The 72,089-nt window shown below is 33.5% G+C and overlaps 5 protein-coding genes and 2 long non-coding RNA genes across 19 annotated transcripts; 3 read left to right on the forward strand and 4 right to left on the reverse strand.

Annotated features, from left to right (window-relative positions):
- Positions 1-21,736: 21,736 nt before the first annotated feature.
- LOC146930417 (uncharacterized) lies at positions 21,737-26,258 on the reverse strand. Its single transcript, XR_015006373.1, has 3 exons — positions 26,108-26,258; positions 25,559-25,627; positions 21,737-21,988 (listed from the first exon to the last, which is right to left on the reverse strand). It is a non-coding gene; the product is annotated as an uncharacterized LOC146930417 (long non-coding RNA).
- Positions 26,259-26,401: 143 nt separating this feature from the next.
- LOC146930418 (uncharacterized) lies at positions 26,402-27,300 on the forward strand. The gene is made up of 2 exons (XR_015006374.1): positions 26,402-26,736; positions 27,231-27,300. It is a non-coding gene; the product is annotated as an uncharacterized LOC146930418 (long non-coding RNA).
- Positions 27,301-33,155: 5,855 nt separating this feature from the next.
- Positions 33,156-37,864, forward strand: LOC146930419 (protein disulfide isomerase-like 1-4). The gene is made up of 12 exons (XM_085701967.1): positions 33,156-33,816; positions 34,110-34,239; positions 34,574-34,739; positions 34,837-34,955; positions 35,067-35,147; positions 36,241-36,327; positions 36,434-36,508; positions 36,643-36,711; positions 36,789-36,869; positions 36,958-37,092; positions 37,265-37,321; positions 37,425-37,864. Exons 1-12 carry the CDS (start codon positions 33,251-33,253, stop codon positions 37,593-37,595), a joined length of 1,737 nt encoding a protein of 578 aa, XP_085558093.1. The 5' UTR covers positions 33,156-33,250; the 3' UTR covers positions 37,596-37,864.
- A 1,425-nt stretch (positions 37,865-39,289) lies between these two features.
- On the reverse strand, positions 39,290-45,987 carry LOC146930420 (DEAD-box ATP-dependent RNA helicase 17-like). The gene is made up of 10 exons (XM_085701969.1): positions 45,726-45,987; positions 45,538-45,610; positions 45,169-45,278; positions 44,613-44,756; positions 43,533-43,641; positions 43,072-43,421; positions 42,904-42,977; positions 41,867-42,171; positions 40,898-41,144; positions 39,290-39,989 (listed from the first exon to the last, which is right to left on the reverse strand). Exons 1-10 carry the CDS (start codon positions 45,904-45,906, stop codon positions 39,738-39,740), a joined length of 1,845 nt encoding a protein of 614 aa, XP_085558095.1. The 5' UTR covers positions 45,907-45,987; the 3' UTR covers positions 39,290-39,737.
- A 5,079-nt stretch (positions 45,988-51,066) lies between these two features.
- On the forward strand, positions 51,067-52,074 carry LOC146930421 (proline-rich family protein). Its single transcript, XM_085701974.1, has one exon. The coding sequence runs from the start codon at positions 51,417-51,419 to the stop codon at positions 51,906-51,908; it is 492 nt and encodes a 163-aa protein (XP_085558100.1). The 5' UTR covers positions 51,067-51,416; the 3' UTR covers positions 51,909-52,074.
- A 2,437-nt stretch (positions 52,075-54,511) lies between these two features.
- Positions 54,512-58,942, reverse strand: LOC146930422 (uncharacterized). Of its 4 annotated transcripts, none has more exons than XM_085701970.1 (5): positions 58,831-58,942; positions 58,324-58,564; positions 56,194-56,369; positions 55,692-55,983; positions 54,512-54,965 (listed from the first exon to the last, which is right to left on the reverse strand). In XM_085701970.1, the coding sequence occupies exons 1-5, from the start codon at positions 58,889-58,891 to the stop codon at positions 54,899-54,901; spliced, it is 837 nt and encodes a 278-aa protein (XP_085558096.1). In that variant the 5' UTR covers positions 58,892-58,942; the 3' UTR covers positions 54,512-54,898. The 4 variants fall into 4 exon arrangements, with proteins under 4 accessions (XP_085558096.1, XP_085558097.1, XP_085558098.1 ...); XM_085701971.1 differs by having other exon boundaries at positions 58,807-58,942; XM_085701972.1 differs by having other exon boundaries at positions 58,324-58,572; positions 58,807-58,942.
- A 2,646-nt stretch (positions 58,943-61,588) lies between these two features.
- Positions 61,589-66,419, reverse strand: LOC146930423 (RING/U-box superfamily protein). 10 transcript variants are annotated; one of them, XR_015006366.1, is made up of 10 exons: positions 66,269-66,356; positions 65,934-66,039; positions 64,411-64,920; positions 64,170-64,335; positions 63,786-64,083; positions 63,370-63,442; positions 63,139-63,229; positions 62,743-62,822; positions 62,206-62,519; positions 61,589-61,704 (listed from the first exon to the last, which is right to left on the reverse strand). XR_015006366.1 is itself a non-coding variant. In XM_085701957.1 (9 exons), exons 1-9 carry the CDS (start codon positions 66,397-66,399, stop codon positions 62,265-62,267), a joined length of 1,710 nt encoding a protein of 569 aa, XP_085558083.1. In that variant the 5' UTR covers positions 66,400-66,419; the 3' UTR covers positions 61,589-62,264. The 10 variants fall into 10 exon arrangements, 5 of the variants coding, with proteins under 5 accessions (XP_085558083.1, XP_085558081.1, XP_085558086.1 ...); XR_015006365.1 differs by having other exon boundaries at positions 63,780-64,083; XR_015006368.1 differs by having other exon boundaries at positions 63,780-64,083; positions 66,176-66,356.
- Positions 66,420-72,089: the final 5,670 nt, after the last annotated feature.

Genomic DNA, 72,089 nt, shown 5'->3' on the forward strand with positions numbered 1-72,089 from the left:
AAAAATAGTGAAAAAATTGGACATTTTATGTACTAGTATAGTTAAGATTGTCTAATTTGAAATAGGTTATTAATATTTTAAATTATATAATCTTAAAAAGCGAGTACATATTGATTTATGTGAATCAAAGGAAAACAAATATAAATTGAATGAGGAAGGTTTTATAGTCACATTGGTTTTGTATTTTGACAAAAAATGGTTTGTATGACGTCCCTTTATGGCTAGATTGCATCTCCAAATTATGCTTTTGCCAAAAATGGTGTGTTGGGTGAACTTCAGTTAGGCTCTGGGAAAACCTTTATATATGGAGGTTGATGACAGTCAATTATTCGCTATTTTTAGTGTCATTTTCATCACATTTTGGAGTTCACAAGGCAACTTAAGCAGCAAGAAAAGCATGAAAAGTTGAAGATTTTGAAGAAAGTAATTTTCTGAAGAATATTGGAGTTCATAGTTATTTTGAGCATGATAAAGTGCGAAAAAGAGGAAAAATTGAAGATGCTGGAAAAACGCCAAAAACGTGTCACGATTTACCAAAACGTGACACGATTTTACCAGACCTGAAAAACATGCTCTCGGCGTTGGGGTAAAACGTGTCACGATTGCAAAAACGTGACACGATTTCTTCAGCTGTATGTAAAAACGTGTCACGATTTACTTAAAACGTGACACGATTTTAGGCGAATTTCTGTGCCTATTTAAGCTGAAGTCTATTCCAAAAACAAGGGTTACGAATTCTAGAGATCCAAGTGCGATTTTGCAACTGCAAGGAAGACCAGGAGGACGATTTCTTCATCTTCCAACCACTTTGTGTATGTTTTATTACCTCTAATGATTATGTTATTTGTAAACACTATTATGAGTAGCTAAATTCATTAGAGGTTAGGTCTGAGATGATTCGTTGTAACCCTAATTGAGATATTATGTTGTGAAACTCTATTTATTGTGAATGATATTCTAGTCTTTATTCAATTCAATTGTTCTTAATGCTTTTTATATCCTGATCAAATATAAATATGATTTAGTGAGAATGAATGACTACTGACCATAGCTTTCTACTTAGACCTATTGAATTGTTCTAATAAACATGGTTAGTCTAGGAATGGATAATCGTTTATTAGTGATATGAGGTTAACGTGCTTTAAACCTTCAAAGATTATTAGACCACCTAAGGGATTAGGGGCTGTAGTTTAAGAAGAGGGTCCTAACTCAAGGGATTGATTAGGACTATTTTGTTAACTATCGTGGGATTAGAAGATCATTCATACGAATAGGTGCAGCATAACAATTAGGGGAACATAGATGATTCGAAAGACCTGATCTCATCTCTCTATTATTTTCTAACCAAATCTTTATTTTATGTTATTTAATTTTATGCAATCAAATCTACTGCCTAGTGGCAAATCAAAATAACCTTTATACATCCTAAAATACAACGTAGTTGAATAATTGAGATTAACACAGTCCTCGTGGGATCGATATTTTTACTACTTCGATAGTATTTGGTGCACTTGCCAAACGTCTATCAAGTTTTTGGCGCCGTTGCCGGGGACTGTTGAGTCATTTCAATTTGGCAATTACGTTATTATTTAGGATTTCTGTCATTTATATTTTTGTATATATACTTATAAAAAAAAAGAAAAAAAAATTATGCTCTTTGTTTTCTTCTCATTGTACTGTGCTACTGAAAAGTTTATCCAAGTTTGGCAGCTATGATAGACAGGGTACTCCTCTATGACACAGAAGAGATTGCTAAGTTGCAGTATGAAAAATATATGTTATCTTTTAAGATCAAAATTTTGGACAACAAAATCTCGAGTTGTGGTCATTATGAGGCGAATCAACCAGGTAGTGATGGTGAAGGGAAGAAAGAGATGATCAACATCGATTACAATACTCAACTTCAGAATATTTTAGATGATTTCTTGGTCTCAAATCAAGTTTCATTTGAGAAGTTTGATCTTAAGTGTGGTGATCTTGTTGAGAAAGCACATGAGTCTCATAGGAAATTGGTTCAGATGAAGAGTGAGTGTCACAAGGTTGTGGTGGAAGAAAAACCCAAAGTAATGAGTGTTGATATTTTCCCAAAGTCTGGACCAACGGAGGTTAAGGAAATCACTCGTGTGCAGATGGTTGCATGTCCTTCTCTAAGGTGGGAGAGCTTAAATTCCAAAGGTCTAACTGTGAGTTCATGGGAGCATCTACTTATTTGTTACAAATTCATGGAATTCCTACCAAACAAGAGGAAGAAGAAGGATGATGTGTTCTTTCTGACATATTTTCCACCCTAACAGTGGTTGAAGCGTCAAGCTCAATGACGTAAAAGAAAGCGCTTGGTGGGAGGCAACCCACTATTTAGATTTCAGGTAGTATTTCTTATTTCTTTTTATTGCTTTCAAATATTCAAAAATACAAAAAGATTTTTGCTGAAACAAACAGAGGAAGAAAGTTTTTCTTTTCCAATATTGTGCAAATCGTGACACGTTTTGGGCAAAACGTGACACGATTTGCCTACCCTTTGAAGCTCTTCAAGATTTTTTTCTAAGTCTAAAAAGGTGCCCATTCGACATTTTCAAAAACGTGTCACGATACTGAAATCGTGACACGAATTTTGGCACCTAAAAATTTCTTCTAAGTCTCAAACTGGTGCAATTCGACAATTGGAAATCGTGACACGTTGGCCAAAACGTGACACGATTTCTGGGCAAAAATTTTTTCAAAAATGAGAAATTGTGCCACGTTCTGCCCAAACGTGACACGATTTTGGTGGTTTTTCAAATTTTGACCGTTACAAAACCCAATCGTGACACGTTTTTGGCCAAACGTGACACGATTTTCCCAGCCTATAAATATACCCAACACGATTTTCATTCCATTCACTTCCAAAAGTAGCAAAACTCTGCCAAAATTTTCCCAGAACTCCAACCTACGAATTTCTAACTTTTCTCTACCAATATTCTTCATCTTTTCATCTTCCAATCATCAAACCATCACCATAAACCTTCATCTTCACCCACAAACAAACCATATCCAACATCTCCATCCTCTCCACTCCAACCCTAACCCTAATATCCATTTTTCTCCAAACCCTAACCCTAACCATGGTGGAAACAAGGAACAAAGGCAAGTCCCAAGCCACATCCCAACCATCCAAAAAGGCCAAAATAGCCCCCAAATGTAAACAGCCCGTTAAACCTAGCCCTAACACCGCACCACCACCGTCCATAAACCATCGGTTTTACAATAATGCTGCCCGTGACCGTTTCAAGGACATCCGAGGCTATAGGGTGATCCCGGAGAGAGGTTTTGATTTCACCAAACTCATCTCCAACCCCGAATTCCATCAGGTGATCACTGAGAGAGGGTGGGAGTCTCTTGTGAGTATGATATTTGAGCAGGCCAATAAAACGATTGGGATAGAATTCTATTCCAATGCTAGGTATATGGGGAGGAAGTATGTGTCCTATGTGAGGGGGAAGGAGATAGACTATAGCCCGGAGAGGATTAATCAGTTGCTGGAGATTGTGCCACCGGAGACTTGTGATGTGAAGAGGAGGATGGAGGAGTGCAAGAATTGGAATGATGATAGGTGGGAGGAGTTGCTATTGCAGATTTGTGTTGAAGGTGCTAAGTGGCATGGAGGGTCACATATGTTGTTGAGGGCTGACTTCAATCCCCATGCAAAGGCGTGGGCATCTTTTGTGGTGCAAACTATTGAGGAAACCTCTTGTACTTCAGAGATTCCGCTGCCCCGCTTGTTGACGTTGTCTGCTATTCTTGATGGTGCATCCATCAATGTTGGTGAGTTAATTGCCGACAATATCTATATGTTTGCTTCAGGTACCAAGAAGGCACTCCCTCACTTGAGCCTTATCAATTGGCTTTGTGAGGAGGAGGAGTGCGATTTGTTTGCTAATGATTTGAGTGCAGCAATGATGAAGTCCATCACCGACACTTACATGGATGGCTTTGTCAAGGATTATCATGACCGCATGCAGGCTATCATGGGTGCCGAGGCAGCAGCAGCAGGACAGCCACAGCCGCCACCACCACATCAGCCACATCCACCACCTCAGAGTCAGACTTTTGCTGGAGAAGGGAGCAGTCAGCAAGGTGCCTATGCACCTATTCATCCTATGATGCTGGACTACATGTTCGGCCATGCCAACTGGATGAATGAGGTGTCAGATCAGTGAAGGTGAGAAAAACACAAGAAGGGGGGTTGAATTGTGTTTTGAAAAATTCTTCGTTTCTCCTAAAAACTGAACACACTGATCAGAAGCTAAGTGAGACAGCTTCTGAAGTGATAATCAGAATCTAAATGCAGCGGAATAAAACAGAGAGAGAGAAGAAGAACGACACAAAGCAATTATACTGGTTCCTTCCACAATCCGGAAGTAGTCCAGTCCCCCTTGCACTTCCAAGGAGATTTCACTATGAGTAATATCTGATTACAAATGCTCAAGCACACAAGCAAGAGACTTCCTTTGCTCAAGCACACAAGCTAGAGACTTCCTTTGCTCAAGAACACAATCAAGAGACTTCCTGCTCAAGCACAACTGCAAGAGACTTCCTAACTAAACAAAATTACACAGAAAATTGTTTAAGGTTGAACACTTGATATACAATCAGAGGTGCTCTCAATACAAATCAGATACAGACTCAATGGACTTAAGAATTTCTAAGATATGACTTTTAGACACAGAAATTCTAAGTGAATGCAGAACAATTTCAGCAGAGATTTGGCACTTGTAAAAATCTTATGAGTCTTTCGTTTAGCGTTCTTGCATTACCAAATTTCTAGGTCTTCACTCCTTTATATAGAGGTGTGAAAGAGACGTTGTGAAATTGCCAGCACACCAAAGAGTCGTTGTTGAAGCTTGATCTTTCACCAATGATCTTTTGCCTGATTTGGTTGTTGTCCTATGAAGAACCAATTTGAAATCCATTCCTTATCCAAAGGAACATATATGCAGGCGAGACCGTATTCTGGAGCTGTTTTCTTGTCTTGAAGCGTGGACACAAAACAGAGTAGTGGAGAACGTGGCTGTACAATTCGTACAATAGTACAATGTCAACGCTTTCGTCCAAATTGCAAGCACATGCCTTCAAACACCTTTGAAATGGCCGTTGCAATGTTCCACTGATTTTCTGCTGTGTTTTCGAGACCAATAGACAGCTTTTGCAATGTAGATCCTTCAATCTTTGAATGTTTTGCAAATCCAGTTGATCTTCAGCTTCTGGTGAAATGACTTCTGATGAGGCAGCTTCTGATGATGCAGCTTCTGATGAAGCAGCTTCTGATGGTGCAGCTTCTTCAGCTTCTGATGATGTGGCTTCTGGACCTCTTGTCTTCAGAAGCACTATTCTTCAGGAGCAGCTTTACTTCAGGAGCGGTATTTCTTCAGGAGCAGCTTGACTTCAGGAGCGCTTTGCCTTCAGAATCATCTAAGCTTCATTTCCTTTTGCTCTTTATTTGCTCATTCAGAACCAACCAATGATGTAACTTTTTAACTGTGGTCCTGTACACTTGAACAAATATTAGATAGTCCAATTTACAATTTTTAATACCTTGTTATCATCAAAACTCTTTAAGGTTCATTGTTAAACACATTTTGTTCCAACAATCTCCCCCTTTTTGATGATGACAAACAATAGTATTTAAAAATTGATCAATTGTTGTTAATCTAATTAACAAGTTGACTTTGGGGTTCTGAGGTTTGTAAGCTCAGAATCTGAGGTTTGTAAGCTCAAACTCCCCCTGAGTCTGATAGTCTTTAAGGTGAGGTTTGTAAGCTCCCCCTAAGTTCTATCCAGGTTAATTAAATTCATTTTTCGCACAATAAAATTATCAGAGCTTTAAAAAAAAATTGAATCATTGAAAGAATTAACTTATAGATAAGAAGAATGGTTCAATTAATTTTACTTGAATTTTGATACTTCTTCGTTCGTTCATAGCTTATACCAATAAGGTAAAAAAAATGATAGAAGTTTTTCAAAAATTTCAAATGCCATTAATGGGGCTCAGAGCCTTTAAATACTTGTCACATATACTCCCCCTTTTGTCATTATCAAAAAGATTAAAAAAATAAGCACAAAAGACAAAAAGATTTAAAAAAAAAATAAAAAAAAATAAAAAAATTCAAACATGAAGAGAGTATAATAGAAAAATTAACTAAATAAATCAGACCAAAGTATATGAACATGAATATCCAAATATCAGAAGCAGCTAAGCAGTCAGAATCATTTAAGCATTCAGAAAAATAAAACAAGATGGTTTCAGAAGCAAGGACTAAAAAAAATTTAAAACACACAACAAACAAAAAATAACACTAAGGTGTGCAACTAATGATTGGTTTGTTGTTGTTTCTTCATCTTCTCCATTTCTTCAGTTTTTGTCTTCAACAGTTCTTCAAGGTATTGTTGCCTCTGGAGAAGAGCCTGTTCCCTTTCCTTAGCCTCTTGCTGCTGCTGTGCCATCTGTTTCTTCAGAAGCTTACACAACCTTGCTTCTCTGGTCAAGTAGTCCTTTTCTGAGAAGAAAGGCTGGTTTGCCAGGAGCAGTGTAGAACTTCTGACTCTGAGATTCTGCTTCAGATTTTCCATAAGCCTTCTGACTGAAGCTTGCTTGACTCTGATGCACTTAGCCTTTATGTTTTCAATGAGCTCATTTGCCCGGTTCTGAAGTGATACCCAGGAGTCTTCATATGCATTGGTGAGATCAATTGTCCTCCTTTGATCCACCAGATTATGCATTTGAGAGAGAATAGAGAGTAGCTCAGCATCAAAATATCCAGATTCCAGGGTGTTTGTGGGTGGTTGTTCAAGAATTTCAGGATCAGAATCACTAAGCTCAAGGTCTTGAACAGGGCTTGAAATTGGAATAGTGATGTGTTGAGTTGGGGTTGAGGTTGATGGCTGGTCAGAGGCAATGTGTGCGGTAGAGGTTAGGTCTTGGACATTGACTTGAGAGTTGTCAATATCCATGGGAGTTGGTTGTGGTTCAATGTGTTTTGGTTGGGTTTCAGTTTCAGTTGGTGGTTGTTGTGGTGAAGTTGATGTTTGAGTGTTGAGTTGGGGGTCAATGGTAGCTGTTGGTGATTGTGGGGGTGTTGTGGGTTTATGTGGTTCAGGTGTTTGTTGATGGGGGTTTTCTGAAACAACATTTTCAGAAACAGCTGCTTCTGGAGTTGGTTCAGAGGCTTTTTCTGAGGTAGATTCAACATTTTCTGGAGGAATCATGTTGAGAGGTTGAATGTTAAGGGGTTGAGGGTTAAGGCGAAAGATAGTATCAATGACTCTTTCTCTCTGCTCAGCCATTTCAGCCAACTTCTCATTAATTATGTGACCAACTGGTTCATAAGTAGTTGACTGAGAGGGCTTTTTGTTGGTTTTGGCTGATGTTGACTGGCTTTTTACTGGTTTTTGAAAAAGTTGAGCTAAGGGCATATCATCATCAGAATCTGATAATGATGAGGATGCGGAATCTGATGATATATTAATTACCTTCTCTGGTTCAGGATCAGAATCCTCTTTAGCAGACTCACTGGTCATCAGCATCAGTTGCTTGGCTTCTGAAACTACAGACTCTTGTAGCTCAGCAGCAATTTTCAAGACTTTTTCAGCTGCTGCCTTCTTCCCTTGTAAGTCCTTTAACCCCAAATCAGAAGCATCTTGAGTTGTCAAGGTGATATGAGGAAAATCCTTGGTCCTCCTCAAGGCTGGCTTCCTCTTCCTCTTTGGTATAGCTAGTTGTACAGGAGCAATACCAGATCTTAGGACTACACAAGAGTTGTTGTCTTCAGCTACCTCTTCAATTGATGGCATTGCAGAACCACCAATCTTAAGCTTGACAGAAGCAGGTCTTGCCTTCTTAGCAGATTCTTCAACCTTCAGATACTCTTCTTTGGTCATTTTCCTCTTAACACTTCTGCTTTTTGCCAGAGGCACAGTACCACCATACATTTCCTCAGGTACCTCATCCAACCTGATGACCTCTTTGGTTGCCACATAGTGTTCCTTGATGTACCTCATCTGTACTTCAATAGGATCCTGCTTGCAGATGGGTGGAAAATCCCTCATAAGATCAGACACAACATGAGATTCACTTAGATCAGTTCTAAGTTTGGTGACCTTGCTGATCAGCTTCATGTTTTTGAGAGTTTGAGCATTTATGAATGCTCCAGTTTTTGTATCCAGCATCTGATCTGTGTAGCCTTGAGCTCTGCTTAAACTGTCCAAGACACCTCCTTGATAGAATATTTCTGATAAGAATCTTCCATAAGGAACCCAGGGCCTTGGTTTATCTTGCAGCTGACTCTGTTTCAGACACTCTACCAAGTTCTTGAACATGTATTTGGGCACATTCACCTTTTCCTTCTTGATGAGGTGCTGGAGAAAGACCTTCTGAGCCAAATTTGGTTTCTCATTATCACCACATGGAAGCAAATCCTCATTCTGAATCTTCAGAAGCATCTTGGTTTCCATGTTTAATTCAGCATATTTCTTCTCCTTTTCAGAATTGAATATAACCAAGTTAGCTCTTTCCTTCCAAATGCGTTGTTCAGCAGCACTTGAAAGATCAATTCCAGAGTAATATCCAGACGCTTCAACCTTAAGAACAGCTTCTATCTGCCATTGAGTAATTCTTACTGGAATACCGCAGATACTTGATCTGATTTCATCCTCAACAAACGGTGCAAGACCCATTTCTTCTCTTGTTTTCCCTTCTAATTCAGGATACATTAACACCATTTGACTTTCCTCAGCAAGGGATGCCGCTCTGTTGTAAAATTTTGCTCTTACCCAGAAGTGTCTAACCAGAGCTTCGTATGTTGGTCCATTCAACATTTTGAAGTAATGCATGAGTCCTTGCTCTTCAAAGTAGCTTCTGATCCAACACTTATGAAAACCCAGAGAATCAAAATCCACTGGATTCTCTATCTGGACTTGTAAATCCCATTCTTCCAATTTCATGCTTCTTCCTCTGTAGTCATATTCAGGGATCATTCGTGAAGTAGATACTGAATCTTCTCGTTGCGAACTTGATGAAGCCATTTTGATGATTGACGAAGATTTGAAGAAGATGAAGATTTTAGGGTTCTAAGGTTGAGAGAATGCGCTTACTTCGCAAGAAGTTTGAGAGCAAATGTGTTTGTTGTGAGTGAGTAGTGTGTGAATTGACAAAGTGTTAAAAGTAAAACGATTGCAATTCAAAAGAGACAAACAAACATAACATTAATGACAAAATTGGGGGCGCGTGAAAAGTACTTTCAAAGCTAAAATCATCATTGCCCTTTTTAGTTATACACCAACACATACAGGCCACGTAAGAAGTTCACAGAGTAACTACCAAGTTAGTGGGCCAGAAGTTACTTTTAAAAAGTAACTCCCAACGTTTCCACTAATTCAACTATTCAGAAGCAATAAATCCAGCTTCTGGACTTCAGATGCTGACGTCATCAGAAGCGAGTTTTCCTCAGAACCTCAATAAAGAGCTTCTGATGGACTACTGCTTCTGAACTAACTTCAGAACCTAAAATCCTATTCAGGAGCAAGCAAACATCTAATCAGACACGTAATGCATGTTCAAATTTTTCTTTATGAAATCAAATCTTTCAACAGTTAAAAGCTTAGTAAATATATCAGCCCATTGATTTTCAGTATCAATGAATTGTATATCTAAAATTCCTTTTTGAACATAATCTCTGATAAAATGGTGTTTGATTTCAATGTGCTTAGCTCTTGAATGCAAAATTGGATTTTTAGACAAACAAATAGCAGCAGTATTATCACAATAAATGGGAATACTGTTAGCAGTTATCTGATAATCTTCCAACTGATGTTTCATCCAAAGTAGTTGTGTACAACAACTTGCAGCTGAAATGTATTCTGCTTCTGCTGTAGACATAACAATAGTTGTTTGTCTTTTGCTAGCCCAGGATATAAGATTATCACCCAGAAATTGACAATTGCCACTGGTTGACTTTCTTTCAATCCTATCACCAGCATAATCAGCATCACAGAATCCAATTAGCTTATAATCTAAGGATTTCCTATAAAGGAGTCCAAGATTAGTTGTTCCTTTCAAATACCTGAAGATTCTCTTGACAGCAGTCATTTGAGATTCTCTAGGATCTGATTGGAATCTTGCACACAAGCATACACTGAATAAAATATCTGGCCTAGATGCAGTGAGGTATAACAAAGAACCAATCATACCTCTATACAGCTTCTGATCCACTTTAGCTCCTTCATCTTCTTTGCTTAAGGTGCACGTAGGGTGCATTGGAGTGTTCATCACTTTACAATCTTCAAGTTTGAACTTCTTCAGAAGCTCCTTTGTGTACTTTGATTGATGAACATAGACTCCATCTTTGCATTGATTGATTTGAATGCCAAGGAAGAACTTCAGCTCTCCCATCATGCTCATTTCAAATTCATCCTGCATTAACTCAGAAAATTCCTTGCAAAGAGATGCATTAGTAGAACCAAATATTATATCATCAACATATATTTGCACAACAAGAATATCTTTCCCAAGGGTCCTTCTGAAGAGTGTAGTATCAACCTGTCCTCTTTTAAAATCATTCTTGATTAAGAAATTACTTAGTCTATCATACCAAGCTCTGGGAGCTTGTTTCAAGCCATATAGTGATTTCTTCAGTTTAAAAACATGGTCAGGATATTTAATATCCTCAAATCCAGGAGGTTGCTTGACATACACTTCTTCTTCTATGACACCATTTAGAAATGCACTCTTGACATCCATTTGATATAATATTATGCCATGATTAACTGCATAGGAAAGAAGTAACCTGATTGCTTCCAATCTTGCAACTGGAGCAAACGTTTCAGTGTAATCAATGCCTTCTTGTTGACTATACCCTTGTGCAACAAGCCTGGCTTTATTTCTTGTTACTTCACCTTGCTCATTCAGCTTGTTTCTGAATACCCATTTTGTTCCAATAATGTTCTTGTGCTGAGGTTTGGGTACCAGATCCCACACATCATTTCTTTGAAATTGATTCAACTCTTCTTGCATAGCTAGGATCCATCCATCATCTGAAAGTGCTTCATCAACTGTTGTAGGTTCAATCATTGAGATTAGTCCAATCATTGACTCCACTTGTCTGAAATGTGATCTTGTTCTTCTTGGACTATCTTTGTTTCCAATGATTAGCTCCTCAGGATGTGAAGACTTGTGTTTGAATGTGTTTCTGGGAGGATCTGCTTGATGTGAGCCATCTTGTGCTTCATCAGAAGCAGCTTCATCTTGTGCTTCTGATGTGGGTTCAGCTTCTGGACTATCTTCAGACTCAGCTATCTGATCAGGTTCTGGAGTAGCTTCAGGAACCTGTATCTCTGCAAAACTTTCACCTTGCTTTGAAGTTTTATCTTCAAGCTCCTTGTCATCAAATTTAACGTGCATAGATTCTTCAACACAGAGTGTTTCTGAATTATACACTCTGTATGCCTTTGACCTTTCAGAGTAACCTAAAAAGATTCCTCTTTGGGCCTTGGCATCAAATTTCTTTAGGTAGAGCTTGTTGTTCAGAATGTAACATGTACATCCAAATTGATGAAAGTAAGAGATATTGGGTTTTCTTCCTTTAAAGAGTTCATATGTTGTTTTCTCCAAAATAGGTCTGATATAGATCCTGTTTTGAACATAGCATGCTGTATTCACTGCTTCTGCCCAAAAATGTTTTGGTAAATTGTTTTCATGAATCATGGTTCTGGCCATTTCTTGTAAAGTTCTATTCTTTCTCTCTACAACCCCATTTTGTTGTGGTGTTCTAGGAGAAGAGAATTCATGGAAAATTCCATGTTTTTCACAAAAAGCTTCAAATGGCTCATTTTCAAATTCTCCACCATGATCACTTCTGACTTTCAAAATTTTTGATTCTTTTTCAGATTGAATTTGAGTGCAGAAGCTACTGAATACATCACACGCAACATCTTTACTCTTTATGAATTTCACCCAAGTCCATCTGCTGTAATCATCAACAATGACTAATCCATATTTACTTCCATATAAGGATGCAGTACTCACTGGTCCAAATAAATCAATATGGAGTAATTCTAAAGGTCTTGAGGTTGAAACAATGTCTTTGGATTTAAAAGATGATTTCACAATTTTCCCTCTCTGACATGCACCACAGAGTGCATCTGAATGATAGTCAATGTCTGGTAGCCCTTTCACAAGTTGTAACTTACTAAGCTTAGAGATTAACCTCCAGTTAGCATGTCCCAACCTTCTGTGCCACATCCATTTCTTATCATTCACTGATAGTAGGCACATCACCTTCTGATCAGCCAATTCAGAAAAATTGATTTTATAGACATTGTCAACTATCTTTCCCTTGAACACAATGGATTTGTCTTCCTTGTTGATTACTGTACAGTTGGGTTTTTCAAAAAGCACATCATAACCATTATCACAAAATTGACTAATGCTCAAAAGGTTATGTTCAAGACCATCTACCAACCATACATTATTAATTAAGGTAGAGGAATTACCAATAGTTTCTGTACCTATGATCTTGCCTGACTAGTTGCCTCCAAATTTCACATTTCCTCCCTCTTTCATTGTTAGGCTGAGGAACATGGACTTGTCTCCTGTCATGTGTCTTGAGCAACCGCTGTCTAGGTACCATGATCTTTGCTTTGGCACTGCTCTTAGACATACCTGCATCATTGACATTTTTAGATTTAGGTACCCATTGTTCTATGGGTCCTGGAAGGTTAGTACTTAAGGCTTTACTCTTCACTTCTTGTACCTTGTGCTGTGAGTTGGGTTGCTTCTGATTAACCATCACCTTAGGTTTTGGTATTTCAGAAGCAGTAACTGTCTTCTTCTGAAACTTAGACTTCAGAGCCCCAGATTTTGGTTTTACCAGACTCTGAGGAATAGGTTCTGATCTTTTCAGGATCCTAACCTTTGAAGTCTTGGAATCAGATTTGATCATAACCTTTGACTTAGAGTTCTTTGGCTTTGAAGTAATCTTAGCCTTAGAACTAGAAGCTTCAGGTTCTGATTGAACAACAGTTTCCAACTCAGCCCCTTCTGGTACAAAGAAGGTTTTCAGTCCTTCCTTGATGCATTCACAACAACATTTTAGATTGGTTTTCTCAAGTTTCACTTCTGGAAAACCAATTCCTCTGCCATTGTTCTTGTAAATGCTATAAATCATAGAGGTTACTCTGCTTCTGTCAATGCCAGATATAATAAAATCTTCAAGAGCAATTTCATGGTTACTTAAAGGTTTTTCATTACACTTTTCTTGTAGCTTCTGACATAAGAACCTGAGCTGATCTTCGTATGTTTTACACATGAAGTCAAAGCCCCTAAGTCCTTGTTCAGAAGCTTTCAGATCCAATAGAGTTGATTTTTGCTGTTGTACCAAATCAGCATATTTTTCTTTTAAATCCTTCAACTCATTGGTTCTTACTTCAAAATGTGTAAGAAGTTCTTTAAGTGACTCAACAAGTTCATCTCTGGGAATTTTGGAATATACCTCGTTTTCATCTTCTGAGTCTGAATCTGATCCAGCTTCTGAAGTTGTTGTTGCTACCAACCCAACAGCTACCTTTGCATCTTCATCAGCTTCCTCTTTATCAGATCCAGATTCACTACCCAAATCATCCCAGGTTGCCATTAAACTCTGCTTAATCTGCTTCTTGAATTTGCTTGGTTTGAATGTAGACCTCTTTGACTTGTCCTTTGACTTTTCTCTTTGAAGATCAGGGCATTCAGCAATGAAGTGTCCAGGCTTCTTACAGTTGAAGCATCCCTTCTGATCTTCTTTCTTTGAGCTTCTGGAGTTACCTCTTCTGGAGAGAAACTTTCTGTTCTTCTTGGCCAGATATTGAAGTCTGTTTGAGAGCATGGCCATTTCAGCAGCATCTGGTTCAGAATCTGAACTTGACTGTTCTTCCTCTTCAGATTCAACCACTTTGAGAGCTTTTGATGACTTGCCTTTGGATGGAAGAGCTATTGATTTACTCTTCTTAGTAGACTCATGTTCATTAAGACTTAACTCATGAACTTTGAGAGAACTAACAAGATCTTCGACACTTAAAGTGTTTAAATCTTTAGCTTCCTCAATGGCAGTCACTTTTGGTCTCCATCTAGCAGGTAAGCTTCTGAGTATCTTGCTTACATGATCAGAAGCAACATAGCTCTTCTTTAGAATCTGTAGCCCAGAAACTAAGGTTTGAAACCTTGAGTACATCTCCTCAATAGTTTCATCATCCTTCATCTTGAATAACTCATACTGATGTACGAGCAGGAGAGCCTTTGATTCTTTGACCTTCTTGCTCCCTTCATAATTTGAACAGAGAGAAGCAAACATAGCTTTAGCAGTGGATTTGTCACTCATCTTCATGTATTCTGCTTTGGGTATGGCAGTGACAAGGGCTCCTCTGATAATATGATGCTTCTTGTAAAGTTTCCTCAGTTCTGGAGTATGTTTCTTTCTATCCACAGCAGCTCCTTCTTCATCAAGGACTAAATCACCAACACCATCTTCCAGAATATCCCATAATTCTTCATCTAGGCTCATGATGTAACTGTAAAAGTTGGTCTTCCACCAAGAGAACTCGTCAGCATCTCCATTGAATTTTGGAATCTTTCCAACACTGGATTTTTTACTGTCACTATAATCATGTGAGACATGTTTATAGCTAGTATCACCAGAACAAGTAGGAGGAGGAGTAGACATGTTTTTCTCAGATCTTTGAATGTTGCACGGTTAAGTGTTACACAACAGACCCAGGCTCTAGATACCAATTGAAGGTGAGAAAAACACAAGAAGGGGGGTTGAATTGTGTTTTGAAAAATTCTTCGTTTCTCCTAAAAACTGAACACACTGATCAGAAGCTAAGTGAGACAGCTTCTGAAGTGATAATCAGAATCTAAATGCAGCGGAATAAAACAGAGAGAGAGAAGAAGAACGACACAAAGCAATTATACTGGTTCCTTCCACAATCCGGAAGTAGCCCAGTCCCCCTTGCACTTCCAAGGAGATTTCACTATGAGTAATATCTGATTACAAATGCTCAAGCACACAAGCAAGAGACTTCCTTTGCTCAAGCACACAAGCTAGAGACTTCCTTTGCTCAAGAACACAATCAAGAGACTTCCTGCTCAAGCACAACTGCAAGAGACTTCCTAACTAAACAAAATTACACAGAAAATTGTTTAAGGTTGAACACTTGATATACAATCAGAGGTGCTCTCAATACAAATCAGATACAGACTCAATGGACTTAAGAATTTCTAAGATATGACTTTTAGACACAGAAATTCTAAGTGAATGCAGAACAATTTCAGCAGAGATTTGACACTTGTAAAAATGTTATGAGTCTTTCGTTTAGCGTTCTTGCATTACCAAATTTCTAGGTCTTCACTCCTTTATATAGAGGTGTGAAAGAGACGTTGTGAAATTGCCAGCACACCAAAGAGTCGTTGTTGAAGCTTGATCTTTCACCAATGATCTTTTGCCTGATTTGGTTGTTGTCCTATGAAGAACCAATTTGAAATCCATTCCTTATCCAAAGGAACATATATGCAGGCGAGACCGTATTCTGGAGCTGTTTTCTTGTCTTGAAGCGTGGACACAAAACAGAGTAGTGGAGAACGTGGCTGTACAATTCGTACAATAGTACAATGTCAACGCTTTCGTCCAAATTGCAAGCACATGCCTTCAAACACCTTTGAAATGGCCGTTGCAATGTTCCACTGATTTTCTGCTGTGTTTTCGAGACCAATAGACAGCTTTTGCAATGTAGATCCTTCAATCTTTGAATGTTTTGCAAATCCAGTTGATCTTCAGCTTCTGGTGAAATGACTTCTGATGAGGCAGCTTCTGATGATGCAGCTTCTGATGAAGCAGCTTCTGATGGTGCAGCTTCTTCAGCTTCTGATGATGTGGCTTCTGGACCTCTTGTCTTCAGAAGCACTATTCTTCAGGAGCAGCTTTACTTCAGGAGCGGTATTTCTTCAGGAGCAGCTTGACTTCAGGAGCGCTTTGCCTTCAGAATCATCTAAGCTTCATTTCCTTTTGCTCTTTATTTGCTCATTCAGAACCAACCAATGATGTAACTTTTTAACTGTGGTCCTGTACACTTGAACAAATATTAGCTAGTCCAATTTACAATTTTTAATACCTTGTTATCATCAAAACTCTTTAAGGTTCATTGTTAAACACATTTTGTTCCAACAATCAGGAGTATTGGAACTGTCCGAGGTTTGGTCAGGAGTTCACTGAGGCGGTCTGCCTCAACAGGAGGAAGATGACTGGGTCTTTCGAGCGCTTTGATGGGTCCGAGGAGGCTATGGACCATTACTTTGATGTCACCAGAGGTCGAGCTCAGGATAGAGAGCAGGAGATCAGAGCTGACTTTGCTGCTGGTGGAGCTCAGTCTAGGCAGCACTTTGGGAAGGATACCTATGCAGAGGAGGACCCCAACACTTGGATTCCGGAGGACCAGATGCATGATTGAGTGGGCTACTGATGGCCCATTCTTTTGTATTTTTTCTGTTTTTGTTTCAGCACTTTGGTTATGTAACTTTAATTTTATGTTCGAACAATTTTAATTGCTTTTAATTAAGTTTAACTCGGTTTTACCCCCCGTTTATGTAATTATTCCTGCACTTGTTTATTATTGATGAATTTGTTTGTTTAGTTGACTTTTTACAGTTTGATAACAAATAGTTGTTCAAGTGGTATTCCAAAAGTTCAAAAGGAGGAGTGACTTGGTTTTCAAAGGCGAAGTGTACGGCGTTGCTAGGTAGTCACATACTCCCAGAAATCTCAGCCATAAGGTTCATTGCCATATTTTGTTTTTCAATTTACTTATATTTAAATTAGTTTTCCATGCAACTACATTTCTAGAACTTGCATTGTTTCTCTATTATTGATTGGTCTTTGTTAATTACACACTGAGGCAAAAGTGCTTGGTCCTGTGAGCCTTTTGAAGCCTACCCTGATCATAATTGTTACATTTTATCCTTTTCTTAGCCACTTTGAGCCGGTAGGATTAGAACTTTTTATTCGGTGACAAACTACATTACAAACTTAGAGACTTTTAGGATTTGTCCCTTAATGTATTTTCTGAGTTAAGGCATTGTAGAATGTTGCTAAAGATTAAGTTTGGGGTTGCTATTGGAATTTGCAACCAATTAAGTTTGGGGTGGGGGTACTAGAGAATAAGAGAACAAAGAATGAAGAATGAACTTTATCAATGAAAAATATACACAAAAATGGTGTATGAAAAAAAAATGAAAATGAATGATGAAAAGAAAGGGACAAAACATTGAAAATCTGAGTAACTTCAAACTCGATTGTCCCTAAGGTTAAAAATATTCTCTAGTACCTTTACATTAATTGTTGTTTCACAAGGTGAATGAATGAAGGATTGAATTTTGTGCTTTAACTTCCGTAGGAATGCCTAACTCAAATTTTGTGTAGCCTACTTATCCAAATATTATCCCACCTTCACCTAAGCCCCGTTATAACCCTTAAAGACTTCAAAGTGTGCATTGACATTGATTTTGATTGACGTTTAGAAACTTTTCAAGCGTATGGCAATATGTAGATTGCATGTCGACTGTGTGTGAACCCTTTTCATATTGTTGCGTGGAGTTGTGAATTGTTGGATGCCTACAAGTCAAACTAGCTCATCTTTAGCTAGTAAGGTGTTGAACTTTTGGGTACTATCGCTTGATCAGGTAATTGTTATTTTACTGTCGATTGTCAATATTGCAAGTAGATTCCTTGAGGACAAGGAATGGTTCAAGTTTGGGGCTGTGATGACAGTCAATTATTCGCTATTTTTAGTGTCATTTTCATCACATTTTGGAGTTCACAAGGCAACTTAAGCAGCAAGAAAAGCAAGAAAAGCATGAAAAGTTGAAGATTTTGAAGAAAGTAATTTTCTGAAGAATATTGGAGTTCATAGTTATTTTGAGCATGATAAAGTGCGAAAAAGAGGAAAAATTGAAGATGCTGGAAAAACGCCAAAAACTTGTCACGATTTACCAAAACGTGACACGATTTTACCAGACCTGAAAAACATGCTCTCGGCGTTGGGGTAAAACGTGTCACGATTGCAAAAACGTGACACGATTTCTTCAGCTGTATGTAAAAACGTGTCACGATTTACTTAAAACGTGACACGATTTTAGGCGAATTTCTGTGCCTATTTAAGCTGAAGTCTATTCCAAAAACAAGGGTTACGAATTCTAGAGAGCCAAGTGCGATTTTGCAACTGCAAGGAAGACCAGGAGGACGATTTCTTCATCTTCCAACCACTTTGTGTATGTTTTATTACCTCTAATGATTATGTTATTTGTAAACACTATTATGAGTAGCTAAATTCATTAGAGGTTAGGTCTGAGATGATTCGTTGTAACCCTAATTGAGATATTATGTTGTGAAACTCTATTTATTGTGAATGATATTCTAGTCTTTATTCAATTCAATTGTTCTTAATGCTTTTTATATCCTAATCAAATATAAATATGATTTAGTGAGAATGAATGACTACTGACCATAGCTTTCTACTTAGACCTATTGAATTGTTCTAATAAACATAGCTTTCTACTTAGACCTATTGAATTGTTCTAATAAACATGGTTAGTCTAGGAATGGATAATCGTTTATTAGTGATATGAGGTTAACGTGCTTTAAACCTTCAAAGATTATTAGACCACCTAAGGGATTAGGGGCTGTAGTTTAAGAAGAGGGTCCTAACTCAAGGGATTGATTAGGACTATTTTGTTAACTATCGTGGGATTAGAAGATCATTCATACGAATAGGTGCAGCATAACAATTAGGGGAACATAGATGATTCGAAAGACCTGATCTCATCTCTCTATTATTTTCTAACCAAATCTTTATTTTATGTTATTTAATTTTATGCAATCAAATCTACTGCCTAGTGGCAAATCAAAATAACCTTTATACATCCTAAAATACAACGTAGTTGAATAATTGAGATTAACACAGTCCTCGTGGAATCGATATTTTTACTACTTCGATAGTATTTGGTGCACTTGCCAAACGTCTATCAGAGGTTTCAGATTGTATAATCCAAAAAGTTTGCGACCTTCATATTATATCTTCCGAACTAGGAGAATTTACAATATATGGATTGTCAAATTATATCATCTGAACTATCAGAATTTACAATATAGGGATTAAATCATATATTATATTTGGGTATTTTGGTGTTCCTTCCTTAACAAATCATTTTTCTTATGTAACCTACCACAATGATTCTCTCTGTTGCAACCATTTTACACGACCCTGGATCGACGTTGTCCCTGCACTGTAATAACTTGTTTGAAGAAAACTCTTTCAAGCTTCGCTCGACCGACATTTAAGTGATGTTCTCGCTCCTTATCCAACAAAGACAAAAAAACATACATAAATTTCTTGCAAAAGTCTTGTTATTGTAGCATCGAATTTTATGTACATTTTACAACCAATGATGTACATTTTACAGCCAATGAGTAAGATTGAATCTTTAATGACTATGAACTATTGAGATATTTACATAAAATCATAAACAAAATTCAAAACAAGATTTATTTCAAAACACGTTATATTTTTTCAACTCTTTGTCTAAATTTTACACCTGACACATTATATTACATAAATATTATAGCTCTATTTTCTTCTTTTCACAAGATAATGTAAATATGATGATGAGTAATACATTATAACATTTGATATGACACTAGTTTAGAGCCTAAGCCCAATAACCAAGTTGAATAGAGAATTTAGAGAGAAAGCGTTGTTGATGTGGCAATTTGTTATAATGTCGATGGTTTATAGGGAGAAGTATGGGAGAGTGGGGGTGTAAGACCCACAGATTAGTGATGCGCAATTATAGGACTTTATGCTTGTTCTGGTAATAATATTGTCATTCGACTACCTATTGACTGTAGTTTTGTTATAATCTTGCATGTGTTGTGGATCAATATAAGAAAGTTTTTTTTGGTATTTTCTTTATTGATAAATGATTTTATGAAATGTTTTGACGATGTCAGAATTTCAAAACAATTTTTCTACTAACTTTCTAGAAAATAAGCAAGATACATCTGTTGTTTCTATTTTCAAGAGATTGTGTGCGCCAATTTAAAGAAGAGTTTTTATATATTGCTTGTAATGAGAATTCACTTTCAATATATTTTTTTGACCGATGGAATGAAAATTTTATCGATTGGATTTAAAATTATTATTTTAAGTTGAAACTTGGTGACCATGTTTAATTTGTAAGGTCTAGAATTAATACATATGTGTCTCTATGAGCATAGCTCAGCTGGTAAATATATTATATAATAAATGCAGGAGGCAATATTTGAACCCCAGATTCCCCGCTTATTCACCTTAAGATGTGAATTTTTAGCCACTAGGCTACTAAACCAAAAAACAAATAGATGTATATGTGATGTTTTTAGTTATGCTTCTTGAACATGGTTGCTTGTATGATATTTGCTAGCATGAAATATATGTCGTGACACGCTTGGTTTCTATGTTGTGTTGGATTTATTTTCAATTGAGAAAATATTTCTACTTTATCTACTTTAATATGATTTGAATAAATATATGAACTGTCTTTAGAATTGTGATCATGTTGCTTACATATGACAATATGAATATATGTACCAAAAACATATAATTTTTATTACATATGTTGAATGACATGTAAGTTGTTGCATTACACTACATGGTAATTTGTATGCACATCATATTTAAGTGATACTCACCCACCTTAGTTATGCATAATTTTATTGAGTTGATGACGTGTTTTGATAACCCACCTAATGGTAGAGGAGACACATTTTCATTGTTATACCCCTTTGTAGATACTGTATAATTTCATACGACCTGCTACGAAGCAGTTAATTTCAAAATTATATGCAAGTGATAAGGAAAATGGGTTGTATTACACATATAAATCATGCATTTCGATGCTATATGTTCATTGTTATCTCATGTGTGTGGAATGTTAAATGTTAAGGTCGAATGACATGCCATGTATGCTTTGCATGTTGTATTTCTATATACATGTTGTTCTTAGATCTTGACTCGTTACTTTATACATGGAAATATCCGAGCTTATGCCCAAGGTTCTTATAGTTTGAGTTGCGTGACAATCATGACAACATTACATACATGACAAGATAATAACTTATTGACGTTCATAAGTAGTGGGGGTCGATGACATTTATGGACATTCGTACCTTATTATCCTCAATTTAGAGTTCAAAGTTTGCTTAAGGATTGGTGTTAGATTCTTTTTTATTCTTTCCTTTTTGAATTATATTGTTGTGAATGTTTTTATCCCAAAATTATAGTTGCTTTAAAAAGAGGGGGAAAATGCACACTTCCTGTTAAAAATTGGGATGTAACATGATTAATGGAGAATAAATAAACATGATATACAAAAGATTATCATGGAGAAAATTATGAAAAAATATATATTCATTAGACTTATAGCTGTTAAAGCCTTGTGATGATAACATGTAATGAAAATAATCAAAACTACATCAATATATTAGAAGAGTAGAGATGAAGGAGCAAAAGATAAAAGAGAAAAATAAAGAGTGAATGATAATATTCTCTTCAAAGTTGTATTTCTATTATAATGTTATTTATATTATAGGAGACAAATAAATAATTGGACAATCTAAATATTATACACTCACTAATAATGATATTCATAGCAAAAACATTATTTTTCAAGGTTTTAATTTTTTCAAGACACAAATTAAATATATCAATATTGAGTGAGCAGAAGCTAAACTGAAGACTAACAATCTAAGATACATCATAACCAACTTTTATTCAAAATTTATCTAAGCATGAAAGCTATAACAATTTTTATTTATTAGTAATATATATTAATGTTTAATCTGAGTCCTTTCATGGATTCTCACATAGAACTGCCGAAGTAGCTATATTTCAGAGCCTGCAACAAAAAGGTAAATATGTGAATATCTATAAAAGAAAATGATCACAAATCATTATAATAAAAGATGTCATGAGAAAATACTTTAAAAATATAATGTACAAAAGACTAAAGAATAAAGAATAAAATTTGGGGGGGGGGGGGGGGGGGGGGGGGGGGGGCTTCCCTATTCATCTATCTCTCGCTTGTTATTTTCTTATTCTCTCATAGATTCAATTTATACCTCCATATAAGTCTCTTTTCTAATTATTCTTCAATTTAACAATGAAGCAAGATCATGGTGAAGAATCTTAGTGTGGATTTTAATTATCGTCGGTGGAGATTGAAATGTTACTTTTTTTTTTTTTTTACTGTTTTAAGGTTTTGAATAGTCAATATCAGTTAAAAAATAAGATGATGAGGTTGGAGAGAAAGTGTTTTGCCTTTCTATTTATTTTATTTAAACATCTTTATTTTTGGAATTTCGGTCTTCAAATTACACCTCCTTTTTTCTCATTATTTATTATTTTTTTTATCTTCTTAACCTAAGAATCTACTCAACTTTATGATTGATTATTTTAAGCATGAAAGATTTAAGTAGAAATCAACAAGAAGCTGAAACTTAAAACTCTTTTTTTTAAGGTTCATTGACACTCCAAGAATGACAATGAAATTTCATATATAATATATGTTGCTAATCGATAAAATATTCTTTTATAAATAGAATGAAGTAGTTTATGCGCGTTCATAAGATTTTAAAAATGATAAGTATCATGTATGTTATGGACGACATTCAATTATGACATATGTGTTTGCGCTTATTGTTACTCTTACGTAAGTTTTAAATAAGAATAAGATACCTCAATCTATTTATTTTGTTGGTGTGATTGTTCACGAGTGTTAATAGACAAATGATGAATTTTTACCTAATGATTACATTGATGTGGATGACAAAGAGCGATCTGCATGCCCCAACTTAGTTGTTTAATTTTTATTATGAAGACACTTAGTTGATTGGTCATATTTTACATAAAATATAGAAAAGGTTTAAGACTTTTGTCGTCCAGGCAATTTTTACTATTTCTTCTCATTGGTTTCAAAACTATATTATTTTATGATATTCAGAAAACTATATTATATTATGATATTTTTTATTTGTTTTAGATAATGACAATCTCTTTACTTTATATATACTAGCGAAAAGACGGGCACTCACTTGTCTGTCTTTCCGCTCTTTTTATTGTGCTAATGTTTGAAAATTATGAATGATGTTTTTTTTATGAAATTTTGATTTTGAATAAAACTAAAAATATAAATGTTTGTTGCTTTCAAGTTATAACAAACCAAACTAACCGTGATTATCTATTTCAATGACACCAACAATTTAACCAAAAAATATAATTTAAATTCCTTTTTTTAATGACACTAACAACAATCTTTATTTTATAGAAAAAGTTGTTTGAGGTTATAATTGAGATAATGAGAAAGTAAGTATAAATATACTCATATAGTCTGTTACACTTTTTAAATAATAAAAGAAAAAAATCAGACATATATATATATATATATATATATATATATATATATGTTCATATCGTGTTTGTTACACTTTTTAATATTTAAATTTATTCTTATCTATTTGTTATATGCTATTTATATTGAAAATTGAAGACATTTTTGAAAAGAGAAAAAGTCAGCCCAAAAAAGTGGAAAGGGGATGTTTTCTTTATATATAGTATAGGAAAGTTGTTTGAGAGTATAATTGGGATAATGCGAAAGTAAGTATAAATATACTCATATAGTTTGTTACACTTTTTAAATAATAAAAGAAAAAAATCAGACATATATATATTCATATGTTTGTTACACTTTTTAAATATTTAAATTTATTCTTATCTATTTGTTACATGTGTTATTTATATTAAAAATTATGGGCATTTTTGAAAAGAGAAAAAATAATTCCAAAAGAGCTGAAAGGGGTTGTTTTCTTATATATAATATACATATATTTTATGTTATAAACCATATATTTATTAATTTTAATTATTTTATGAGTAAAAATATGTCAATGAAAATTTGTTTTCAATAATTTTGATATAAGTATTTTCATTGATTCTTTGGTTAATGAAGTAAATGGTGTATGTAAATATCTAAAATTTCGTTTTTAGTCCCTGCAAAAAAAATAAAATAGTCCTTATAAATTTTTTAGTCAACACTTGTGAATTTTTTTTTTCTGCCCCTATCACAAAAAAAAAATGATATATCTGCCCCTAGTTGAAAATTATTGTTGTAAATGCCCTTGTTCTTCATTTGAAATGGCGAGCATCACATTTTTTCAACCCTCCTCTGCAAACTTGCAGGCTTTCTCTGTACAACTCTGTGTGTTCCTAATTTCATTTGGCGAGCATGAATATTTAAGGTATTTTTCTTGTTCCATTCAAATGGCGAGCATGTTAATTTTTTTTTCCATGTTCCACATATGAAATGGCGAGCATGCCATTGTTGGTTTTTTTTTAGTATTTTTTTTTGCTTGCCCTTTGAAATGGCGAGCAAAGGCCATTATTTGTAAAAAAAAAATGCGAGAAGCAACAAGAAAAATATTAGAGAAGCCACTCATTTTTTGGCCATTTTTTGATTATATTTCTTTAGTCATTTCTTTAGTCATATTAGAGAAGCAACAAAAAAATGGCGAGCATGAATATTAAAATAATGGCCTTTGCTCGCCATTTCAAAGGGCAAGCAAAAAAAAATACTAAAAAAAACCAACAATGGCATGCTCGCCATTTCATATGTGGAACATGGAAAAAAAAATTAACATGCTCGCCATTTGAAAGAAAGAACAAGAAAAATACCTTAAATATTCATGCTCGCCAAATGAAATTAGGAACACACAGAGTTGTACAGAGAAAGTCTGGGAAAGCCTGCAAGCTTGCAGAGGAGGGTTGAAAAAATGTGATGCTCGCCATTTCAAATGAAGAACAAGGGCATTTACAACAATAATTTTCAACTAGGGGCAGATATATCATTTTTTTTTGTGATAGGGGCAAAAAAAAAATTTTCCAACACTTGTAGTCCCTATAATATTTTCCATTATTTTTAATCCTTGTAAAATTTCTGTCAATATTTGTGATCCCTAAAAGTGCTAAAGGAAAATGTTTCAAGAACTAAAAAAAATGCGATTCTTTTTAGGTACTAAAAACGAAATTATGAATATTTATAGGGATCATTTTAATTAACTCTTAATTTTTTATTTAATTTATATAGATCAATAATCTTATGCTAAATGTAGATGTAGAACAAATAATTACTCTATAAAATCATATATTGCTTTTATTTTTTAAAATAACTAATTATAATGACAAAGTGACGTTTTTATTCTTTATATCCCATATGCATGAATAAATGTAACAGTACTTGAATTATATAACTCCTTTAGGAAAAAAAAACTTTAATTATCTAACAATAGAGTTTTGAACTTGGTGAAAATTAAATCAAAGTGCGAGAAAAAAAAAGATAAAATCACCAACACTATGATATATGAAAAATGATATGCTTACTCACATTCACAATAAGAATTAACACACAACTTACGTCGAGGAGGCCAACACATTTTTTTTGGGCAATCAATCCAATTCTTGCAGGGAATCCAACCTGGAAGGTCTAATAAAAATAAGTGTTAATACCGCTTTTGATCCTTGTAATATTAGCGAATTCCAGTTTTAGTCCCTGTAAAAAAAATAGATTTTGTCCCTGTAATTTCATATTCTTCCACTTTTGGTCCCTCATTTCACCACGTCAAAAGAATCTGCATACATGGCACGTGAAATGAAGGACCAAAAGTGGAGGAATCTGAAATTACAGAGAACAAAAGTGGGAGGAATCTGAAATTATTGGGACGTAATTTATGCAGATTCTGCTGACGTGGTTAAATAAGAGACCAAAAGTGGAGGAATTTGAAATTACAAGGACATAATCTAAATTTTTTATTTTACAAAGACTAATTAAACCAGAATTCGCTAATATTACAGGGACCAAAAGCAGTATTAACCCTAAAAATAAAAGAAATGTTACTAAATGATGACAGAATATTGTGTATAACATAAATAATAAAAAGTTAAAAAGGTGTAAAAACTGACTCACTGCAGTTTGTTACAACAACAAATAAAAAAAGAGAGATGATCAAAGTATAATTTTTTTTGAAAGTTTGAGTCATAGCTTTTCTTCTATGCATGTAACAAATAGAAAACTGTTTTACTACTTAGGTAAAAGTTTCATGTTTAGTAACCTTTAAATATAATTTTTTTTAGCACATAGTACTTGCAAGAAGCCACTCATAAAAATTTAATTATTGTTAAATGTCTCTAAGGGACATCAAAATATTGTGTTTATCTCTTTAACTCATTCTTTTTATTTATTAAACTTTAAAAAAAAAAATTAACCTTTCATGATAGACAAGAAAAACAATTAAAAAATGATACAATATATTTTTTTAGATGAAAATGATACAGTAGATTTATTTTAAACACAAAAAATGCGTTCAAGTTGAAAACTGTTTAGATATTCCTTTTAAAACCTTTCTTTTCTTTTTGAGAAAATACACGCATGATGAGGAAATATATAAAAGGTAAACACACGAGGATGAGAAAATCACACAAGATTATTTATGCAGGTTCACAACTCTACCTGGTTGCTACAACTAGTCTCGTCGTAATGAGATGTTTAAATTCAAACATCAAAGGATTTGTTCAACATGACCGAAAAATTTAAGGGTAGGGGGACATTTTAGTTTTAGTTTTTAAGGTTAATAGTATTTTACCCCTCTGTAATATAGACCATTTCCGGTTTTCCACCATGTAATATTTTTTTTTTAGTTTTCGTCCTTGTAATTTGAAGATGTTTGGTTTTGGATCTTCATGAATTTTGACTGTACAAAATCGATGATATGACAAGGGGTAAACCGAAATTTGTTCAAATTAACAGGGAGGTAAACATAAATTTTCTCAAATTATAAGGGGGTAAACCAAAATTTTCTCAAATTACAGGAGGCGAAATTTGCCATGAAGGTCCAAAACCAAAAAATCTTCAAATTACAAGGACGAAAACTAAAAAAAAAAATTACAGGATGCAAAATCGGAAACGACCTATATTATAGGGGGTAAAACACTATTACCCTAGTTTTTATTTTCTTTTAACATTTTAAAAAAACATTAATGAATTAGTTTTTGTATGCATGCAATTATTGTGAGTAATTTCGTTGTTCCAGGCCTAGAGGCGTATGTTATGACATGGATAACTTCTTTTCTATCATAGTATGATAATTTGACTTGATACTAGATTGTGCATCAATTGTGATATATCATTGGCCTTGTTGAGTTTTTGAGCCTTCAACATCTCTTTCTTTCTTGTGTGTTTTCGCTCACACTATTAGTTACTTTTAGAACTTGACTTGACTTTTGAAACACTTGTTCACATGCTTGAATGTTTGTGTCCAAATGATCTTCAAAATTTTGATCTAACTTGGAAAAAATAAATATGTTCCAATGCACGGTTGTGTCCAAATTTCGTATTATCTCAATTAATTTGGCAAGTAAAAAAAATAATGTCAACAAAACGAAAAAAAATGCCAAATGTTGTGTTCCAGACAATTTTGATATGAAGGTATGTGGAGAAAGTTATCTTGTTGGGTTTAATTATCTTGGGTTGAGTTCTGTATTGTCATCATACTTTGTCAAGCTTAAATACCTCTCATGTTTAATATTTAAGTGATTTTAATTTCATGGCTCTGCTTCTTCATTTTATTTGACTTTTCATCCTAGTCTGCTTTAGGTTTATCTCACCTTTACCTTGCCTCCATTACAACCTTAATATAGACATTTTGATCTTTACATGCACGTGCTTCAATGTGTGGATGTTCTCAATCATGTGTGGACGTTAGAGGCTTGTCAAGCATATGACAGCAATAGCTTTGATGATGTGCTTTGAGTGTAAACACTAATCCTATAAACTTTACATGCTTCACATGAGTGATTCAGTGCACTTTATATATATGTTGTGTGAAGATTCTATAATTTTTTAGGCACTTATTAGTCGAATAGTCCCCTTGTTCGTAACATTTCATACTTCTTTCAAGATTGTCGACTGATCTCACAAACCAACACGAGTCTATTCAGCTTGTTTTGTCCTCATTCGCACATTTTTCGGGAAACTTTCGAGAAGGTCACCCATCCAAAGACTATTCCATGTCATGCACGCTTAACTGTGGAGTTCTTAAAGAATGGGCTATTGAAAAGAAGATGCATGTTGTTGATATAAGTAGTACCAAACAATTCTTATAAGTCTTCATTCCACCATGTTGTCACATACATGCACGACTTCAGGATCGCTCTCATTCTGATGTGATTCAGTTTTGCCTAGAAGCTGGCAGAAACCGGACCACTCCCCACCCTCATCCTCGAGCGTTACATGCCCACCAAGCGAAGGTGTTACATTGTTCATTATAGATGTTATTCATGATTGACATTGTCCTTGAAGTTTGGAATGTCATAAGACGTTATTGTTATTTTGCATCTTGCCTTGAGTCTTTAATCTTAAGTTTTACTTGGAGTGCAAAAGCTTAAGTGTGGGGGAATTTGATCAGTGCATTTTGGCACATACTTTATAGCTTTGTGCTATAACATCTTTGAAAGCTTTATGGTGTTAATTTTATCTTTTTAGCTTTTTTCTAAAATTTTGGTCATAATTGAGTTCTAATGTATTTCTTTGATTATTTTTCTGAATTATTTGCATGTTGAACCTTGCTCGCTTTTCAAGCCATAACTTGAGTTGCGATTATCAAAATAAAGTGTACAAGTATTCTTTGGAAAATCTAAGAAGAAGGTCTCAAACTCTCGCATATATCCCGAAACCAAGTTCCAATGTCTTGTTGGTCGAAAAAATGAATTAAGGAAGTAAATAAGAATACGAGTTTTGCGTCATTTGTTCTGTATTGGGCTGATTAGCATTAGGCCTAGCTTGTTTAGACTTGGATCTAAATTAAATTACGATTCTAGGATTATAAGGGTCTGTTTAGTAAGACTAATAAACGAGCTTATAACTTATAACCCATAGCTTATAAGTTTGTAGGACTAAAAAAGACCTGTTTGATAACTGTCCTTTTGCCATTAGCTTATAACTTATCTCTCAGACGCTATTTCAAATAGCGCTTTAGCTTTACAGCTTATAGCTTATCATTATTTCTTCCAATTTTACCCTTATTATTTTATCCTAATTTCAGTTTTGACCTTTATAATTTATGCATATGAAAGATCAATTTTGTTGGTTGAATGAAGGATTTGTTTTTATTGTTAATATTAACTTTATTATGCAGCGTTTAAATTTTCTCAAAAAAAATGGTAGGTTTAAATTTCTTTTGTTACATTTAACTTATTTTCCCTGTATATAGTGGAGTCGATAGAGGGTTCCCAAACAAAAGGAAAATGTATGTTGATGTCATCTATGTAACCACTCAAAGATCAATGCTACAACTCATCCTGACCTGGCGATCGAGAAACTTATTTACTAGCGGTGGAGAGTTGTCTCGTTGGAAAAGTTGATTTTACATCGAAGTCTTCATCCTCCACATGGGATGAAAAAATAAGAGTTCTTCCAATCGAGAAAAGCAAAGAGGACTTCAAAAACAAGGAGTCGGTCCAATCGCTCAAAGGAAGGTGCCAACCCAAATGAAAGGCACAAGAGGAAAGCAAGTGATGTCCAAGTCGCTTCCTTTGTCTATGTCGAACACAACTTTTGTTGTTGATACCAAACGTCGGCTTTAAGGATTCGTTGTCACCACCCACTGCTTGTCGTTCCCTAGGATCCTAGTTCTCAATGCTACTTATTTTTAGGTATTGTTGTGTTTTTTTTTTTCTGTTACGTCTAAATCTTTTACTATATTTTTTTTAGAAGTAAATCTTTTACTTTTTTTTAGAGTAAATATTTTACTTTATTGTTATGTTTAAATTTTTTTATAAAGTATAAACACGGAATAATATAAAATAAAAATTTCAAGTATAATAATTGATTTCATAATAATATAAAAACGATATATCAAATTAATAAATCAAAGTTACGAAATTATAAATACTTAAATTTTAATGGATATAAATTTTATTAAGAATTAAAAATGTCCTTTCATGTCATTTTACATTTTCCAGTTAGTTGAACCGCTAATTTTGCCACAAATTTCAATTATCAGTTATATGTCATCATCCATCCGCTATAAACTATTTGTCACCAGCTATGAACTATCAACCAGCTTATCAGTTATCCGTTAGTTTTAGCAAACATAGCCTAAATAAGGTGGATGTAGGCAGCCAAGACTTATCTTTTGTTCATCCATTTCCATAAGATCTTGTGTATAAAGCTCCTCTTGTAATGGAAGCTTAAGAACCCTAAACCAATATGTTGATTTGAGGGTATGGGAGGTTTGGTTTCTAATGCAATTTAGTTTATATTTTTTTTTTATCTTTGACTTTTTCTATAGATTTTGTGTCTCTATATATATTATGATCAAATTCATTCTCATGCTTAATCGTATCAAATTTGGTTTGAATTCGATTTTGTCCGATGCTTCATCAACCCAATTTCGAATTCTATTATTTAAATGAGATTATTCGAATTATTTTATCGCTTTTTTAATTTAGTTCGAATAGAAGTTGATATAATATATGGTGATAAGTTATAGGATTGATTGAATTTGGTAATAATATTGATTGTGTTGTGACGTTGGCTCATCGCCATGATTGATCGATCATTGTGATGCTTAATTTGATGATTCACAAACAACCAATTGTCGTTTGTTCAATTAATTATATAATCAATCAAGAGTATGGATTATCGAACAAATGATACTTTATAATTGTGATAGATTCCAACAAATTACACCTAAAACCATTTGATTAGTCGCTTTTAATTAATTAAATTCTGTTGCTTGCAAACTGTTTTTGACGACAACAAAATCCCCAATTTTGTTACGAGTAAATAGGCAATTACACCTCCGAAATTGTAAGTGTGTCAACTAACCCCCTGAAATTAACAAAACTTCAATTACCCCCTGAAATTGCACAACGTTAATCAATTTACTCATTCCGTCAAATTATTCTGTTAGTCAACATGACGTTTTGCAAATACCCCCTGAAGTTTTGCACTTATGTGCAAAATACCCCCTGAATTTGAAAATTTATATATTTTTTTCTTATCCTTAATAGCGACTGCATTATCATTGAATTGTAGAGCATATTAGCTAAGTTTTGACGGTATACAACCATATATGTTTCCTGAAATGATCAAACATTAACCATGTATTAGAGCCTAATGATATGAAAGTCAACATAGCAAAGTACATCCACACTTGTGAGATGGAAAACTAATGCATGACATACATAATGAAGCACATAAATGACATATGATTGGCATAACCAAGATGTCTAAATATATGGCTTTGTTATTGCTAATTTTAACCACACCAAAAATTTACACTTCCTTTATATTGTGAGCACTACACACTCTACACCAACACACTTCTCTCACTTTTAAGAAAAAATACATAAACTTGTTACTTCTCTCATTTATAAAAGATCTTGAAGGAATTATGGTCTTCTTCCCCCAGTTATTAGGATTCAAAGGAATGGTAATAATATTATATTATGTATATTTCATTATATTTTTTAAGAGAATAAAAAAACATGATAGTCACCATCCTTTTGATTCTAATGGGGTGAAGGACAACTTGAAAAAGAAAAAACAACATCTGATGTTGTAACAAAGAAACACTTTTATGTTTGTTTTGTAAATATTCTTGAGTTTTGAACATTATTGTGGAGTTTACCAAATATTGCCAATTTTTCTACCATACTGTCAATATATGGTTGTTCATTGTCAAAATTTAGCTAATATGCTTCTAAATTCAGTGATAATGCAATCACTTTTAAAGATAAGAAAAAAAAAATTCAAGTTCAGGGGGCAATTTGCACATAAGTACAAAACTTCAAGGGGGTATTTGCAAAACGTCATGTTGACTAACAGAAGAATTTGACGTTGTGCAATTTCAGGAGGGTAATTGAAGTTTTGTTGATTTCTTGGGGGTAATTGCCTATTTACTCATTTTGTTACTTGCTTTTAATTAGATATCCTTACGAGATGATTAAGGTTAATTACCTTGCACTATATTTTTCAAATTATTTTCACCATACGATAGTGATCACGCAACTAAAATCATTATATGATCGTATATGTTTTAGTTGTTATTATGCATTTATGTAACCTGATTATCGACCCTTCTTTAAATTACAATATCTTTTGATCATCACTTAAAATCATAAATATGCTAACATTTATATTTATATATAAAGTAAAACGAAGGGAGTGTTATATATATATATATATATATATATATATATATGGGATTTGCTAGAACACACCCACTAGTTTTTATGTGGGAGTGTTTTAGCAAGCTACACCTTAAGGTGCATTTAACTACTTTTTAGTTATAGCTTGCTAAAAAACACCTTCTAAAAATTAAGTGGGTGTATTTTAGCAAATGCCTATAGGAGTTGCTAACGTACACCCACTTATTTTTTAAGAAGGTGTGTTTTAGCAAAATTCATTTAAGATGTATTTAACAACTTTTTAGTTATATATTTGCTAAAACACACCTTAATAAAAATTAGTGGGTGTATCCTAACAAACCCCTATATATATAAAGTTGGTTCATGAACCAAACAAATTGACTCAAACATAGTTTAAGTTCAACTCCTTTATCTAATGGATTTAATTTTGAGCTCAAGTTTTGTCTCATTTAATTCATAAAACAAGTTCAACCAATTTATTACGCCACACTTTACCGACTTTGGTCTAGTTGTGTTACTCCCTTCGTCCTATAATATATGACCTGGTTGATAATGTGCAATGTTGACCTGACATACTTTGACCATATTTTTATAATAATATACAAAATATAAATAATATCATTTAAGATGTTGTTGGATTCTTCTCGATGAATATTTTCAAAATATTAAATTTTCATAATTTTTTATAATAGATAATTAAAAATATTAACGATAAAAAATATGCATTAGTATGATTTTGTTTTTGAAAGATGTGTAGTGTATCACATTATTACAAGTACAGATCTGCAATCAGCATAGTGACTACTGCTTCTGTCATCACATAGTTACTACTTCAGTCACTAAACGTTAGTCAAAACCCAAACAATCTGAACCCAAATTCCATTTCAGATCAGTCACAATGCTAAACCATAAACGACTCGTCGTTTTCCTCTTCCTCACCACTTTTCTTCTCATTTCTTCATTCTCTTTCACTCTCTCCGAAAAAACCCAAAACGACATCGACGACGATGAAGATCTCAGCTTCCTCGAAGAACCAGAAGACACCACCACCACACACCACAACCACGACCACGCCGATTTCCCAGATCCCGATAACTTCGACGATGACGGCGACGAATTCGGCGATTTCTCCGGTTACGATCCACACTCCGATGAAGACTTCAAGGAACCAGAAGTGGATGAGAAAGATGTTGTCGTTTTGATTGAGCGAAACTTCACTACCGTAATTGAGAACAACCAATTCGTGATGGTTGAATTCTATGCTCCGTGGTGTGGTCATTGTCAAGCTTTGGCGCCGGAGTATGCTGCGGCGGCGACGGAGTTGAAGAAAGATGGTGTTGTTTTGGCTAAGGTGGATGCTTCGGTGGAAAATGAATTGGCTCATGAGTATAATGTTCAGGGTTTTCCTACTGTTTACTTTTTCATTGATGGAGTTCATAAGCCTTACAATGGCCAAAGAACTAAGTACATTTCTTTACTTCAATCCAAGTTTTGATCTTTTGCGTTTTTTCAATTGTGATCATAAATGATAGTGTTTATAATTTATGACGCCGATATGACACTGATACCGGTAATAATCTGAGAAAATGATAGTGATTAAATGTAACTATATTTGTCTGGTGTTGCCTGGACTCTGGACATGCAGTGTCAATTTGAAGTGTCGGTGCTATATAGGTTATAATTAGAGTTTTGCTTTTTTAAATGGTGGGGCATTGATTTTGAAACCGGCTTATGAGTTGCAATTTTGCTGTATGTAGAGAAGCTATAGTGACATGGATAAAGAAGAAGACAGGACCTGGTGTATACAACATAACTACATTGGATGATGCTGAACGCATATTGACTTCTGAAACTAAAGTCGTTTTGGGCTTCCTTGACTCCTTAGTTGTAAGTTTTTGGATTATTGTTTCCCATATTTTATCAAATGCAATTTAGGAGTATAAAGTATTACTTCCGCTTTTTGTGATTTAAATGCCTATTTAGTATAGTTTGATAAATTCATTGCTTTGTTTATATGGATCGTACAAAATAGTTTTGTTGTATATAGTAATAAAAAGATTCACGGTTTTGTTTCCTTTTTAATTAATCCATTATATAGAGACCATTTGCCGTGTTGATTCTCTGGGACTAAAGTAATGAATTTGAAGTTTGATGATTCAGTCTATGAAAGTGTTGGTTGATTGATGAGTCTGATGCCTTCTTTTTCTGTCATAATGTGCAGGGTGCTGAAAGTGACGAGCTAGCTGCAGCATCAAAACTTGAGGATGGTGTCAATTTTTACCAAACCGTGATTCCTAATGTGGCCAAGCTTTTCCATATTGACCCAAATGTCAAGCGCCCTGCTTTGGTCTTGCTCAAGAAAGAGGAGGAGAAACTGAACCATTTTGGTTTGTTTTCTTGTTCCACTCTCTTCCCTCTCTAGAATAACGAAAACACATCAGTTGGCTTTTAATGTTAATTTAATATATTTCATCGTCTCTGCAGATGGCCAATTTGTAAAAGCAGAAATAGCCAACTTTGTATCATCCAACAAGCTTCCGTTGGTCAACGCTTTTACAAGGGAAAGTGCCCCCGTAATTTTTGAAAGTCCAATCAAGAAGCAGGTAATTGCTTATATCTCTTATCGTTTTATATTGTTAATCTAGGAAGAAACTTTCCTTGAAAATGTGATCTTAATAAACCTAACATTGTTGTGTTTTAAACTTGGCTTTTAGTTGTTGCTGTTTGTCACTTCAAATGATACAGCGAAGTTCATTATAGTATTTCAAGAAGCAGCAAAGATTTTCAAAGGGAAGGTATTTTCCTTATAAGCCATTGTTAAAATCTTGTGTTTGTAATCAGATCCTATGGAGTATGTTAAAATCTTGTGTTTGTAATCACTGGGGTTTATTGAAACTAGGTTTTATTAGATTTTAAGTCCTAAGGAGTTCAACGGATAGTACATCATAGAGTTGGTTCTTAAACTAACCACTTTTTAATTTAATATTAAGTTTCCTGTTTCCTGTTTTTCTGTCTCTTTGTTATTTAATATTCTTAAAATGGATGCACCATTTGGTATAATGCTAGTTCAATTTTTTTTTTTTTTTTTTGTTGAGATATTGTTATTGACTGTAATCAGATTTCTTATTATTATCCTCTTTCTATTATTAGCTTTAATATTTATAGGGATATTTGATTTGACTCCACAGTTAAGGATCATGATAGGATCTCAGTACTATTTACTATTTGGATTATTATTCCCCTCATGTATATAAATACTTGTACAAACTTTGTTATTAGTAAGAGCGAAATATTCAGATTCAAGTTTTTTAACAAACCAACATTATTTGAAACCAGCTTAAATTATATAGATTTGTGAATGAGTTTGTATACAATGTTAGTGTAAACTATTTTACACATTCATCTAATCATATCATACCATGTAGTTATCTGTGGAGATGTTTAGGAATAACACGACAAAGTGGCGTCATGGTGTGGTTTGCTTTGATGTTTAGGATGGATGTCTAAAAATATTTTGCACTGGTGTATAGAATGTCATCTCTCTGTGAATTTGCTTTGAATCTGAGTAGTTGTGACTTATGAAATAGTTTTGAATTTTACCAAAATTTCCCTTGATGTACACCTCACTCTACGATTAGCAACAATATCCTTATTTGTAAATCATCAGAATATAGCATTTGATATTGCTTATGCCGAATCTTTGGATATTTCAAATTTGATATATTTCTGTTGTCATGCTCATAATAATCCTCTGCATCATCCCGTAAAAAAAAACTCCTAGGCATCATTTAAAATTTAAGAAAGAATAAATTTTAGTTTCCACACTTCCCCAAAGAATCTTGATTTGCCGACAATGACATATTTCTACTGTACAATGATCCTTTGCAGCTGATCTTTGTTCACGTGGAAATGGATAATGAAGATGTTGGAAAGCCTGTTGCAGATTATTTTGGTCTTTCTGGAAATACTCCCAAAGTAATAATTTTCTTTTCCTTTTGTGTGGATGAGTCTTGAGATTCTTGACATATTATATAATTTAAATTTCAAGAAAATCAAGTAAAAGATGAAACTTTGAATATAGGTACTTGCATTCACAGGAAACGAGGATGGAAGAAAATTTTTGCTTGATGGAGAGGTGACCATTGACAATATTAAGGTACTCTTTTCTCTGTTTCTGCCGAGGCTCTCTTGCATTTTTTTATCATGCTATGGAATATGTAAGAATGTCTTCTCTGCTTTAGCAAATAGAGATTGTGGCTAAGAATTTCAAGTCTTTATGTTTCTATTCAGGCATTTGGGGAAGATTTCCTTGTAGACAAGCTAAAACCTTTTCTCAAGTCAGATCCTATTCCCGAAAGTGTAAGTCATTCTATTTTCGACGTATATCCTGCTTACCATTTTTTGCATCTCTAACACATTTTCTAACTTGATGGCAGAATGATGGTGATGTAAAAATAGTTGTTGGCAATAACTTCGACGAAATTGTCTTGGATGAGTCGAAGGATGTTCTACTTGAGGTATAATTTTGGCCCACCAATTTCAAGTTCTATTTTCTTGTGTGGAGCTTGTTAAGTTGTTTGTGTTAATTAATTGTTATAACATTAGGTTTATGCTCCTTGGTGTGGCCATTGCCAAGCCTTGGAACCAACATACAACAAGCTCGCCAAACATCTTCGTAGCATTGAATCCATTGTAGTAGCCAAGATGGATGGAACAACAAATGAGCATCCTAGGGCAAAGGTAAAACCCAGTATAAACTAGATTTTGGTAGCTTATAATATGTGCTATTCCCATTGTAATTAAAGTGACATGTTAAGTTTTGGATTTTTCATTTAAGCATTACATCAGAAGCCACTGTGGCTTTTGCATGTGTGTGTACATGTGGACTCACCAAGTTTTGTTCACTTTGCAGTCTGATGGGTTCCCTACTCTCCTCTTCTACCCAGCAGGAAAAAAGAGTTCCGACCCTGTAAGTGAATATTAAACGACAACACACAAGTTCTCCATTATATCCCGGTTCTACATAACCTAATTTTATCCGTAGATGATCTAATGGCTCATTGCGTATGCAGATTACTGTTGATGTGGATCGGACAGTGGTGGCTTTTTATAAATTCCTCAAGAAACATGCATCAATCCCATTCCAACTCCAGAAACCAACCTCAACTTCTAAAACCGATAGTGCGAATTCTGACGTCAAGGAGAGTCAGAGTAGCAGCACAGACGTGAAGGATGAATTGTGAGAGTTAAAGGAAACTTCTATTTATAAAGAGGTATGGTTTAGACAGATGATAAGAGTAAAGTGATTAGCTGCTCAGCAAAGAAAGTTGCAGTGGTTGAGTTAGAAAAAATGTCTATTTTCCCTTGCCAGGCCAAAGACAAATAGAAAAGAAAAGGGAAGTGGAAAAATGATGTTGATGTTTACTTGTGTATTAGTTTCTTCAGCTTTAAATGTTTTTGTATTAGAATTTTGTGAGACTGAATTAAAATAGTAGCCCAATATTTTACTTTATCAGCGGTTTATTTATTTTTCGTATTAGATTATTTGGTTACTTTTTTCCTTAGTTTAAGCTTGATTTCCTTAGTTTAAGCTTGATAGTTGATAAAACTTTCTTAAGTAGGTAGATAAATATTATTTATTTTTTATTTTTAAAAAACGTACCATTGGAAATTATGTTTGGCTGGTGAATGTCACATTTACAGTACACAACTTTATCAGAAGCATTCCTTGATCACTCCTATAATGTCAACTTCTCCCTCCATTGCTTCTCCAACCCTTGTCGTCTCCCATTTAAAATGACATAATCCTCTTCCGACTTCATCCGCTGCTTGTTCCTCCTTGCCCCTGTCAATTTGCACACAAACCAAATCCCTAGTCAAAAAGATCGAAACTACTCTCTTATATAATGCGCACACCGATGTTCTTGGCTGTCTCTTCAGTGTTTTTTGTTGATTTTGTTTGATTTGTCTATGTTGGTACGCTTTATGTGCCTTCCTTTTGCACACGCAGCCCCTTATTATTCCCCCTCTTATTTGCCTCAGCAACACCCTTATCCTAGGGATCTAAGCTATAAGCTTCCAGCAAATAACACAACACAACACCACTGAAGTATTGCGCACATCCCCGACCACATCAAAGACCATGCATAAGACTGGCTTTAGTGCCACTGCCACCACTTCGAGGGCCTTCATTGCCCAATGATGAGATTTACCCATAAAGTTAGCAAGGCATACGATATTTGAATCTTATAAATTGTAGGGACTTCAAAAGAAAGAGGAGTTGGTACCAAAATATAAGAGCAAGAGTTAGATAGGGGTAAGATAGTAATGTTTACAATTCACATTGAGCAGAGGTAGTCATGTTAAAAGTGGTGCACTTTAAATATGGCCATCATATATATTATGTACGGTAGTCCTTTTAAAAGCGGTTCTCCTTAAATATGGCCATATACGGTTGTGCTGATTTATTCTGGTCTTGGTAAGTTTGTGTGATGGCAAGTATTCTTTCTCTTTCAATTTGTATTATGAATTATATCGTAAAATACTCACACCGGTTCTATTTATAAGAGGAATGCTAGTGATACTCTTTTCTGTAAATCTCACTTTTTCATTGCATGAATTCAATGTATGACCCGCAACTTTGTGAAACCAATTTCCAAAATAAGGAACCCCGCTATTAAATTCATGCAATGAAACCAACATGAATAGTGATATGAATAGTCACTTTTCAACACTTTCTTTAAATTCACTCTTACACTCATTATGACCCTATTACACTCATTGACTAATCCAATGACACTTTCCATAACTGAAAGAGAAACTAAATTAATCATAAACGTATTTAAAGACAAAGCAACAACAATGGTGCTTTTAAAATGAAACGTATTTGATGAAGAAGCTAAAATCCTAACATGTTTGTAGAACTGTTTCCCTACTCTTTCTGACTTTCAACCACTCATATTTGATGGTCGTAATAATACTTCCAACATTATTGTGCAAATAACTTAGCAAAACAAAACAAAATTCCAAGTAACACCACAACCATAACTAAATGAAATTACAATACCGTACCATCCACATATCATTCTTGTGTTTAGATAAGTCGTCTACACAATGTGGCACACTTTCAAAAATCTGTTCTTGAGAAGAATCTCTTTCATTGAAACCAACATGTTTTTAAGGACGCCTGAAGAAACAGACATGTTGTATGTCAGTGTCATTCTTGTCTATCGATGAATTTGAAGGCCTTTAGCGCTATGCTATTACTTGATCTCAGGTCACTAAAGAGAGCACTTTGTTGACACAATGACGTAGATTCTGGTAGTCATCATTTGACACCATTTGCTTCATCAAACTTGCACTATAAGCCACTTTCATGGTCTGCATTATGTCACACGCCGTGCAACTTTTCTCTTATTCGATGGCCCATTTTTCTTCTCAAATCTCTTTCTCTTCTTAGTTTGGTTTTGGAAAGACTTTCCAACTAAGGAGGGTGTTTGTTTCAATGCAAAGCTTTTTGCTACGTGCCCTAAGTGAAGTTTCTTAACCATAAATATTCTTTTCAGCTCCCCACGATGCGCTGTGTATGCACGGACCCAAGAGCAAAATGCTCTCTTGGCAAGTTCTTCCATTTTGGGCTGACAATGACAAAGCAAGAATTGGTTTGTGAATACAAAGAAGAAACAAAAATCCATTTTAGGATCATATTGTTATCAACCTGTTTGGATGAACAGCTTAATTAAACATGTATAGCATAGACACTTCTCATCTTAGTGCTTATTTATAAGCTAACTCTATAACAAAAGATAAAATAAGGTTAACTAATTTTATATAAGCTATAAGCTGCTTTCATAAGTTATTCTATAGAGCTTATGGATATATGTTGAAAACAGTTGATGAACATGTATGGCATAAGCTGTTTCCTAAACAGTTTCACAAGAGCTCATATGAGTAGATGAGCTAAAATAATCTAATCCAAATACTATGAAAAATATTAATGTTCAGTGAAAAATCACAAGGAATAAACAAGCCACTAAAACAATGTAACAAAAACAAAAACAAGCCACTAAAACTGGAGATGGAAGGAAAATAAATAAATATATATATGTGTGTGAGTGTGTGCGCGCGCGCGTGTGAGCAGATCAAAATGATTACATTCTTCAACTTCAGTGCATGCATGATTGATATATTAAGAATAAGGAATATCCCTCTCCCTTTCTTCACTAACCTCCCATTTCCCTCCACTCAAGAACTCCCAAACACAGAAGAAAGGGAAAATTAGGCATTTTTATTTTGATTATCACTTGTTTGTAAGATCAATTGCTTATCAGATCTTTTAAATAAAAAAATTAAAAATTGCTTAGCAGATGCAATAAACCAACATGAAATGTTTCATAGTTTTTAGAAGTTATAAACTCTACACAAATTCCAACGATGATTCCAAATTTAACTTCGATGACATGTTATCCGACTAAAAGAGGATAAAAAAAAAGTTAGATACAATTTCACAAATGTAGAATTCAATAAGATTAGCAATGAGGATCACCTTGGACGAGATGCAGGACTCAAGTGCCTTCTGGAGACACAAGATCCATGGATGCATGTCTATGAAAACAGATTTCTTTATGTTGTTCTTTTGTGCTGACATTGGGAAACTATCCAACACTTTGAGAAGAGGGTACTCTGCCAGTGAGACACCATGTTTCTGCAAGTCTGGTAAATAGTCTATTTCAGATGGTTGCAGAAATAACAATGACTCTCCTCTTTCACCAAGTCGAGCAGTTCTTCCAACTCTGCGTCATGATTTAACGATAGACCATTAATAAGATAGCCTTTCAAATCATATGGGAATATTATGATTTTTCACAAACTGGGATATCGAAGACATTTTCGAATCTACTAGATGAGATATCTAGTGTAGCAAGCCCCGTTTACTCACGTTTGTTAAAATCAAAGCGAGCACCTTTACGATTCTAGAAATATAATATGTTTGGATAAACAGCATAAAGGCGTCCGAGTGCTCAGTTGGTATGGACAATGCATAATAATATGCAAGGTCCGGGGTTCAAACCCCGGCCACTACCCAAAAAAACAGCATAAAGGCAACCGATGAGGATAATGATGGAAATGTTTTACATTTACTTTTTAGCCATTAAATCTTGATACAATTTACTTTTTATCAGCACCGCATTTTAATATTCTAGCCAATATAAACTAGTAATTATCTGTCGAAGTCTAACTTCTATTAAATTATTGACTTGGATATGTAATCTGGAGTTTAAATCATATACAAATATTTCAACAAGTGAAAATGAATATTTGAAAGGAATATTTTAATAATATCATGTGACAATTTCCTAGTCCTATTTAATTTACAGTAAATGAACCAATTTTTTTTTAAGATTATATAAACTGGTCCTAGCATTTGTATTCGGATTACAATAGGAAGAACAGAAAGAATCAATAATTGGAACATACACCCTAACCAAAGAAAAACAGAAGATAAATTAGGTACCTGTGCACATATTCAGTGGCTTCTCCGGGAGAATCATATTGTATGATGCATCTAACATTTGGAAAATCTAAGCCTCTGGCAGAAACATCAGTAGACAAAAGAAGTGCAGATTTCTCAGTTTTAAAGGCCTGAAAACTGGTTGTCCTGTCCTCCTGTTGCATGTTACCATGTAGCCTAAGAGTTTTGCATCCAAGAAACATTGTTCTGTTCCCTTCTTCGGTTTGTGGAAAGGATGAAAAAAGGAATTCGGTTAACAATGAGTAGTGAAAGTCCACTGCGTCACATGTTGAAAAGAATAGCACAACCTGTGGAGTCAATAGATGAATGATGTGACTTATAAGGAAGGCATAGTATTTTGAAACAAATGTGATTAATGGCAAATGTCGGTCCATGGAAAGAAACTAAAAATCTGGCATAAAAATATAGCAGATTGCATCAATTTCCAGACAGAAGCATGACAGCAAAAATAAAATAAAGGCAGTGCTACAAAACAAGTCCTTTAACTTGATTTAAAACTTCAAACATGTCGTTTATCTTTTTTTTGTCAAATTAGTTCTTTATCTATAAAAATGTTTATGCCGTTGAACCAACTTTCATTTTTACTTCACTTATGATACAAATTTGATCACATTATCATTGTATTGAATGATACATTATAGAAAATGTTTCGCCACTCAGAACCAAATTAGACTCTCGTTGACAATAACGAGGGCATAACCTTAGATTATATTGATTTTGATGGACTAGATATTGTAACAGTCATTACGATGTAATTTAGACGTTGTCTTGATGAATTGAAGATGTCACTTACCTTTTTGAACGGTTAAGTAAAACTTTTTGTACATGCATAGATGAAAAATGAATTTGGTGCAACATCGTTCACATTTTTAAAAATAAAGGACTAATTTGACGAGATAACATGATTTGTGACATTCATTTCATCATATACCTATTGACAAGCAATAATTTAAGCAATAAAAACAATTGAATAATATACAGAGTGCAAAATCTACTAATTTCAAGCATCAAAGCCTTGCCTTCTGTGAAGGTTCCCTTTCAAAAAGATGCTTTAGAATAGAAAGAAGTATAGCAAGCCGTGATCCACAAGGCACTGCATAATAATCCAATTAGGTATGCATGATCTTAAAACATTATACTAAAGTAGAAAGCTTGCAGAAGAAATTTATAATCACTTTATCGCATACCCTTTATGTATCTCTGAATTAACTGTTCGGGCACTTTAAAAGGTCCTACGGCTGGTACTTTACTGGAATGTGTCTCTTCATTGTCTTCATCGCAATCTGAATTATCAAATCTAATTCTTGACGTTGGTTCCATTATTTTATCATCAATACCAATCATAACTGGATCCTCTAAGCTAATTTTAGCAAGGTTGTTTACTTTCTCATTTAAGGTCGCTGATAAAAGCAGGTTTTGTCTTTGAAATTTAGAGGGTCTTGAAACTCCATTCTCTTGATCATCGTGCCCTGTCTTCATTGAACCTAAAAGATTTAGTATTTCTTGTATCTCTTTTCCAAATCCTAATTCCAAAATACTGCAAAACGAAAAGACAAACATGTCAGGTAAAGATGCACTGAGAAAACAGTATCAAGTTACTATGCATAGATAATGTAATTTCTACTGCAGCAATAGATGAAAACCATACCGATCAGCTTCATCGAAAATTATCCAGCGCAAATTTGTGTACACGAATGATGATGTGTTCTTCAAGTGATCTAAAAGGCGCCCAGGAGTTGCAATAAGAATTGATATGCCTATATAGGAATCACAGAGGTTAAAAATTCGTCAATATTTGTCGTTGTGCCATTTCCTTTAGGTGATAGATAAATTTTCTTTTAAACATACTAATGTATGTAAACATTGTTGAATCCGAGATCCTACATACAATTGGCAAAGGGTACTAAAAATCACACACCGTGGAATCGTAACAAGGATTATAAGATCCTAAAAATTTCATATATAATCATACGTTAAGAAAAAGCCTATAATTGAATCATTACAAGCAATTGATTAAATACCCATAATCTCACAAATTAACAGCTTAACAGCTTAAGCCAAAGTTTAATCAACTTGACAACTCTAAAAACAAAATAAGAAATTTTTGGCAAGCGACAAGGCATAAACCAAACAGCTCACACAACTGCATGATGAAATTCAACATTCACCACAACCAAACACCCGGAAACTGACGCAATCAGCGTCAGCTTATGCAGAGAAAAGACAGCAACCACTTGTACAATGGGAGGGATACAAAGGAACTAGCATCAAAGACTGGAACTGTGGAAGGATTTGCAAGTCAAGGAGGAGAATAATGACAGACTTGAGCTTTTGGTTGAAGGTCAATAAACAAGAGTTTACAGTTCCAGAAGCAGGACTCTGTATATTCGCGAAATCCGAACCAACTCAACAAGTATGCACAGAAGTCCCAAGCAATTTCACTAGATTGTGTTATAGCACAATACAAGGATCGCTGACGAACTAAAAAATCAGAAAATGTTCTAGCACGGTATTGGGATTGCGGATGCGCAGAAAAATCATAAAATTGAACTATCTTATCATAATTTTAACTACCTAGAAGGATACTATGACACTAATTTTTCTACTATAATTTCATTTCCCGTTTTCGACAACATTCCTGGTTTAATTTTTGAACAACTAATAAAGAACATATTTCAAAGATAAAGTCAGACGATGAGTATTGATGATGAATAAACATGATTTCTACCTTTGCGCAGCCTGGCTTTCTCCTTTGATCTACTTTCACCACCCATAATGTATCCTGGAACAATCCAATGAAACCGGTGCAGTAACTTCTGAAGAATTTCATGAACCTGCAAACATAACTCACGCGTTGGTACAAGAACCAACGCTATTGCCAATAAACTAATTAAATTTGTGAAATTGATAAATATTTTCACACACTAAAACAGTGATATTGATAGGTTAGTTAGATTAAACTTTCGTGAATACAGTTTTACATGTGTTTCTGATGATGAATTATCTTGAATGTTGAACACAAGAATTAATTTGTTTTCACTTAACGGTTTCAGCTTTTCAATTATTGGATAATTTAAGGTTATCATAGTAAAAATTTGTTTTGGTTATCTAGTCAGTTGTCACCGTATCCAAAGTAACATGACAAAACCAATACTAAGTAGTGTAACCTATTATCTATCTCAACTCTCAAACAATAGAAGCTGAACAAATAGGTGAATATGTAAATAATGAAAAACAATGACACAATGGTACTAAATAGTGTTGAAAGCAAAAACAACACACACCAAATGTTCCATCAGAGCGCTGAATTCTCTTATCATAACTCTGCAAGTGATGAATTATCGGAGCCAGGTATGCAATAGTCTTCCCTGTGCCCGTAGCAGCATTAACCAATCTAAATTTTCTCATTAAAGAATCCAATTAAACAAAAAACCCAACAAGTTATAGCATGAAGTAACATCATAATCCCTCCATTTCAAATCATTAATAGTTTAAGGTTTTTACACACCTATTAAGAAATCATTTAACAAATGTATGTTTATTCCAATATAAACCTTAATATTATCATTAATTATTTTATAAATGAGTTTAATAGATATGCACTGACAGTGTAAAACACATTTTATTGTTTAGAAACAAAATAAAAAGGATACGCATGACGACCAGAGAGAACAACAGGAATAGCTTGAGCTTGAATCAACGTTGGAGCTTCAAAACCCATTCTTTCTGTTCCAAAATAAATAAACAAACAAAAAGATTAAAACTTTGGATAATTGAAGCTTGCCCATGAAGTGAATTATGATTTAAAACACAAAAATTGAAGAAAGAAAGAAAGAGTTACCACGAAGTTGGTCACATAAGGTTTGGTGAAGACCAAGGCTAGAAAAGGAACAGGAAGCAAAAACGTTGTTGTTATTGTCTCCTTTGTTGGTTCCATTATCGTGAATAGTAGTTTTCTTCTTCATCTCTTTTTCATTGCTTTTCGCCACTTTGCCTTTGGTCTTCTTGTTCATCGTCGCCATTCTACTTTGCGATGTGAAATAGACCTATACTCTGTTCGGTAAAGGAAAGAAAGAAGTAGTTGAGAAAAAAAGGTGTAGAGTAAAAATAGATGCGGCAAATAGAATGGGGTTTATTGTATTGTTTAGGGTTTAGAAAAATACATAGTACTAACTTAATTGCTGCCTAATTCTATTTGCGGTGGTGTAAAAAAATCATTTTTTTATTAACCTTGTCGATAATCGATGTTGTTTGGTTAATCGTCTTTTTCTCTTTTAAGTAGTCGTTGGAAATTCAACTTTTTAAAGTGAAAAGTGGAGTGTTTAACGTTCGAACTATGACTCCTGTATATATTATGTAATGTTATTAACAATTGAGTTCATTCACGAAGTCTATGTGTTAGGTTAATCGTCTTCATAAGAGTATTTTTTTTTGTATTACAAAGAGGATCGAAGCTCGGGAAAAGAGAACTACATAACTACCAAACGAGTGGTAACAATCCTCAAAACGTCAGTAACTACCAAGTTACATGTCTCAAAAATCATCATATTGAACCCCAAAGAGTACCCAAGATTAGCTAGAGCATCAACACATTAATTTACTTCTCGATATGAATGATGCACCACTACCTCCCACTCCATCTCCAAAAGACGACGAATCTTCATAACCAACGACCTACCACAATGACTGCCCCATCCTCCTTTAGAAAACATTTGCACCACCACCGACGAATCAGCATGTTACTCCACAACTGAAAAGCTTAGTCTTCTAGCATACTTCAAGCCCTCGTAACCCCCCCCCCCCCCCCCCCCCAACCAACTCTGCCATATAAGCACCACACCTACACGAACCAACACCTTTAGTAAAACCACCAATCTACTTCCCATCACTACCTATAATAACACCTCCACATCCTCCAATCTCACCCATCTTGCTTGCGCCATCTGTATTCAACTTTACGCACCCTATAGGTGGCTGCTTCCACCCAACTAGAACTACTTCCTTAGTAAGTTTGTTGCTACTTTAAAAGCCTTCACAACCTTATTGTATTCATGCACATACTTTAAAACTTGTTGCACATGCAGACCAAGTCTCACAAAATTCTAATCGCGATATTCTTTATTCCTCCAATTCAATAACAAGGACACGATATGACCCAAAAGTCTTTCCATTTGATAGAAGTCTTTAAGAGAGTTCAAATTCAAGATCTTGCAACAATGATTAATTCTTCATTAATATTTATAAAATGATATGTGTGTTAGAAATTTAGATCTAAACAAAACAGATTTCAATAATTATGAATCAATAACGGAAGCAAAATAAAACATTGAACATGATTATGAACGGATCTACGACATTTTTTATTTATCGAGGATATTAAGAATTAGGATATTATGAATACCTAGATAAAGCTTTCATGACAGCTCTCTCAACAACAATGATAAATAGAGAAGAGGTGTGGTGATCTGAAACATACAACATAGGTTAGCGACAGTTGATTTGGTTCTTTCTCAACCGGTATTTTTATGCCTCTAGTTCTCTTCAGATGGGGAGAAGAGAGAGTTTTGTCGTGTACGATGTATTTGGGACCATAGCTTCTTTTATATTGAATGATCATTGAGGTTTCCCATTATTTTGTTAATGGGTAATCCGGACATCCACTCATTGAGCCAATATCAATTAATTAAATATTTAATTAATTATTTAATTAAAAATGTAATAACCTTATTACTTAATTCGATCACTAATCAATTAATATCAATTAATTAAATATTTAATTAATTATTTAATTAAAAATGTAATAACCTTATTACTTAATTCGATCACTAATCAATTAAAACCCTAAATTGATAAATAACTAATATAATTATATAAAGATATTTGCTCATATAATATAATGACATAGAAATATAATTAAATAACAAAATATTTCAAAAATGTGATCCTAAATTACAAAAAGAGAAATATATGAAAAATAGTTGAGAAAGATGCGGACTTTTTTTTTTCTTTCTCTTTTTACTTGTGTACTGAATGAGAAAATACAGAAGTAATATTATTTTAAAAATGACAGTATTATTCCTAGACTTCAAAATAATAACATTTATTAATTTATATTTATTTATTCTTTAAATAACATTTATTAATTTATATTTATTTATTCTTTAGAAAGGAAATATAAGTTTGTTTTTTTTAAGCAAAGAAATAGAAGTTTGTTGATTATTTTATTGTTTGCATAGTTTCGTAATTTAATTTTAGAAGTTTATACTTTATAGTAGGGCTGAGCAAGTCAACCGAACCCGCCCAAGACCCGAACTATCCGAGCCAACCGTGGGTATCACGGGGCGGGTTAACACGGGTGTCGGGTTAAAAATGAGGAAAATTTGGGTTTACGTGGGAATGAAAACGAAACAAGAGGGAAAAATGAAACGAGGGAAAGATGGTGGTAAACAAGAAAGAAGGAAAGAAAGGAAAAAAGAAAAAAGAAAAAATATAAGTATTGAGTAACAGAGTATGATGTCATATTTGTGTTTGTATTTTTGTGTTTACTTATCATTCCTGTTGAACCAATTAACAACAATCAATGCATCGATTTTAAATACTCCTACAAATCATTAAAAAAATATTAATTTTATCCATTTTTTCCTCAAAAAAAAAATTAATTTTATCCATTTTACCAATTAACTTTTTACAACAGTTTTCCCTATCACTTTCAACTTTCCCGAATTCAGTAAGTAATAAAAAGTTTTTTAGTTTGAATTTTTTTCGAATGACTTAGTTTAATATTTCTGATGCACGTTTTGTAAACTGGAATACTATCTCCGGTTTTGACTCAAATTGCAGGAAAACTTATATTAAGATTGGTTTAGTGTTTTTTAAATAGATATGGAGTATGGATATGCTTGATTATGCAATAAAGACCACTCATACATAGGTACACCACGAATGCATGCCATTCACAACTACACATATCCCTTCCTTTACTAAAACATTTATATTTCAATCTAGTTTTTTTTTTGTTAATCTTGGTTATTAGGGGAAGAGGGTCATGATAATCCAGACTTTAGTTAAGAGATAAGTAAAGTTTCTGATCAAAAGTTGTTCCATACAAAAATCAAATTTATGTTTTTCTAAACGATTCTTTCTTTTTATGAAGCTCGTTTAATCACAAAAATTCAATTGATCAATTATATATTTCAATCTATTCTATTATATCATGTCACACCATCATTTACTGCATCTGCTTTTTATAAAATATAATGATGATTTTCTCCCGAGTAGGAAAATCTAATCAAATAATTTTATTTGGCAGCCGTAGTGGTACACAGTCATTTTATGATTGCACATTCCAAAAATATAGCAAAGGGTTTATTTACGAAGTAATGCCATCCTAAATAAAAGGCATGGAAAAAAAAAAAGTGAGTAACGTGAGAGACAATTTCATTATCTATTTTTAGGGCCGGGCTTTGTAAGGCCTAAACCTGCCCTACTTCAAACATTATTGACCTGACCTTTTTAAAGACTTGATGAAGCCTGAAAGTCTATTTAAAAGTCTACTTTATGCTAAGGTCTCGTAACACATATAAGCCTACTCTTAAATAGGCCAAAACTCATTAAGGCCTAAAACACACAAATATGTTTGTTACTAAATAATGAATTCTTACGAAGGTCTAATCACACCAATATATCAGCTACTAAATAACCAATCATACGAATGCTTGTGTTTATGAAGAAAAACTTCAAAAATATCAATAATGAATGATATATTATATATGAAAAGCCTAATAGGCCGGCTGATGAGCCTAATATGCTTTTTTGCAAGCCTTAGTCTGACCTGTTTAATTAAATAGACCTTATAAAAAGCTTGAGTCTGACCTTGTTAATAAACGAGCTGGGCCGAGTTAAGCTTTAAATAGACTAGGTCGTAGGCCCTGTGGACGGCCTGACCTATTCCCACCCCTATCTATTTCTATCTTCTTTCTTTATCCGATATTTGATAATGATAGTACAACTTAACAATTTGCATGGAAATTACTATTTTCTGAGAGGAATACATGGCAATTGCTATTATTGTCTCGCATCTTTTAAGTAATTAATGATTTGTTCAGCAAATTGTATAAGTCTAGATAGTAAAAAATTGAGAAAAATATGAGGCCTAAGATCACGAATGGCCTCATGGGTTACATTAGGATGCTGATCATATGAGATGGTTGGATATGAGGGAGGATGGCGTTGCTACTCTCCTAGGATTGATATACATATAAGACCTTCGACATTAAGTTAGTAAGACTTTACTATAAGACCTTCAATGTTAAGTTAGTGAGACTTTAGAGAACCAATGGTTTGATGGTTGAATACGTTTTTATAGATGAGGTGTAGACTTTACTATAGTAAGGTCTTATAGTAGTAAATAAGACCTTCAACATTAAGTTAGTGAGGTTTAATGGTGATGAGAAAACAATAATTTTTGTGACACAGTAATTTTTGTACTTGCCTACTTGGACTATGAACCTTTGCGAATTAAGCCTTGACATAATCCAAGAAGAAAACTAAACAAGTCAAATAATTGAACATGAACCAACACTATCTATTGTTCATTTACTTTTTTTTAGGAATATTGTTCATTTATTTGAATAGTTTGACAGTATTTTTTTTCAAATATAAATATTTTTTTTTATATAAAGAAGGACTTGAGTCCAAAAAACGACCAACACCTTGTTAAAAAAGGAGTGTCAAACCCAAAAACATCATTCAACAACTAATACAAACAATCAAGAGAAACATTTTGAAGATGATCCACTTCAACGAAGCGGATACCCATGAACAATGTTTACCAATACTTCCTCCGACTATATTTATATGTAAACAATACATTTTTAAATACATTAAATAACTAATGTATTTGACTTTGATATAGACCAAATACATTAGTTATTGAATGAATCTAAAAAATTATTTTTTTAGATATAAATATGACTGGAGGGAGTAATTCCTGGTAAATAATTTAAACCGGTTGAATCATAATCGATAAATGTTATCATATAATTGGGTTAAATGCGAATATTCATCAACAATAGTAGCATATTTTTTTTTCTTCTTTCTTTTGATGTATTTGAGATCATAAGCTTAAATGTGAATATTCATAACTGGAACATGGCTATCAAGTATCAAACCATAGTCCATAAACGATAATTAATTAGTCACAGCTGTGTCAAGCTGCACACACAAGTGCATTCCATTTCCAACTTCACGTTCACTCTCTCACTATTCACGAAACTTCCAACTTTCCGCAAAACTACGTTTACTTTCCAAATTTCACACACCCCCCAATCCACGTGTCACACATCCGCGTCACTTCACAATAATCACAACCAATCACAGCCATCCATTTCATCCTCATATAATTTCTTCACCCTATATAAACTCCCACCACCTTTCATTTCTCTCTTATCACCACCATTTTTTCAGATCCAACTTCATTCTTCGTAACCGTTTTTTTCAACTCAATTTCAGATCCAACCATTCAAATTCATCAATGGCGTTCAATTCTTCAGTTTCAATTGCAAGATTCTCTCTTGTTTTCCTTCTTCTTTCTTTCGTAGTCAACATCGCTTCATCTGCTGATTCTCCGGCTCCGTCGCCGTCGCCGGCGACGAATTCATCGGTAAATTCTCCTTCTCCAACTCCGATTCCGACTCCTTCTCCGGCAAAATCACCGCCAGCGCCAACTCCAACTCCGTCTCCTCATTCCGATTCACCACCAGCACCTTCACCAGAGAATTCTCCTTCTTCTTCTCCTTCACCATCGCCGGATGTGGCGGATGATAACGGAGTAAACCACACTGGCATCGGCGAAGATGGAAAATCGTCCGGTGGAGGAATGAGTTCCGGTAAAAAGGCAGGGATAGCGGTTGGAGTGATTGCGGCGGTAGGTGTGGTTGCATTGGGAGCGATGGTGGTGAAGAAGCGTAGACAGAATATTCAGAGATCTGAGTATGGATACACAGCAAGAAGAGAACTTCTGTAAAAGATTCGATTTGATTTGAATGTATGAGTTTATGCCAAAGATTATACAATTTTATTAGAAGTAATTAGCAGCATTCATTCGTATACTGTTCTAGATTTTTGATTATGATTACTATTGATTTTTTTGCAATAATCTGTTAATGATTGAGATTGGGATAGACTTTGAAGATTTGATATTGTTACTTCGTTTTAAGATTTTGAAAAATTATCCATTGGAGTCAACTATAGTCATGAATCTTAATTACTCTGAATCCCATATCATTGTGCTCTGTATTTTGCTACTAGTATTTTAATTTCACTATTGTAAATGCTTTAAATTTATTCCATTCATCTTGATAAAACAATAATTTCCATGCGTGATGCTCTTTTTTTTTCAAAACAAAAACAGTTAATTTGGTAAAAAAAATTCAATTAATTTAATCAACATTGTCATTGTAATACTATTGAGCATCCTTGAGACACTCTTCAAAGACGTTAAGTTAAAAGATTTTATAAAATTTTGTGTATTTGTGTATTCAATGTATTGAAAATTATAATATTGTATTTTTTAAACTAATAGTAATTTTTTAATTAGAGAAATGCTAATGAATGTTTTTGGAGCACTTATTATATATCTACTATTAATTATTTTTACCATTAACTTGTAATAAATAACTTTGAGATGCAATTAATTGAATTTATTTTTTTGAAGGGAAAATTAATTTGAATTTTATTAGAAGTCAAACGTCACATCCACACAAAAAAGTCAAATGTCACACAATGATATTTAATCTTTTATTTTTAGAAGGGAACTCAATGATATTTAATGTGAGATGATTATTTTACCACATAGTAATGTCATTGCATTAATTCTTGTAAAAAAAAGTCTCACATGTATTTAACTTTCTAAAAAAAGAAAACTGATTCTATTTAAAAGCAATTGTATAAAAAAGTGGCAAATTAATCCAATTTTTTTCAAACATAATTCAAATTAATACTAGTATTCAAATATAAAAAATAAACACAAATGATAATTTAGTTGTAATATCACAAAATAGATGCATGAACTACACCACCAATAGTGTGCTAAGCAGAATTGAACCTAGATGCTCCCTTACAAACTCAGCTGGTCAGCTATCTATTTTTTAGTTAATGGTTAATGTTGAAAACATTGTCTTCATAGCATAATCAATTATATTTGAGAAAATTGAAAAATGTCAATCAATTAGTATGTTTATATAATTACTTTTATCTCTTCCAAAATTGGATTCAAACATGCATGTGATTGTCATTGTTCAAGTTACATGCGGTCATTAATAGGGGCAAAGCAAAGTACTCTATACTCTCTGCCTCCTTGGTTGGTTTGTATCCATAATGCAGTTGCTTGCAGAGTCTAATGACCCAGCTTTATTTGGTAGTTGTGTTGAAATTAAATTCCTTATACTGCTTTTGGAACATGCGCTAATTGTCAAGAGTAGAACAGAACAGTGTATTTTTTTTTTTTCAATTTTGGATGGATCACACTTATTTTAAAGGTGTATAATTGATTTTAATATGATTTCGTTTCTAAGAAGATTTAATTTTACCTTTAAAATTTATTCTAAATAGAAATTATGATTTGTAACTTTTAACTTTGAACATAATTTTTAAACGTAAATCTATTTCAACACTCATTTTTACGAGTGTCTAGTCTAAAGAAAAACTTCCCATCCAACCCACTTTTGACTAAAATCAATTTTACAAAATAAATTGTTTCAAAATCAATCTTTATCACCACATTAAAGATATACACTTTTACAGCATAACACGACAGTGATCATTGGCCAATCAAATTTCAATCAAACCAACTGTCCTTTTGAAAACAATTTATTTCTTCCATTGTGTTTGTGTACTTTCTTGAAGACAAAATTAGGTTCTGCCACAGGATTGAGATGACACTTACTCCTGCAACAGCTTCTTTTAATCCTAATCTGATCAATCCAATTTAAAATCTTTCTTCATGCGTTAAACTATGTACGTATACTGTTGTTCTATTTGTCAATTAGTTGTCAAAAATAAGTCGTTATAATACTAATAAAATGTAGTACAAGAGATACATAGAGTCCCTTGACTATTTGATCATAATTTCGATTTTTATCAAAGCGTATGTAATAACATATACTTAGAGAGGTGAACTATTTGAACAGATCTCAATAACTTCCAGATTAGTTTTTACAATTGTGTGCAAATAATACCTTAGCTTAAACAAAACAAAAAGTTATAGGAAAATTGAGCATCAAAGAAGGAAGATGGTTTTTCAAACAAAAGGAGATGAGTAACAAACACTAGTTGACAGCTTCACTAGTTGAAAACAAAATTAATGTTTAAAGTCATTATAATCAAATCAGCTTTACAAAAGATTATAATTTTGTTTCTTTCTAGAAATAGAAAATAACGTCTGATATTTTAAAAACTATTAAAGAAGTAACATGCTTCTTTAATCATATAGAGATGAGATGGGCTCTATTAAAAGTAAATTTTTGACAAACAAGTAACATATTTCATGATGCACAAGTAACATGATAAAGCATCCAAATCCTGTGGTTTCCTTATGTGCCTAAGATGTCACAACAAATACAGCAGTAATCCACTAATTCATAATGTGCTTTTACCAACCAAATGTATTTTATCAACCGTAGCACAAGTTCTATCATTTTCATTTACTAAGATAAATAAGATAATTATCACTTAGTAACATGTTAGGTTCTCAAAAACCTAATTTCACTATTACAGAATATAATGAGCTTTTAAAACTTCGTGCAACCCAGACCACATGTGTCTGTTTCAAACATTGTCAAATGTGGGTTCGTGCACCCCCCAAAGATCCTATGGTATAACTTATACACTTCATGGAAAGAAATTAGCTTGGAGATATTTCCTCTCATGTCCAAGCAAAAGAATTGATTTTTGCAAGCGAAAAATACCTAGAACGTGGCACTGCAAATGGATCACAAGAATCACAACTGATTTAATTTAAGTATGTCGCACTTCCTCAACAAAAGCATGTTTCTCCAAGATGGCAACAGTCTCTTCCTTCGCGCTGTAAATTGAAAGCGAACAAGGACACAATCAATGAATTTTAATGAAATAGAAAATTCATATCTGTAAAATATCAAATGTACGTTATAATCCAAAAACTGTTTCTTCCAAACAAGTAACCTAAATTATCTATCGTACGGCTCACATGTAGTTTTGACCCATAAAAGTAAGCAATCACTTTGGCCCTGAATGTATGAAGCGTTGTCATTATAGTCCTTGAATGCATCGAAATTGCAAACACATCCACACGTATCTCTTCTATTAGTCATTTTGGTCATCGAGTATGTTTTTAAGTAGTCAATTTAATCCTTGAATGTGTTTTTCGTTGGTTAATCCATAAAATAACTAACAAAAGAGGAACTAGGGATGTGTTTGCAATTTCAATACGTTTAGGGACCATAGTGACAACGCCTCAAACATTCAAGGACCAAAATGGTTGTTTGCTTTATAAAATTATTTCAAACTTCAAAGGCTTCAAAATTATGATGACCGTGTTTCATATGCATTTTGCACATACAAGGTAACCTAAGTGGGAGATGAATCCAGTATCATTCAGTTTTAGATATCCATGGTGAAATATTAGAACATCAAAATCTTACACCTACCACCATCCTATATTAGATATATGAAGATTATGTAAAAGAAACATATTTTAGCATCTGCATCAGACATATCTGTACAGTCCAATCTTTAAACAATGCAGCAAAAATAAGTGTAGAGAGGTTACCTTCCAGGTCTAAGTATCTTGTATTTGTATGGTGTACTGAGATCCACAACAGTGGAACCTGCACGACCAGATGGAAGCAAACCACCATCATAAACAGAAGCACAGTGCTCCCATAGTTTTTCAAAATCTTTGATGCAAACACTACTTGGTTGTCCACTTAGATTTGCACTGGTAAGGGCCAAAGCAGTTCCTGAACCGCGGGCAATGAGCCTAATGAAATTGCAATCTGGCACTCTAACTCCTATACTATCGAATCCTGGGTTCAGAGATTGTTCAAGCGCACTTGACTCACCTGTAACATTCAAGCATACAATCATATATTACACGGGATCTTTACAATGAAATCAAAGGTTCACAGAAGAAATGCTGTACAAAGGGATTGAAGAAATAGGACTATTGTTGCTTTAAACAAGTTTTGTGAATCATCTGATTAAAATATATGCTTTCCCTAAATTCATTTTCCATTACACTCACACACAAAAACAACAGATGGCATTCAAACCTCGTCTTAGTACAACTGTGACAGGCCCTGGTAGGAGGGAATCAAGCAGACCATGAGGTAAATGATCAGTGAGGGCAAAGCGATTTATGTCTGATACATCACCAACACAAATAGCTAGCGGGCTTGTATGTTTACGATCTTTAATCTCATAAATCCTGTTAATTGCTTCCAATGAGCTGCCAACATGTTCCACAGGTAACAAGCAATTATTAATCATTCAGAAAGCAATTGAATCATAATAGGTCTAAATATATGGAGACTATGCAGTACAAATGAGATTTTAAAAGTACTGGTTAATCACATACAAGTGAGACTAGCTTTATATTCGATTACTGAAATTATTTTGTAAATCACTTGGTTGATAGTTTGCTGGAAAATAGTATATTCATCCTAACAACCTAAATGGTTTAATAAACAATCGACTTTTAGATAAGTCTTGAAAAATGTAGGGAAAAAAATCATTTGAAAGCCTCCATTGACCTTTATATCCATACATCCCAGAGGATAAAACAAGCAAAGTTCCGGTATATAACTGTCTCTTAATGCCATTATTTCAAACATTAACAATAACAACCACCCCCTGTTTATTGAGCAAAGTTGCTTAAAATGTGCGGCTAAGTTTGGATTCACTTAACCTCAATCAAGGAAAAACATTAGTTTAAAGAGATTCTTAACTACACCATAAAATCATCTTTTAACAGCAAACATTTTCTCTTGTGTACACTAATGCTATTGAAAGGTTTGTTAACAAAATCAGCAGATGGCTCAACAATTGATTTTCAGTAACATAAAATGCTTTAAAATCAACTTTGAAAAAACATAAATTATTGAACAATAATTTCCCACAAAGAATGTCATATTCTCTAGACGAGTATCATATTCTAAAAAATCACTGGATTTTTCACTTGACTGTGATTAACGATGATATTCGAAAGAGAAACTAAAGAAGATTAGTATCATTTTTTTTTTTTTTTTTACAAACAACGATGGATACATATAGACGCAGAGGATTCATGGAAATGCTTAGAAAAACAGTAAAATTAGTTTATATAGAATCTGATCATCACCCTAAAAAAAATCTGATAAAGAATCTCAGAATATTCTTCAAAATGAATTCACAAGACATATGCATACACATCTGGAGAAGCATTCAGATATAAAAAAAGAAAAGAAAATAAAGACCCCGAAATGCAGTCGAACTGTGAAGAAATCATTAAACACAAAATAGACAAATACATTCTGCAAATCGTCGAAAACAAATTAACCATCAATTAAAATCAATTAACTGTTCGGCTTTCATCAGTGTTTGAAACCAACAGACTATAAAGCAACCACACCGGTTTAAACCTGTATAACAACATTGATATGCCTATAGGCTAAAGTTGAACCCAATTATTTCAAAAACCAACAATAATGTAACTTTGCATAGCTTTTCTTCTGCCCTATATCACACATTACTGCTGTCTTGTTTAAGTTTTTAGTAATTATCAAATATTGCTTATCAAATATCTTTATTACTCTAATGCCATTTAAGTTTCCACGCTACTGTTCCCACCCAAACAACCAAGCATTTTGACAATGCAGTGAAGTTTCTACTCACTGTTTTATCCGATGCTATGATTCAGTTCAGCCTACTTGCTTAGTTCTCGCAACCATATCAAAACTATTCTCGCAACCATACCAATTTATTTTCCTTTCAACTGCATGCGAAAATGGGTTAATGTGGTCAAGCATTATAGGCATTTGGTTTGAAGAGTATCTAGTATTTCACTAACTTTTCAATAGAATGCAAAATGGGTTATTAACTAGGAAAGTGAAAGTGTACTGCAATATCCACTTCACCTGTTTAATTCATTCTCAAACCAGTGTTTAATTTTATCATTTCAGTTGCAGATTCTAAGTGAACTTGTTTTCAGTTGCAGATTTTAAGCTAAGGTTCATTTAGTTATTATATATGGTTATTTTAGGAGCTTGATAGGTATATAATTTCTTATTAATTTAAATCATATTTTGTGTTTATAAAATGCATATATAATAGGAAGTATGTTAAAAGAATCATAAACAATTTCAATGCTATATAGGGAATAAGTTTTAAGCACGAATTAATTAAAATTAAAATAGCATACATACCAAGCATCACAAGCAAATCCATATAGTGTATCAGTGGGAACTGCAATGACCTTTCCAGCTTTCAAAGCTTCAACTGCCTCTGCAGCATAAGCATCTGTTGCAGGATGAACCACACCAGTTTTAACATCAAGACCCAAGTCACATCTTTCCATACTCCAAGCCATGTTTTTGGAGAAACCCCTTCTAATTCTTTGATTTTGATTCTGTTGCAAACGTTGAATTTGTGCCAATCTACACACACCTGAAATACTATGCCATTGGTTCAGTAAATTCCATCAACAACAAAAGACAACAACACAGCAATAACAATATCTTAAGAACGACCCATCTCAAAATTCCATGAAAGGAATGATTTTGAAGCATGAAATTAAAGTGGGTACGTGTAAAAAAAGTTAGAATATGAGAAATTTGGTGAATTTGGAATAACCCACCAAGTGTTTGATAAAATGTTGAAAAGAAAGAGAAGGAGAAAAAGAGACTGACAGTGGTTGTGTGACTAAAGTGCACCTCGTAAGAATGAAGTGTTGACTAGAAACCGTCCTTGTTGTATGGACGATACGTTCATCATCAGTGTTCTGTTCGCAACTGCCTTGTGCTTTTACTAAACATTAAACAACCCAAGTCAGGAAAAAAAAAACCTGTTATTGTTATTGTTGTTGTCAATCCCGAATTTTTCCTCTGATAGTAACTTCCAAGCACGTTTCGGATAAAAAAAAACTGATTTTGAAAAAAAAAAGTAACAGTTTTTTTTTTTTTTTTTTTTTTAAAGTTGATTGGTGTTTACCGATTGGTGTTTACCCACACGTCATTTGTACGAGTTTTGCATTTGTACAAGTTTTGTCGTATTCATTTGTACAAGTTTTGTCGTACTCTTTTTTTCTGTGGTCGGGATTCGAACTCCAAACCTTGCATATTTCATGCATTGTCCATATCAACTGAGTTAAGCTTACGAGGACCTTGCGTACTCTTTTTTAGGCGTACTCTATCTATAAACAAACTTGCTCAAATATTTTCTTAATTTTTTTGAAGAAATATTTTCTTAATTTTAAAATTTGATGTAATAAATGTCCAAACCCATTTTTAAATGGGTTAATTAAGTTTTTAGTCCCTATAAATATTCACAGTTTTGTTTTTAGTCCCTACAAAATAAAATCACACTTTTTAGGGACTAAAAATGCTGATCGAAAAATTTTATAAGGACTAAAAATGCTGATGGAAAATTTTATAAGGACTAAAAATGCTGATGGAAAATTTTATAAGGACTAAAAATGTTGATGGAAAATTTTATAAGGACTAAAAAGTGTGATTTTATTTTGTAGGGACTAAAAACAAAATTCTGAATATTTATAGGGACCATTTACTTCATTAACCCTTTTTAAATTACAAAGTTAAATCCAAAGTTTTTTTTTATAAAGGTAAACCAAAACTCGTTCAATTGACAGTGGTATACACTATTTAATTTTTTTTATTTTCTTATATCAGAATAGTAAAAATCATTCATTTATTTTCAGTGCACAATATATGCAAGATAAAAATAAAAATGCTAACATATGCAATAAGGAGAAGATTTTTTTCAATATTTTTTTATATCATAACAGTAAAAGTCATTCAAAGTACATCGTGATCATTCTACTATTGAAAGAGTTTTACTTCTAAAAAAAATCATTGAAGGAGTTTTAAGGAGAAGATACCTGAAAAATTAACTTAGCCACCAATTTGCTCATAAAAAAAAAAAATATTTGTACTCTAGGTTTGACTACTAATAATATGGATTAACTTTTTTGTAACAAAAAAAAAATATGGATTAACTTTTCGGTCATAAAAATATAACTTAACCTCCCCTAAAAAAAACTAAATAACACTAGAGTCCTTTAAGTTTTTATGACTTAGGTCTTTTATGTCAATTAATTATAATAAGTTGATCTTTAAATTTTTTTTTTACCAATTAGGAAGTTATTTAACCGTAACAATTTGAGGTATTTTAGATCTTAAAAATGTAAGTTATTTGGAGCATAAAAGTTACAATTAAATAACTTAAAGAACCTATACATTACGAAAAATACTTGAAGGACTAACTTGTTACAATTAAATAACTTAAAGGATGTAAGGATACGGAAAAAAACTTAAATGACCAATTTATTACAATTAAATAATTTAAAAGATTTATGGTGTAATTTAGCCAAAAAAATATATATAACTTAACCTAAAAAATTTATATATTAATATTAAATTAAGTCATTCTTACAAACATTACTTTGATTTTTTTTATTGAAACAATATCGAAATAGATCTTTGGTTCAACAGTGGGATAGAAAGGATTTTAAAAGTGTTTTGTATTTATTTTTTTAGGCAAAAAATTATGGGGAGCAGAGGGTCTCCTGCTGCTCCACCCTAATTATATTAAAAGAAAGATAAAAGTACAAAAAAAAAAAGTTTTGTATTTGGTTCATAGAGAGAAGAGATTTTAAATTTATTTTTTTAAAGATGATTTTGAATTATTATTTTTTGAAATTTTAATTTTTAAAAGAAAATGATAAAATAACTTCTTACACCTTTATCATATTTATTATCAATCAATTAAATAAAAAGACATTTAAATCAAAATATAAAACCAATCCTTCCATTTTGAAGGGGAGCAGTTTATAGGGAATTTGATCCCCTCCCTTTCCCCCTCCTATCTTCCAAATATAGTATACACTAGTACTACACATAAAGCACAAGACATGCTTACAGCAGTGGCAGCAAAAAATGCTTAAAGCAATAATTTTAATTCAAAGAAACTTATCATAGTCTGCTTTTCTGGTCCACATTCATTCGTGTAACAAAAAACAAACCAATTTGTCACTATGGATTGCAGACACGAATTTTTTATTCTCCCCAACATAAAGGGAAAAGCATATTAGATAAAGCTTACAGCACAATTCAGTGTCAGCTTGAATAAAAAGCAATCTTCTTTATCTTGGTGATAAAATATGGCAAACTCAATGTGTCACATAAGTTAGGCAATGGTCTCGTCATCAATGAAACGCAGCACAAAACAACACCAAATATGATACTGACAAGCAAACACTTGTAATAATATTATAGCGTGTTTGGTTTTGGTTTTATTCCACCACATTTTTGCCGTGATTTTGAGAAGCTAGTATTTGTAGCTTCAAATGGAAATCCCATCGTGTAACTAAACAAGGTTAAGGAAATGTAAGTGATTGAATGTAATTACATTTGTTGGTAACTTATCGCTATTAAACACAGAAACACCTTCATGTAAGTAAAGTAACTACATATTGCATCCAAATAATTAAATTGTAACGTGTTATAATTTTCAGTGATTCCTCCATAAGCAGCACTCCAAATTGAAGATGTGGAAAATCTGCTCTAGTCCTAGAAAATAGAAGGAAATACATCTCCATGTAAGTAAAGTAACTACATATTGCATTTGGCATGCTCATCAATGATCAAACTCTAACACAACCTAATAAACACATTTCCTCAACCCTTCACTCTCACTTTGACCTAAAGCAAAATCATTGTGTCACACCCAAGCCTACAAAAAAGAAAGCCAAAAACCCTTCTGGTTTTCATGTGCTGAAATATCCATCAGTACCTATGAAGCACAAACACTCATCGGATTAGATGTGTCCCGGTGTCGGACACGTGTCACGTCTGACACAAACATGACACCGACACATAATTTCACTGAATTATGTGATTTTCTCAAATTATTTGCAATGTCAGCGTGTCGTGTCCAATGTCCGTGTCTGTATCCGTGCTTCATAGATCAGTACAAATAAGCAAACAGAAATTCCATAGCAAGAGAAGCTATATTCATAAGCTGTACAATGAAGTCCCATATAGATGTGTGATTAAAGTTAAATTCCCTACCCTATACACAATAAGTTATGCAGGCACTAGCTTTGTCATGAGAAGCAAATACTATCAATTCAGCTTTGATTTGAGTCTCGTTGATTTTGCACTATAGATTGATTGTGGTTGGATTGGCCTGAACGTGGCGTTGTTACTGTTCGAGGCTGTTGTCCTGCTTGTGTCATCGGTAGAGGGCCATGCTGTTGCTCTAATGAAGCCTGCCATCTCCTTCTCCATCTGAAAAACTCCACAAGCATAGAACTTCCACTCATTACTACACCGAAACCAGCAAATGTTGCAAGAAGGATTGACAGAACTGCTTGCACATGAACCTGCAAGTGACAAATATCTTAAAAAATCAGAAATCAGGATTCTAATGTTTCTCTATGTAGGGATTTTTCTCAAGTGAAAAGTACATGTAAGTTTAGATACTTATTCGTTAGAACGAATCGGGATTTGTCTGATTGAATTAGGATTCAAGATGAGCATTATCAATCTTTTTCTCAAATGAAAAGTACAAGTAATAAGAATATAGTTCACGAAGAAAGCGGTTACCAAGGAGTAAAATATATGCGCGAAGAGAACCACCAGAGCAAACTGGAAGGATGCATAAATCCATATGAACCTGCTCCTCACTGGACACAAATTTAAACAAAATAATGTCAGGGTTGTGGCATGAATGAGTGAAGCTCAACTTAGCATTAGCATCATGAAAATATTGAAATTAGCAAGATTAAGTATAATCACATGTATCAATTGGATTCAATTTAGTATTGAATCGAGATACAACTTGCATGTATACCATGATATACAAAAGTTGCAATGGTTTGAATCTATTACGCACATGACCAACTGACTTCGACTGATCTACTATTATAAATAAATTCAAAATGGATGATGAGTTCTCTTAAAAAGTAAATTGATAATATTATCAATGTGTTGCAAACCTACCCATGGTTGATGATGTCATGGAGGAGAGCAGGCCTAATACACAGGAAAATGGAAGAGATATGGCAATTGCACCAGTTCCCATTTTCGTCACCTACAAAAAAGATAAAATCAGAAGCTACTTTGGTATTCAATAATTTAGAGATTTTTAAGAAAAGCAGAAGCTATTTTTGTACTAGACTTCTAAGAAAATTTCAAAATTTGACAGTTCATTGTTGGAGAATTGTTTCTTACCAACAATTGCTCAAGAAAACAAAAATAGGCCAACATGCTAACAATGACAAGCACCGGAACTTCTTGCCAAACCCTACAAAATTGAGCAGACAAATAAAATGGTTCATGATTCTTGAGGATTTTATGATATCCATGAAGCTCCTAATCGAAGCATATAGCCATAACTCACTCATTCATTGGAAATCAGAAAAGATCTTTATTGGATTTGGGTTGTGTGAAGTTACAACCCCGTCACTGCACACAGTCAGCCATATCTGGATTAGACGGTCTAAAATCTAACATACCGAACTTGAAGTCTGATCACACGATCCAGATGTGGCTGACTGCGTGCAGTTACACTGCACACAAGCCAAATCCATGTTTATCATACAAAACTAGTATAAACTTTTCTGAAACAAAAGTCGACATGCCTGTACCCGTTTACATCTTCAGGCTGAGCTCGACTGAATCCACCATTCCGATTTCGAACACTTTGGATCCGTAATAGAGTGACAGGAAGGTTTGTAACCTCCGTTTTGCAGACATCACATGTCTTGTTACCCTTTATACTAAACCATTTAATAGCACATTCTTTGTGAGCCAAAGCAAGTTCACCTTTACAGCTACATTCCAACTTGAAGGTCTCACCTCCTTCACATAATTCAACCAGACAGATTCTACACACCGCCTCTTCTTCAGGTATATCTTCACCATCATCATCATCATCTTTGATTTCTGAACCAAGAAAACATTTGAAAATAAAATTCTTCCATTTTTCATGAATGTGGATGCAAGTGTTAATAATGAGATATATACTATACCAGTATCCTTTGGCGGGGACGTCTTCAACAATTCATTTCCTTCCTTTACTCGAGGAGTAGAAGGAACAACGCGAAAAAAAGAATCCATCCTCCTTATACTTTTGTCCTTGCTGTTATTGGCAGGCATTGAAAGAGAACGCGCTATCTTTCGCCGAGTCTCTTTTTTCTGCAAAAGAAACCAACAAGTTAAAATGATGGTAACATTATTATTTTCGTAAGATAAGTTGGAAGCAAATCATACACTGAGAAGACCACCAACACTTCCATTTCCACCATGAGTAGATTCAGGGTTTGAATGTCCAATTTCTCCTAATGGCAATGATGAAGTTCTTTTCATCCTAGGAGTAAATATTTTACCAAGCGACAATGATCTTGATATTAAAGGCTTTTCTCGAGTGCTTGAAGAGGAAACTTCCCGAGTTGGTGTATTCGCCTTCTCAATATCTGCCGGTGTCCTATACCTGAAACTCAATTTTGGCAGCATCTTTCTTATGGATGATTTGCTTTTTGGTGTTGCAGATCCAGGAGAGTTATTTGTCGGAGCATCGACCGAGCGAGAAGTCATAAGAAAATTCACTCTCTTGGGAGTAGGAGCTGGAGTAGGACTTGGTGTCATTGGCATTTTGATTGCAACAAAATCTTCTGAACACTCTTCTGGTGTTCTTGATGGTATTTCTAGGAGAAGATTTTGTTTCTTCCTGGGAGGAACATGTGATGTTTCTTCAGTTATACCCATTGAATCATCATCATCCTATAAATACAAAATGAAATAGACACAATAAGTGATGCAAGCAATAAAATATAATTTAGCTGCATAACAAAATCATAGTTATCTTGAAATTCACCGAGTAAACCGTCATTTTAATCACTAAATATGTGAGGTGGTGTCGCTACAGTTCTCGAATGTATCAAAATTACAAAATTGTCAGCGAGTGTGTCTTCTGTTCGTAACTTCACTTGCCATGAAACTAACAGAAAACACATCTTATGACTAAACTAACCGATGAAAGACACATACGAGAACCAAATTGACTATTAAAAGATACATTCAAGTATGTTTGTGTAATTTTGATAACCGTCTCATACATTCAAGGACTAAAATGATTTTTTACTCAAAATTAACCAAACTACAATACAATTGAACTGATTAAAAGTGGCCAACTAATTTTATCTGTTTTCTCAGCAAGCAGATTCTCCCATTCATCTATACCGACAAAGTACTATAGTTTTTGACATAATGGTATTTATGTAATGAATGAATAAAACAATGCAAAAATATATTCTTATAGATTAAATATCTGCGTGAAGACACATTTACCAAATGAATTAAAAATCAAAGAATCAAATATACTGTCAGAAATTCAAACCACTGATCGTTGATAACAAATATCAGCTAGAGATGATTCATTTTAGATTGGTAATTTGGTCTTCTAGCTAATACAAAGTTAAAAATCTTTTCAACTGCATAATTCAAAGTAAAGGAAACAAAAATAGATCAAAAGCTCCAAATTTTTTGGAAAACAAATTACAAAATAATATTAAAATTTGAAAACCAACAAAAGGATACTATTCATTATAAAACAAAATCCCAGAAAAGCAAACTCCACCACCATAAGGATTGGTTTGAGTGTTGGTGGAACATGTCTACTATAGACATAGCAACAAAAAAAACACAAACCTTAAAGAACCTTAGTAAGAAGAAACATCATCACTCCAAAAGAACCAAAACAAAGAGAAGAAGGAAAAAAAGTTGAAACAAAGTACCTTGTGAATAACAGGAGGAAGAGAAACTGTTCTTCTGCAAGAAGTATCATCATCATCATGTTCATGATCCTCAGTGACATGTTTATTTTCTTCAGAACTCATTTTGCTATTTGCAAAAGAATGAAAACAGAAACAAAACAAAACCAGAATAACTTGGAAGTTTAAAAACGAAGCAAAATAAGTATAAGTAGTAGTAATAGTAAAAATATGTAAAATTTTTCAAAAACCAATGATAGCCATACCACTTAGTTAATAGTTATTGGCTAGTGGATGGTATGGTAGTAATAATAATAATGAAAGAGACAAGAATGTGATTAAGATTTAAGCACACAAACCAAGTTATTTTGTTTGCATTAAATGACACATAACACAATTTGGTAACTTCATCAGTACTGATGTTGTTGTGTGGGGTACCCTGCTGCCACTTTCTCTTGAGTCTCCGGTGCGCGCGGACTTTGTACCTCATTCTCTTGGCTGCTCACTGTTCAGATAATGGTTTTTTTTTTTTTTTTTTTATCAGAAACTCACACACACAACTGTAACGGTTGAGAGCAAGATCAAGATATTCGATATAATAGTACGGTAAAGTAAATAATTTTTTTATGGATTTGATTTATATCGATGAATAATTTTAATCAATTATAATCGTCAAATTATTAAAGTTATTGACAATATGTTAGGTGCATCAAAATTAAACTGAAATTGCTAACTAGTTCTCATGAGATATTAATTGAAAAACAAAATAAATAATTTTTTTTATATTTTTAAAAGATTGACTACATAAATTTTAAGATAAATGTATTTTATTTGATTCTTTAACAAGTGTTTCGGAGAAATTTGATGGCATATTTCATTAATATATTGGTACAACCTAATGATAGTAGTTATCTGTCAAAATAAAAAACTTGATGATACTAATGTAGCTTTACTCAAAGTCAAAAGAATAAAGGAAAAAGAGGGTAGAGAAAGTTAGGAGGAAAAAATAATAAAAGATGCAAGCTTTCGATCACATTCACACTAGCTCCTCCTATGTCTTGGAAGTGTTTGGATAAAATGTTGCACACAATACACTATAGTCTCTCCAACGAAGATATTCAAGTGAGTTTTATCGAATGATGAACTCGTTTTTCACTCTCCATTGGAGAAATTTAACGTTGTGGTGTGGTATAGCAGGTTCCATAAAATGTAACCTAATCATTTCGATATTTTTATGAGTTAGGATTTATGAACATCGAAAAGTCTACTACAATGATAAGAAAATGAGTCGAAATCTATAATCTCTTCATGAGATATTTTTATTTATGTCACTGAATCCCTTCCTATTGAAATCAAAGAGTTAAGGGAAAAAAAAGGTTAAAATGTAAATCAATAGTTTATATGAGCAAATCAATATGGTTAAATTTTTACATAATATGGTGCCAACTTAGTGTAGTATAAGTTACGCAAGTATGTTGGACAAAATGTATCTCCTTCATGCCTTTCTTAGTATATAAGTTACTCTTTTCCAATGAATTGGTGATAGCACCTTAGTCACGCAACTTGTCATACTTTGTAACTGTTTTTGGAATTACAGACACTTTGTATTCACGCAATTTCGTGTAGATATTTACTTCAAAAAACAAACCAAATGTACTAAGGTAGTAGTAATATTCGAGAAAACAAGTACTCTAGTCATTTAAATTGTAATAGTGAGTCAAATTAGTCCTTCAAATTTTTAAAAATAGTATTTAATTTCTTTAATCATTCATTAAAAAATAGAAATCAATTCAGTCCCCCGATTCAAATATTTCATTAGTATACAGCCAAAAAAAAAGAGCAATCATGGTGTAACATAGAATTTAATTATAAAAAATATATTACTTCAGTGATCTGATTACATTTGTTTTTGTTAGCAATCAAATTTTTTTTTAAATCAAATAGTTTAGGTATTTGAAGAATATTTAAACATTTTAGCTATGAGTTTAATAAGCATGCATACAACTTATCATGTCATTTAATAAGAAATCATCAATTTATCATCTCACACAATTAATTTTAAAATATTTTGTCTTTATCTATCCACGTAAATCATAATTTGTTTGATACTATATAGTATTACTCATAAATTAAAGGGTCTTGCTAACAAATGTCATAAGAACAATATTTAAGGAACTTACAAAAAGAAATTTTGTCACGAAAATAGAAATTAAATATATGTAAAAATCATAATTACAAATTTCAATATAAAAATTACTTACTACTTTTAGATGCTTAAAAAAATGTCTTAAGAACATTTGTTAGCATTTTTCTAAATTAAAAGGCCTTGATTATTATAAGTAATTTCAGACCCCGCCTCTTTGCTTTGAGTTTCCATTGCTTTATCAAAAGAATTCAATTGTGTGCCAACTAAAGGAACAGGGAAAAAGAAGAACAAAAATACAAGTTGAGATCTTCTAAGAAAAAGAAAAATTAGGAAAAGTGGTGTGTACAACCCCACATATAGTTATTAGTGGATATATGATCAGCACATAATAAACTGTTTACTAGGAACCTTATGATTGAGCAGTATTTAACTGCACACCACTATTTATCAATAAAGTTGGTTGTCATCTCCATTTCTCTTTTTAATAATCTCATCATATCAACTTCAGGTTGTAGTTAATTCTTATACTAACAATAATAATTATAATATTTGCTAAAAAAATGATAATAGACACATGCACTATTAGATAGCTAGATAAAAAAACAAGTGAACACTCCAACGGAAAATATTTGTGTGGACCAGAGACCAAATCCCATTGTGTGGTCACAACCAAATAAATGGGAGAGAAGAGAGAGAAGAGAGAAGAGAGAGAAAATAGAAAAAGTAAAGAAAGAAAGAAAAAACTATGTGTGTGACCAAACCCAATTGTGTGTGACCACTCCAACACCCATAAACAAAGTCTTGTAAATATTTATTTAATTTAATATAGTTTGGACTCAAATATAGTAAAAATACTAAACCTAGATGTAGTATATAAGTGTCGTTCTCACTGTTTTTCACAGGGAGACTTTTTTATCTTTAAAAAAAGCTGTTTTTTCATACCCTTTTAAATACTGTTGTTTACCGTTATGTAAGTTTTATCCGTAGTGAAATATATTTAGATTTATCAATTAGTATTTTTATATGTAATTATTAAAATCTTTAATTAATTATTTATCTCCAAATTACTTTCATTCTCCAAAATGGAAAGAAATGAGGCAACGCATACATTATTTACTTATGTACATCCGTAGGGTAAATATAGATCATGTTCTCTTGATGTTTTTAACTTTTTATGTTCTCTCTATGCATTATTATTATAAAGACAGATTGTTCCTTTTATACCTTTCACCTTTTCTTGCTTCCCCCATAGTTTTAAATTAAAGTATGAAACAAGGGGCTGGACAGAAGCATATTGAGTATGTCCATATGATTATCTAAAAAGTATAATCAAACCTTTTACTTTTTACTTTTGCCTTGAGAAATCCTTATCATATTGTAGTTTTATTTGACTAAGTTAAATAACTCAATCCTAGAGTCAAGAATTTGCTTTATCCTCCTAGAAAAGCCATTCAAAATAGTAGTAGTAACAAATTTACGTACACTTATTAAAATATAATAACTTTAGAAACACACAACATTCTTATAAATGTACATGATTTGAAGCTTATAAGTCAAGCCACTTTAAATCTTGATGCTTGTATTGATGATGTATGCACTATCAATGGATGAGGGGTCTCTTAAATTTATGGATGACAAGTAATGAAGCATTATGGATCATAATATGTAGCCTGCCACTATCACCGACTCAAATCATTTTTCCCGTAAGAAATGGGGGAGTCATATGTTTGTTGAGATGTCATGGTACCATAAATGCTCTTTTTTCATTATTCAATCCCAAGTGAAGATGATTTCATAACCACATGCCTACTATTTTTGTGTGTAAACAATCCTAACGCAACTGCATCACTTAAATATTGTGACACCTAGATGGGAGCAAATTCTCCTAACAATTTTAACGTTTTGTATGTCTAAAATTCGAATTTGAATTTGAAATCCTAACGCAACTGCATCACTTAAATATTGTGACACTTAGATGGGAGCAAATTCTCCTAACAATTTTAACGTTTTGCATGTCTAAAATTCGAATTTAAATTTGAAATTTTTGTTAAGTTAGAAAAGATTAGAGTAAGAAAAATATTTTTCCCACACAATGCAACATCAACATCATATATTTAGAGGTTGTTTGACAAAGTCAATTTTGGAGCTTATAACACGTATTTATAACTCATAAAACAAAAATATATTTATTTAACTTATTGGCTAATATGACCCGTTTTGCGTGTCCAAATAACATTGTTTGAGCTAAGGCCTTGCTTATTGAAGACAAATTTGGGGCGTTTGATTAATAGTGACACCACACTCTTGACAGATCAAACCAGATTCAACAGCAATTAGTAAAGTAGTAATTTAAACTCTAGTATTTTTCTGTTACAATTTAAAATTTAGTAAGCAATGGAGGAAAGGGGATTTTTTTTGTTCTTCTTAAATTTGAATCCTCTAGTGTTTAAATATAACATGAGGGGTCTATGTCGTGGATCTCAACATTAAATTTAATTGAGTTATGCATCTTAAAACTATTTAAGTGGTATCTAATTGATTTGGGATTCCAACTTGAGAGAATCCAAATTCAATTTTTTACTACAAATATATATTGAACATATTAACATATTATTCAAAATGGATTTTACCTATTGACATAAGAGAAGAGTGGAATGTAGTCATTAAAATAAAATGAAGGACCAAATACCTCCCGGGGTCCTTTAAGTTTCATGTTTGTTTCAGATAGATCCTTTAAGTTTCTAAGGTTTCAGATAGCTCTTTTAAGTTTCGAGTTTGTTTCGGATAGGTCCTATAAGTTTCTAAGGTTTCAGATAGGTCCTTTAAGTTTTGAGTTTGTTTCAGATAGGTCCTTTCTACAACCTCTGTTAAGCCAAAATTTATCTGTCCGTTAAGCCAAACTCGAAACAAACTCAAAACTTAAAGAACCTATCTGAAACCTTAGAAACTTAAAGGACCTATCCGAAACAAACTCGAAACTTAAAGGACCTATCTGAAACCTTAGAAACTTAAAGGACCTATCTGAAACAAACGTGAAACTTACAGGACCCAGGACCTAAAATGAAGTAGAAGAGTTTTTAATAGGATATAGAAAAGTTTAAAAGTGAGATTTAATTTTAAAAATACCCAAAAATATATTTTTTTTTTTGGAGAGAATCAATTCCCACTTACTATATTCTAAGCTTTATTTCCATTTGTCATCCTTAGAAAAAAAATCTCCATTTGTCAGGTTTTGTAAAAAAGTAACTTATTTGTCAGAGAGTGCTTTGACCCATTCTGATTTAATTTAAGCATAAAATAACAAAGGGGGCAGAAACTAGTATCCAATTGTCCAAGTAAAATGGTGCCAATGAAACCAAACCAAGGTAAACAAAGTCTATAAATTTTGAATTGAAAATTAGAATGTCCACTAATTGTTTCTGGGATAAGTGTTTGGCGTGACTCATCTCCAACTCCAACAATGTGGAGTAACTGCCTAACTGGAATCTACTTAGTGATGAGCACGTGGGAAGTACTGTAGATATTACTATCAATTTCCAACTTAAACCACTGATTCTTTGACTGCTCAGTCAATCTACTTTAGGTCATTATTGTCTACTGATTCTTTGTTTTTTATTGAGTAGGTGACCAAGCAAAGGAGGTCACATTGTCTACAGATTCTTTGAAAACAACGTTAATTTATACACACTTGAGTAGAGAAACACTTGTGTGGACCAGGACCAAAAATTTTGGTTTGGTCACACACAAATAGAGAAGAGAGAAGAGAGAGAAGAGAGAAGAGAGAGAAAATGGAGAAGAGAGAAGAGAAGAGAGAGAAGGCAAATTCTTGTGTGTGTGACCAAACCAAAATTCTTGGTCCTGGTCCACACAAGATTTTCTCCACTTGAGTAATACTGTTATAAACCTCTAGTGGCCAAAGAAAAGGAACACTGATAATTCAAAACTCAATCAAGAGATAAGTAAGTTTAATAAAAGATTGTTCTAATTAGAATTTAACGATGAATTTAACGATGGATTGATTTAAGTGTTAAGAG

Source organism: Medicago sativa, chromosome 4 (genome assembly GCF_051527215.1).
Source record: "Medicago sativa cultivar Bolivia chromosome 4, Bolivia_mono, whole genome shotgun sequence".
NCBI lineage: Eukaryota > Viridiplantae > Streptophyta > Magnoliopsida > Fabales > Fabaceae > Medicago > Medicago sativa.

Bases quoted from the DNA above. Each gene is read 5' to 3' on its own strand.
- LOC146930419 (XM_085701967.1), top strand. From the start codon at position 33,251: ATGCTAAACCATAAACGACTCGTCGTTTTCCTCTTCCTCACCACTTTT. The intron at 36,328-36,433 runs GTAATAATTTTC...CTTTGAATATAG, and splicing joins TTTCTGGAAATACTCCCAAA to GTACTTGCATTCACAGGAAA. The intron at 36,509-36,642 runs GTACTCTTTTCT...GTTTCTATTCAG, and splicing joins TGACCATTGACAATATTAAG to GCATTTGGGGAAGATTTCCT.
- LOC146930420 (XM_085701969.1), bottom strand. From the start codon at position 45,906: ATGGCGACGATGAACAAGAAGACCAAAGGCAAAGTGGCGAAAAGCAAT. The intron at 45,611-45,725 runs GTAACTCTTTCT...ATTTTGGAACAG, and splicing joins CTTATGTGACCAACTTCGTG to AAAGAATGGGTTTTGAAGCT. The intron at 42,978-43,071 runs GTATGCGATAAA...ATTATTATGCAG, and splicing joins AATTCAGAGATACATAAAGG to TGCCTTGTGGATCACGGCTT.
- LOC146930421 (XM_085701974.1), top strand. From the start codon at position 51,417: ATGGCGTTCAATTCTTCAGTTTCAATTGCAAGATTCTCTCTTGTTTTC.
- LOC146930422 (XM_085701970.1), bottom strand. From the start codon at position 58,891: ATGATGAACGTATCGTCCATACAACAAGGACGGTTTCTAGTCAACACT. The intron at 58,565-58,830 runs GTGCACTTTAGT...ATAGTATTTCAG, and splicing joins CAACACTTCATTCTTACGAG to GTGTGTGTAGATTGGCACAA. The intron at 54,966-55,691 runs GTAACCTCTCTA...TTCAATTTACAG, and splicing joins AAGATACTTAGACCTGGAAG to CGCGAAGGAAGAGACTGTTG.
- LOC146930423 (XM_085701955.1), bottom strand. From the start codon at position 66,399: ATGAGGTACAAAGTCCGCGCGCACCGGAGACTCAAGAGAAAGTGGCAG. The intron at 66,040-66,268 runs GTTTGTGTGCTT...TTTTGCAAATAG, and splicing joins AATGCAAACAAAATAACTTG to CAAAATGAGTTCTGAAGAAA. The intron at 64,084-64,169 runs GTATAGTATATA...TTCTTGGTTCAG, and splicing joins GTCCCCGCCAAAGGATACTG to AAATCAAAGATGATGATGAT.